At 43.2% G+C, this 66,088-nt stretch overlaps 1 protein-coding gene, 1 long non-coding RNA gene and 1 pseudogene across 4 annotated transcripts; 1 reads left to right on the plus strand and 2 right to left on the minus strand.

Moving 5' to 3' along the window:
* Nucleotides 1-34,502: 34,502 nt before the first annotated feature.
* LOC116764010 lies at nt 34,503-38,365 on the minus strand (annotated as a pseudogene).
* A 6,358-nt stretch (nt 38,366-44,723) lies between these two features.
* Nucleotides 44,724-46,118, minus strand: LOC116764781. 3 transcript variants are annotated; one of them, XR_004353013.1, is made up of 3 exons: nt 46,050-46,118; nt 45,785-45,934; nt 44,724-45,372 (listed from the first exon to the last, which is right to left on the minus strand). It is a non-coding gene; the product is annotated as an uncharacterized LOC116764781 (long non-coding RNA). The 3 variants fall into 3 exon arrangements; XR_004353012.1 differs by having other exon boundaries at nt 46,030-46,081; XR_004353011.1 differs by lacking the exon at nt 46,050-46,118 and having other exon boundaries at nt 45,785-46,018.
* A 28-nt stretch (nt 46,119-46,146) lies between these two features.
* EPCAM (epithelial cell adhesion molecule) lies at nt 46,147-57,889 on the plus strand. The gene is made up of 9 exons (XM_032653772.1): nt 46,147-46,521; nt 49,644-49,751; nt 50,033-50,273; nt 51,208-51,273; nt 52,305-52,368; nt 53,198-53,299; nt 54,716-54,916; nt 56,602-56,646; nt 57,431-57,889. The coding sequence occupies exons 1-9, from the start codon at nt 46,446-46,448 to the stop codon at nt 57,470-57,472; spliced, it is 945 nt and encodes a 314-aa protein (XP_032509663.1). The 5' UTR covers nt 46,147-46,445; the 3' UTR covers nt 57,473-57,889.
* Nucleotides 57,890-66,088: the final 8,199 nt, after the last annotated feature.

Raw genomic sequence — 66,088 nt, forward strand, 5'->3', positions numbered from 1 at the left:
GGTAATTAATTCATCCCAGGTGCATGTGGTACTCCTAACAGGTGTCTGCCCTGGTGTTTGCTTTTATGTTTTGTGTCTTGTTGTATCCCGAGTTTAAACATCATAAGCAATCGTCGTACTGTGCAAAAAACTTTCATCAGCCTAGAGGGGTTGGGAAATTTCAGTGTTGTTTCTGGCTCTATCTGAGTGACTGACCAGTTCCAACTTGAGCAGGATGTCCCCTCTCTCTAGGCCTGATTTCCTCATTTCTGAAACACGAGGACTGACCTCTCTGTGTCTCTCAAGCTTGCCTGTTACAGAATCACCTGGGACTCTCATGCAGTTTCCCAGGCCCCTTCCCTGGATTAGACATGGGGGGAGGCTGGAATCTGTATCTTTAAATTAAGAACTCTAGTGGAGGGACTTCCCTGGAGGTCCAGTTAAGACTCTGCGCTTCCCATGCAGGGGCCATGGGTTCCATCCGTGGCTGGGGAGATCCTGCATGCCAAAAATTAAAAAAAAAAAAAAAAAGGCACCCCAGTGGATTCTCATCTTCTGGCAAGTTTGGAAAACAGTGACACCAGATGATTGCTAAGGTTCAGCTGTAAGCTATGATCTATAAATTTAGATAAATAATTCTTTAGAAAGGTGAGGTATGATAATGATTTTGAAATATATCATATTTACTGAATGTCATGTATTATGATCCTCAATCTTCATGTATATACACATGAGGGGCACACCTTGTATTTCCCTTTGCAAATAAAAACCCCACCCAGAGGCTGTTCCTCATGCAGCTTTCCTTTCCCTTGGATTTTTACAGGGGTCAGACCTCCCCATTCTTGCCCGAGGGGGCTGCTCTTCTTTTTAAATAATGAGCAGACTAATGTAAATGTGGTAGCTATATTATTTTTCTAGTTGCTGTAGCAAATTATGTAGCAAAGACTCTTGCAGTCTTTGCAGGTACATTTTTTCTTTTCTTTTCTAAAGCTTGTATCTGTTTTCCTTTGATAAACTACCATGTAGGTTGGCTCCATTATCACCTGTGTTCTAGAGATGAGAAGACTGAGACACAGAGATGTTAAATGACATGTGACTGACATGAATTCACACAGGCAGTCTGCTCCAAACGCACCCTCCCCCATAACTTAACCACTCAAGAGATAACCAACATTAACCCTTCAACGCTTAAACTTCTGGTCTTTTTCCCTTACATGTGTATTTATTTTTACAGAATACGAGTCAGCCTGCTTCCATTTCACTACATCTTCTTCAGCCCCATTTTTAGTGGCTGTGATCATCCATCACCTGGAGGTCCATCACTCAGTGTTATCAGTCTTACATCTTTCAATTCTGCACACCTGTGTGTAGCCTTTCTCTGCAAAGCGCTGCTGTGTGAAGGACGAGAGATGAAAAAGCCAGGGTATCTCTCCTCCAGGAGCTCACCGGCTAGCGTGTGATGCTCAACCCCGGCTGCGTACTAGAATCATTCGAAGAGCTTTGAAAATACACCCAGCCACTCCGCCCCCTCTGACCAGCTACCTGACTCCCTGGAACAGAGGCCTGGGCATCAGCGTTTTTAAAGCTCCCAGGTGATTTCAGCGTCCAGTCAGGGCTGAGATCTCAGGGCCTGGGGACAGGGCTGCTCCCACCAGATAGGCTAACAGCTGCTCTCTCGGAAGCCCCCTTCCTGCCTCCTGGGCCTAGACTCCAGTGCTTCCCTTGGTCTGCAGAATTAACCCTTTAGTTTCTGCACTTAGGCCTGGCTGACTTCAGCAGCAATAGACACAGCCTCGGGGGTCTCCTGCCCACCGGGATCACCCTCTTCTTCCAGCTCTTCTCTCTGTGCCTTTAGGTGGAGAAAAGGGGCAGGATATTAGTAAGTGGTTCAGGAGAGACATCATAGGTCTGGGAATCAGAAGGCCTGGGCTTTAGTCCTCTCTTGGAGCCCATATGACTCTGGCCCAGTCACCTGACCTCTCTAGAAGATGGCAAAACTGTGAACTTGCTTCATTCAATACCTATAATCAGATGGGTCAGTTCCGCGTTTCAGGGAAATCCATAAGCTTGGGACGTGATCACGGATGCTGCCGGTCCATACTGTGCCCTTGTACAAATCCAGGTGAATTCTGGACGTCAGCAGTCCCTCAGCTGTACACTCTTAAGCAAAGAACACCTTGAACAATTAAACCTGACCTGAAAGGAACTTACTTTAAATGAAATTTATCTGACAAAGAAAACACTGGACCTGGACCTTCGCTTGAGCTGAAATGAAGGGACTGCACATGGGAAAGGCTGGGGGAGACAGAGGAGGTTCCAGGAGCCTCTGCAGAAGCTCATGCAGCTCAAATGACTTGTGAGCAAGGATGGGCCGGTCATGGGTCACGTGGTTAAGAATCTGCCTTTAGTGCAGGGGACGCAGGTTCCATCCCTGGTCGGGGAACTAAGATCCCACATGCCGCAGGGCAACTGAGCCCGCTTACCTCAACTAGAGAGCCTGTATGCCGCAAACTACAGAGCCCACGCACTTTGGAGCCTGCGTGCCACAACTAGAGAAAAGCCCACGGGCTGCAACCAAGACCCAACGCAGCCAAAAATAAATAAATAAAATATATTTTTAAAAAGATATTGGAAAGACGACAGACTTTGCAATCATACAGATCCAGATTCAGTTCCCAGTGAACTGTGTGCACTTGGGTCAGATACAAAATCCACGCAAGCCTCAGCTTTCTCATCTATAAGATGGGGATAATGACACTTAGCTGATATAATAACACTTGGCTGATTAGGGTTGCTGTGATCATTATTTAAATTAAACAAAAATATACACAGAGTATCAGGCATGTGGTAGGTGCTCAATAAATGCAGATTCTACCATTTTTCTCTCTGGAAAGGCTCTGCCCTCATTTATTTAAGTCCTAGTATAAATTTGAATCATATCTTCCTTTTCCTATGTGTCTGGATATTTACACTTTTTATTATTAAAAAACATCTTTTTGTTTTTACTACAACAGCAGTGCATGTTAATTTGCTAAAACCCCAGAGAAGCAAAAAGAAAACATAAAAAACACCACACCACCACCATCTGTACATTTACAATAGCAGTCACCTGAGCAATATAAGCGAGGCAGCTGCTAAGCCCATTTGAAAATTTAATCCTCACGACCCTATAAAATAGATGCTATCTAAATCTCCATTTAACAGATGATTAAACAGTCTCAGAGAGACCAGGTGTGCTGTCCAAGTTCACACAGCCAATAAAGAGCAGAGCTGGGACTTGCAAGGCTTTGTTCCTTATTAAGAAACTTTCAGGTGGCAGAGAAGGTATTTGGGATCTGGGGAGCTTTTCAGGGACTCAGAAATCTCAGTTCTTCAGCAGCCTCCCACTCCAGAGTTCCTTGCCTGGTTCCGCTGTCCCTGGCCACACCCACCTGCCCACATGTGCGAGTTCCCATGGATGCTTCTTCTTTGCCAGCTGCAGCAGCCATGTCTTTGCATGTAACCCTTTGGGGGGTACTACAGAGCGTGGACAGAACTCTCGCTGGGAGGGCTGCTGACACAGAGCCAGAGGTCCTGCCCATCACTACCTTTCAGGGTAAACTTGGACAAGTCTCTTGAGAGTCCCCATCTCTTACAGTCAGTTTCTCCTGTGGCTCTAACGGAGGTAAAGTAGATAAGACCACCCAGATAGTTCAAATGCCATATAAAAGACAGTTTCTGAGATAACTGAAAGCAAAAATAATCTACATATAACGTCTTTACAATGTTCAAAGGGCATTTGATGAGTTGAGATTGGGAGAAGCAGACCAACCAATATCAAAGTTGCCTTAGACATGGTATAGGAGTAGGCAAATGCATATTGATCAGAAAATTTACCTGACATGCAAACCCAGAACAGATAGGTTCGATGTGGCAGTGGATGGGAGGAGGCTGGAACCCTGAGGATGAGACTGAGATTGGGTGGAATCAGGCGAGTCTGGGCTGAGGAATCCCCACTTCTCATCTGATCCGGTGGGACCCTTCCTGGAAGAGGCTGAGTTCCATGATCCTGAGTTCCATGACCCTTCCTGGAAGAGGCTGAGTTCCATGATCCAGGTCAGCCTGGTTTAGAGAGTTTCTGGAACCCAGGCTTTGTCTAAGGGTCATTTACATCTCTTTGAACCTCGGAATAAGATTAAACTGAGAAATAGGAGGAGAGGGTGGGCTGAGGCTACCCTCGGACGCTCAGAACCCCAGGGGTGGGTCCTGCCGATGTCCGCGTCCGAGTATGGGCAGCCCAGCCAGTCCAATGTGCTCAAATCCAGTGACTTGTTGGTCAGACTCATGGCTTTCTTGGTCTAAAGCCCTGTGACTTTAGATGGCCAAAAAGGACATGAAAAGATGCTCAATATCACTAATTATTAGAGAAATGCAAATCAAAACTACAATGAGGTATCACCTTACACAGGTCAGAATGGCCGTCATCAAAAAATGTACAAACGATAAATGCTGGAGAGGGTGTGGAGAAAAGGGAACCCTCCTACACTGATGGGAATGTAAGTTGGTGCAGCTACTATGGAGGTTCGTTTAAAAACTAAAAATAGAGCTACCATATAAGCCAGCAATCCCACTCCTGGACATATATATGGGGAAAACCATAATCTGAAAAGATACATGCACCTCAGTGTTCATTGCAGCACTATTTACAATAGCCAGGGCATGGAAGCAATCCAAATGTCCATCGACTGATGAATGGATAAAGAAGATGTGGTACATATATACAATGGAATATTATTCAGCCACAAAAAAAGAATGAAATAATGCCATTTGCAGCAATATGGATGGACCTAGAGATGGTCATACTGAGTGAAGTAAGTCAGAGAAAGACAAATATAATATGATATCACTTATATATGAAATCTAAAAAACTGGTACAGGGAATTCCCTTGTGGTCCAGTGGTTAGGACTCCTGGCTGTCACTGCTGAGGGCCAGGGTTCAATCCCTGGTCAGGGAACTAAGATCCCTCAAGCCATGTGGCGTGACCAAAAAAAAAAAGAAAAAAGGTACAAATGAACATATTTACAAAACAGAAATAGAGTCACAGATGTAGAAAACAAACTTATGGTTACCAAGGGGGAAAGGCGGGGGGAGGGATAAACTGGGAGATTGGGATTGACATATACACGCTACTGTACATAAAATAGGTAACCAATAAGGACGTACTGTATCGCACAGGGAACTCTACTCAGTACTCTGTATTGACCTATATGGGGAAAGAATCTAAAAAAGAGTGGATACATGTATATGTATAACTGATTCACTTTGCTGTACAGTAGAAACTAACACAACATTGTCAATCAACTATACTCCAATAAAAATTAATTAAAAAGAAACAAAGCCTTGTGGATTTTAAACCGTCAGCTTCTGCAACAGGAAGAAGAAAGTACTGTATTTCTTCTGGGCTTCAACAGGCTCTTAAAACAATGGTGTTTCTGTTTCAGACAATGATGCCCCGAAATAACCTGCCTGACCCTCCAGCTTTGCACACACCCAGTCAAAAATTAATCGGCCAACTAGCATTCTTGGAGATGCCAGTAAAGACCTGGTGCTGTGTTGGGCCTGAGAAGATACTCAGAGGTTCACAACCCTACTCCTGCCCTCAAGGAGTTTAGCATCCAGATGGTGTTTGAATCACCTAGGAGCTCACCTTGGGCACAGGAGAAAAAACTGTACAGGAAATGCCTTCCTTAGCATCGGCTTGAGCAAAATACCACCCCTGGTGACATTCGCCTGGGTCTGGAAATGTTTACCCAGGGATGGCCCTGTATGGAGCATTCATTATACATCTAAATTTGTCTTTGCAGGCTGCATTGTCCTTGCACGTTTCCCAGGGCTGAGAAAGGGAAGGCGGGGAATATTAATGAGTTGCTAGGCGAGTCAGCACTGTGGCAGCAGGTTTACAGGTGTCATTTCATCCCCACAACCACCTGGTGGGAAGTCTCATTGTTCCTGCTTGCATTGGGGAGACTGCAGCTCTGAGGGGCACCGAGGTGCTTGGGCTCAGGGGCTGGAGCTGAGGGTCCATGCTTGTGAGCGAGTCGGGGTGAGGGGGATTAAGGAAGGTTCCAGCTCATGAAGGAAAAACCCTGGGTTCTGGCTAAGGAATGGGCCTTTCTCCTGGAAGCTACAGGGGCCACTGAAGGACAGCAGTGAGAGAGGCATCTGATCAAATCTGCAGGAAAACTCTCTGGCAGCTGTGTGAGTGCTGGTGGGGCTAGAGGAAGAGGGATTGCAGAATGAGACCAGAAGAGAGGGCTCTGGAAGGGCAAATCTGTTTTCTCCCCCTCCCCAAGACACACACAGAATAATGGTCTCTGGATTCAAATAAATCATTTTAATAACCCAATTTAAAATTTTACACCCCAGTCAGTGGTCCCTATGTTAATCCGGAGAATCAAAATTGGCTAAATGGGATCAGCTGAGTGAGAGAAGTTTGTGCTGTGGGCAGCAGCCCTGGTAGGTGGCTGCTATGAGAACAAGCTTGACTGAGATTTGGCATCGTGACCGAGGGAGTTCAGGTGGGTGTGAGGGGAGGGATGGGAAGGCCCTGGATTTTTGATTTAGGCAGGCTTGAGTTTGAATGCTGACTCGGCCATTGAAAAAGTCATTCAATCTCTCTGATCCTGTTCACCTCTTTACCTTGTCTGTAAAATAGATTTCATCATCCCTCTCTTTCATGACTATGGAGTTAGAGCGTTCACAGTGCCTAGCACATCAGTGGTGCTCAGGAAATGCCAGCTAATGTCATCACTTTCACCTGGTTACTCCACTGGGGTCAGCTCCCGCCAACTTGGCTCTTCCCTGTGGAGCAACAGTGTCCCTTAGTGGCTAAATGGGGGAATTACAGGTCTGCCCGGTGCCAGGGCCCTGATCCTTCCCCACGCCATGTCCCACAGGTTAGAAGTCTCCTTAGTCCTACAGTAACAGAGCTGACAGCTCAAGCCCACCCAGCACATGCCTCTCACGAGAGTCACCTTCTCATCCTGGCCGGCAAGTGACAGGCCCAGTTGTCCCCAGTACTGGAGGACCTCAAACCCAATGGGAACCGTGGGCTAGGAAGAAAACACAACATTGAGTAGCCTGGGAACAGTTTTCTAGACATGACCATGACCTCCAAGCCCTCCCACCCCACCCCCAAGAATTATGTGAGTTTTAAAGCAACATGCCAGCTTCACAGACAGGCAGCCCTCAGCAAAACAAGGAAGGAAGGAATTTATTCAACATGTAGCGTAGAGAGCACCATCCAGGCCCCTGGCTCCAGACTGGGCTGTACATACAATGGCCAACAAAAAGCAAAATAAAAAGAAAGCCCTGGCGTCAAGCAGCTGACTATTAAGTGAAGAAAGGACATTAACCAGACAATCACCCGGATACGTAATTATAGACCGTAACAAAGATATGAAGGAAAGGTTCAGGGTGCTGACTCCACCCAGGACAAGATATGTGTGTTCCTTGGTGCTGCCATGGCCCTCACAAGCACCCTGCTGGCTGAGGTGCTGCCCCTAGGCTCTGTGCACATAGCACACATTTAAATGTTCACAGCTTTTGAAGGTGGGCCCGTGTGGCTCTGGGCTGTCTACCCCTCCACCTGGTAGACAAGAGTCAGGGAAGTCACCAAAGAATGAATAGGCATTAATAAGTACTGTTGTTTGTTTGTTTGTTTTTTAAAAAAGGGCATTCCCAGAAGCAGGAACAGCGTGTTCAAAGTCCTAAGCTGGGATCTCATGGAGCATCTTTGGTGCACAGAAATCAAGAGTGATGGTGGTAACACTAGAGCAGTAGGCAGGAGCCAGGCCATTAAGCACTGGGAGCCATAATCAGTAGTGTGGCCTTGATCAGAAGAACAGTGGAAAACCACATTCATTGCTCCTGCCTCCCTGCCACCCACCCACATACCCTGCCTGCCCCCCGGGGACAAGTACCCTCTTGCTGCCCCCCTCCCCCATCACTGCCCAAGGTACCTCCATCAAGTCTTTTCTGGACTCTATCCCTTTTCGCCTTCTCCCAGTAGCATCCTATCAAGCTGTGTCTGAGATCTGTTTCCCTTTCCTCCCCTCCTCCCTACTTTCCACAGTAAAATCCTGTTAAATAAAAACTGACATTCAAAACCATACCCCCACTTCTAACTAAGCTGCAAGGATTTCTTGCCAGCCGGTGTGCCCAGCCCTATGGTAGCCTGGGCCTGGGGATGAAAGAGAATATATCCTCCTTCTTTACCCCAAAGGGACTTTGCGTCTTTTCCTGAAGCCAGAGACTGCCTCTCAGCCAGAGGCACTCATATTCTGAGCCCTGTCAATGGAAACAACACTTATCAATCCTCTCTCTCTTTCTGAGTGTTCAGGTCCTCACACAGGAGTACCTCTGCTGGTCAGTCAGTTCATCTGGTTAATGGTTTGAGGTACACAAGCAAAGAACACTGGACCTGGAGTATAAAAACCTGGGTTTGGGGACTTCCCTGGTGGCGCAGTGGTTAAGAATCCGCCTGCCAATGCAGGCCACACGGGTTCGAGCCCTGGTCCAGGAAGATCCCACATGCCATGGAGCAACTAAGCCCGTGCACACAACAGCTGAGCCCACGCGCCTAGAGCCTGTGCTCCACAACAAGAGAAGCCACTGCCACGAGAAGCCTGTGCACTGCAACAAAGACCCAATACAGCCAAACATCAATCAGTAAATTAATTAATTAAAAAAATAAATAAAACGTGGGTTTGTAACCTGGACCTGCCATTTTTTAACTGTGTGTCCTTAGACAAATTTCTTAACTTCTCTGGGCTTTGGTTTCTTCATTAATAAAGTAGGGGTTAATACGACTTTCTCTGCCTACTTTGCCTACTTTATAAGGATCAAACGAGGCCCCACAGTGGTCCCAGATGAGGGTCCTGAGACACTTACCACTCATGGGGACGTTTTCACCAAACCACAGTGAGATGAGAAAAATAAGGAAAATGGAGGGAGGCTTTTACAAATGGAGATTTATTCAACATACAGGGTAGCCTGTATTCTGAGACTGTGTCCTTTACACTGAAATTACATTTACTTTATTTTACTATTTTATGAAATGACTTTAGAAGATTTTTTAAATGTTTTTACATGACAAAATAAAAAGATAACTACTCAATGTGAGGGGGAGCTTACTGGTCTGTGAAACCCCAGATCCTCCTGAGTAAGGGAACCAGAAGGCCCTCTGTAACCCCAGGGACTGTCTTCCTTCACAACCCCACCACCTGGACTTCTGGCCACAGCCTGGATCCTTGGCTTCTCATCTTGGCATTAAAAGCACAGATTCTGGAGTCAGACTCTTAAGGTTTAACCACTGGCTATGCTGTCATTAAGCTGTGTATATCTTGGACATGCTGCCCGTGGTCTCTGTGCTATAATGTGTGTCTTAACAGTGAAGATTAAACCTGACTCATGTAGAACAGCGTGTAGCACCAAGAGTATTCAGTGAATGCCAGCTGTGGTTATTATATCATTTTCCTCCCAGCCCAGCTCACCAGCTCCCAGCTGCCTGTGTCGTCTTAAGCCCTTATGCCCCCTGCTTCTCTTTCTCCATCTTCAAGGCCTTTTCAGATCTGCCTTTCGGGGCTAAGAAGCCATTGGCTTCTCTTGGAAAGTTCTTGGAAGGGAAACATACAGAAATGATCCTAATAAGCAGAAAGAAGAAGAGGGGCTTTACCCGCGCTTTTCTTTTTCACTTAAAAAATCTGCCCACTGACTCGCAAATGAGGAATTGCTTTCAGGTTCTCAGCAATTATTGGCCACAGCTAAGCCAGGGAGACAACTTGAAAGCCAAGAACCCGGGAGAATCACCTGTTGGTGAGGGCCAGGTTTTTTGGTTTGCTTGTTGTTTTTTTCTTTAGTTTATTTATTTTTTATTTTTGGCTGCGTTGGGTCTTCGTTGCTGCACGCAGGCTTTCTCTAGTTGCAGCGAGTGGTGGCTACTCTTCCTTGTGGTGTGCGGACTTTTCATGGCGATGGCTTCTCTTGTTGCAAAGCACGGGCTCTAGGCGCGTAGGCTTCAATAGTTGTGGTTCACGGGTTCTAGAGCGCAGGCTCAGTAGCTGTGGTGCACAGGCTTAGTTGCTCTGTGGCACATGGGATCTTCCCGGACCAGGGCTGAAACCCATGTCCCCTGCATCTGGCAGGCAGATTCTTAACCCCTGCGCCACCAGGGAAGCCCTGCTTGCTTTTTTTTTTTTTTTTTTGAAAGGGGAACTTTTTCTACTTTAATATCCCTTCTTCGGGACCCAGACTCACAACCCCTCCCACTTGTGCCAGATACGTGCGCTCCCTGCCGTTTGCTAAGAAGATAGTGCTGTGCTGGTCTCTCTCGTGATTACAGAGCACAGGGAGCTGGACCGTGCACGTGTCCCGAAGGCTCTCCTTCCAGCTCGCACTCGCCCCTGGGTTAGCACAAGAAGACAATATGCTTAGCCCTGGGCTTCTAGAACAAGCTGAGAATGCCAGCTAGTTCCCACCTCCACTCTCCTGGGAGTCAGTGACTGACACCATCTGTAGAGACGGGCAGAGGTAACGTGCTTTTTCTCTTTCTTTCCAATTTTTAAAAATTGAGGTACAGTTGACTTACAGTATCGTGTTTGTTTCAGGTGTACAGCATAGTGATTCAGTATTTTTGCAGATTATATTCCATTATAGGTTACTATAGGCTAATGGGTATACTTCCCTGTGCTACACAGTAAGATCCTTGTTGCTTATCTATCTTACGTATAGTCGTTTGTATCTGATAATACCATACCGCTAATCTGTCTTTCCCCACCTCCCAATCCCCTTTGTGAACCACAAGTCTGTTTTCTATGTCTTTGAGTCTATTTCTGTTTTGTATATACATGTTTGTATTATTTTTTTTAGATCCTACACATAAGTGGTATCATATAGTATTTGTCTTTCTCTGACTTATTTTACTAAGCATAATATTCTCTAGGTCATCCATGTTGCTGCATATGGCAGTATTTTATTCTTTTTTTTATGGCTGAGTAATATTCCATTGTGTGTGTGTGTGTGTATGACATCTTTATAATCCAATTGTCTGTCGATGGGCACTTGGGTTACTTCCATGTCTTGGCTACTACAGTAAATAGTGCTGCTATGAACACTGGGGCACATGTATCTTTTTGAATTAGTGTTTTCCTTTTTTTCCGGATATATGCCCAGGAGTGGGATTGCAGGATCGTATGGTAACTCTATTTTCAGTTTTTTAAGGAACCTCCATACTGTTTTCCATAGTGGCTGTGCTAATTTACATTCTCACCAGTAGCGTAGGAGGGTTGCCTTTTCTCATGTGCTTTTGCTCTTGCTTATAGCTTGTGGTATCTGCATGATTGGAAGGTGGAAGTTTCTAAGCAAAGGAGTTTCCATATTTCTTTTACACTTTGAATGACACAAATAATGGACTCCTAAGTGTTTTTGTTAGACTCCACTCTTTTCACCCCTAGGCATCCTAAAAAGCATACAGAAGGCTTTGCCTTTCAGGGTTGCTTTAATCCAGGTCTGGCTCCCTTCATCTGTGGTTCCCTAGGTTCTACCCTCTTCCTGGGAGGAAATACCTGCACATTATGAGTCTCTGTTGATTTGTCTCCAAAAATCTCAAGCTATAATAATTCCAAGTTGCTCAGGGCACAGCGAATGTGGCTGACATTTAGTCAGAATGCCCCACGGCATGCACGTAGTCCACACCCCACCGACTGCCCACTGACTTGCAAATGAGGAATTGCTTTCAGGTTCTCAGCAATTATTGGCCACATCAAGGCTCCCCTCATCACAGGGTCTTAATTGCTGTACGGTATGAACGTCTTCTAGACATCAGCATGAAAGCAGTGTGTAGGCAATTGTAGCAGACTGACCAGTCAAGGATCTGGACTGCCCAGAGCAGCCTCTGCAGTGAGATTCAGGAGCCGCCCTCCCCCCAGAGCCCTCAGGAGCTCTCTAGGCCGCAGATTTTTCCTGCTTAGCCTTTGCTTTCTGTTCTAAGGCCAACAACCTTACGGGGATTATAATTTGAGCCCATCACACATTTATGCCTTGTGGTTTTCCTTTGCTTGTTGTTTTATCGTTCCTTTGTTTATCCAGCAATTTATTCAGAAAATATTTCTTCTCATTCATTATTCTCAGGTTGTCAGTGGCTACCTGTGTGACCCTCACCCCTAGAGAAGTTGATAAATCATCTTTAATAAGGACACAGGAACTTCAGATGCCATATAGACAGAAACAGAAGGATGGTCCCTACCCTCTGCCACAGCCAGAGCCAGCTCCCTAACTGATAAATCCCACTGCAAAGTGAAAATACAGGGTCCCTTGTTCAAAAAGCAGAGGAAAAGTGCCATTAAAGTCACTAAATATGAAACTTTTTTCTTTCTTCCACGGTCTCTCTCACCTTCTCATGGTGTTTCTTGTTTGCTCTATAATGTTCTGCTTCTTCCTCGGACACAGGGATATTTGTAAAATGAGTGTAGACCCTCACAGGCACTGGGGTGGGGTGGGAGTGGCTGCCCCCTGATTGCTCCAGCTCTGGGATTCCTCCTCCAGCCACCAGACTGACATGCCATGCTGTGGGTGGGAAAGCCCCAGAGGATTAAATCTCTGTGCCAGGACATGCTTGGTACCTGGATCGGGGGTGGGTGAGAGGCTCACGTCTGCTGCTGCCTGTCAAATGCACTGTGGCCCTGACAGCCCAGGGTAGGGAAAGCTGCCACTAAGCTCTCCCCAAGGTACTGCAGGGCACACGTGCTCAACCGCAATTCTCCCTGTGCCTGTACCCAGGAGGAGGCGGCAGAGAGGAGGAAGCCAGGCAGGGCCCAGGGAGCCAGAGAGCAGGGAACAGACAGCCAAGGACCCATCGCAGGGAGGCAGAGAGGCAGCAAGAAGCAGACCTTGCATATGAGGCTCCAAGCCCGAGTAGACACTTCATTGGCCCATCAGGCTTCACATACAAAACATAAAATTCAAAGATAATGTCATTAAGAATGGTGAAAGTATTCTTAAAATTATCTTCTTTAATAATTCTTAAAGTGATTAAAGGTGAAAGCTTCAAGACAGTGGCCACAGAGCATTAACCCCAAGTGTGGGACCCCTTTGAGCCTGGAGCCCTCCTGAGCATGTGTTACTGTGACTGCAATGGTTACACACCCATGGCTACGACTTTCAAGGCACACATCTTTCAGTTTGTGTTCTCAGCAAAGTCTCTTGCCCCACTTGCTCCTATCAGAGCTGAGATGGGTTCTGAGACTGGCATTAGGAGAGGCATGAAGCTCCCCGCTCTAACAATTAAACTTCAGCGACGGCCTGACGAGCTGTGGTCGAGCATCTCCACACTCGGATCACTGCCACTTCCTCAGCTTCTTCCAGAGGCTAAACAGCACCTCAGGGTCTTGGGAGTTTGGGCTGTTTGTGTCACAAGTAATAACTTGCATTTTATTTGCTTTTAGAAATTGGATATGCTTCCATTTGCCATCCTCTGAAATCAGACCCCTGTTTCATGTTTCCCAGTGTGCTTTGAGAAAGCTCTATAAACCATACATACTTTTTCTCTCCCCAAGGTGAAATTTTTTTTTTTTTTTTTTTGCGGTATGCGGGCCTCTCACTGTTGTGGTCTCTCCCGTTGCAGAGCACAGGCTCCGGACGCGCAGGCTCAGTGGTCATGGCTCACAGGCCCAGCCGCTCTGCGGCATGTGGGATCTTCCCGGACCGGGGCACGAACCCATGTCCCCTGCATCGGCAGGCGGACTCTCAACCACTGCGCCACCAGGGAAGCCCCCCAAGGTGAAATTTAACCCTAGTACTTAACACCACTGATTACTGGAGAGTCGTGCTTAGAACATCTTTTCTTTTAGGCTCCATTTCTCAACCTAAGGGATTTGATGTATAGCATCCGCTCTTCATTATGGAAAGTTCTGAAGGCCTCTGAAGAAAAGAAAAGCAGATTTTGAGTTAAACATTACAAAGAAATAGAGAGAAAATACTAGGGAAGTTTTCACTGTGATTTCAGAATTGATTTGTGGGAAATTCCCAAGAATGAAAGAAAGCCCCTAAGCATGGAAGCTTAATACCCAAACATAACACCAGGCAAATGAGAGCATTTAAGTTGAGTTATTTAGTCATACAAGTATATCTGAATAAATCCCAAATCTCTGCTGGGCCCCTTCTTCCTATGTCTGCACAGAAACCGGCACCAGCCGGAATGGCAGCTGTGGCAGAGCGGAGAATCAGCAGTGCCTGGGCCCCAGTCAGCAGTGTAGCAGGAAAGTCCCTTCAAAGGGCTTAACTGGCCAAGAGCCTTTGTAGAGGCAGGAGCCAGCGAGAAGGGCACGGCGGACTCTCCCTGGTGCCCACAGCCCCAGACCATGTGTCTCTAGCTCCTGAGAGCACTGCCGAGGCTCTGAGGGAGGCTTTGGGAGGTGGCCAAGAACCTGCAATCAGGTGGGTGGGGTTTGGAGCCACTGTTGTTTGAACATTTATACCAATGTGACCTATTTTGCTAAGCACAGGCTGGAGAAGCTAGATATACCTGTTTAAATGCAAACCCAAAAAACACTAAGGGGTGATTTCTGAGGGGGCGTGGTGATGGGAAAATCATTCCACATTTGATTTCTCTCCCACCTCATGTGGAGGGTCAATGCATCAGTCTTCCCTAGATTGTGGGAAAAAGACTTGGGAGTCATCTTTGGGGTTTTTTTTTGTTTTGCGGTATGCGGGCCTCTCACTGTTGTGGCCTCTCCCGCTGCGGAACACAGGCTTCGGACGCGCAGGCTCAGCGGCCATGGCTCACGGGCCCAGCCGCTCCGCGGCATGTGGGATCTTCCCGGATCGGGGCACGAACCCATGTTCCCTGCATCGGCAGGCGGACTCTCAACCACTGCGCCACCAGGGAAGCCCTCATCGTCGGTTTTGAGGAGCTATACCCACTGTAGCCAGCAGAGGGGAGTACTACGTTTCAAAGGGGCAGTCTGAGAACTATTAAAGAATTTAGACAAAGAATTTGAGTCCCCTCCTCACTCCCCACCCCCCTCACATTCTTAATTACTTGTGTAAAAGAAAAGGCCTTATTTTCTTCTGTTTCCCAGTTCTCGGAAACCTTAAAGAAATTCTGGAATGATTCTGTGGCTGTCACGAGGGAAAAAAATTTTCTTCGTTGGATGGCCTTGAGCAAAATCATACCATCCTACACACCTCCATCACCAACCCCCTGCCCTGCCAGGCCAGGGCGAACTGGACTTTCTTTGTCTCCTTCAATGTCATGTATACCCTCTCTTCTTTCTCCTCTCACAGTCATTTTCAGCTTGCTCTTTAGTTCTGTAATGAAAGTCGTAGCTCCCTGTTAAAAGGAATGTCAGGAGTCGGCGAGTAGGTGGAGAAAACATTTCAGGGGACAGAGAGCTTTCCCAGCACACCTGACATCAATCATACCTTGAAGGCAGGTCAAGCTGAAGTAGAGTCTGAATCTGAATCTCTGGTCCCTGAAGCACCTGCTGCTCTAACCTGAGGTCCTGCCTCCTAGCTCCGGACCCAGCGCTCCACGGTGGTGACAGTCATGGCTTCCAAACTCTTCCTTAATCATGCCTGTAACTAAACGTAATGTGTTCACATTGTAACAAGGGGAAAATACACAAAGGAATTAAAGTCTAAAAGTGGGAATCCTAGCTATGGGCAGAGACATATTTAAGTGGAGGAGACCACCACATAGGTAGCTGCCTCTTCACCCCTCACTGAAGCCGACCTTGAATCTAACCAGATAATACAGGGCCAGACACACCCAGCCAGGTTTGGAAAGCCACCACCTCTGCCAAATACTGTCTCTTTCACGGAACCCCAGGTGATCTCATCACGGAGGCTGCATTCCCTGTTGTCTGTTCTGAGCACAGAATCACCTCTGATAACCTTTGCAAGTGATCCTGAGCTCATTCTATCCAGAGCAGCTCCTGTATATCCACACTGGGCTAAACTCTGAAGAGGGGACAAAGAACCCATGATCCCTCATGAAGCTTTCCACCCCCTCCTCCCAGGAGCTACCTTCCCTCACCATGTTTTTCTCATGAACTTTTTTTTTTTTTTTTTTTTTGCGGTACACAGGCCTCTCACTGTTGTGGCCTCTCCTGTTGCGGAGCACAGGCTCCAGACGTGCAGGCTCAGCGGCCATGGCTCATGGGCCCAGCTGCTCCGCGGCATGTTGGATCCTCCCGGACCGGGGCACGAACCCGTGTCCCCTGCATCAGCAGGCGGACTCTCAACCAGTGCGCCACCAGGGAAGCCCTCTCATGAACTTTTAATGGGCCACTTCAATAGTCCCAGTCCATTGAGCAACACTGCATGCTTGAAAGGGTGATGCCAGACTTTATGACACACTCCCATTCAAACTTCAGCTGTAATATTTACATCTGCACTGGCTCTCACCAAGGAGGTCAAAGCCATTTATGGACCCTCTCTCATTAAGTCCCACAGCAGCCCTGAAGGCAGAAGAGCAGATTCATTCTATCTGGGAACAGGCTGGAAGAAACTTCCAGGCCTTCTCTGGTATAAGAAAAGAGTTAATCTGGGCTTCCCTGGTGGCGCAGTGGTTGGGAGTCCGCCTGCCGATGCAGGGGGCGCGGGTTCGTGCCCCGGTCTGGGAAGATCCCACATGCTGCGGAGCGGCTGGGCCCGTGAGCCATGGCCGCTGAGCCTGCGCTCCGCAACGGGAGAGGCCACAACAGCTTAGAGGCCTGCGTACCACAAAAAAAAAACCCCAGAAATTAGAACAACGTAGACGTTTTTATTAGAATGGCAATTTGTTCTACAGACACACGGGGAAAGGTAAGAACCCAGATGTGTGATGGCATATTTAGGGAAATGACAACAGGACAGTGTGTGGCTGGGAGACTGAGGGCAAGTGCAGTGTGAGAAGTGGCTGGAGAACCAGGTGGAGGCCAAACCATACATACCCTGTGACTTTCAGATTTTCTAATGGTTCTCTAAAGAGTTTAAATAGGAAAGAGACCTAATTAGGTTTGCGTTTTGAAAGAATCTCTTGGCCTATGAGGAGAAGAATAAGTTAGAGAGACCAGAGTAGGTGCAGGGAAACCAGACAGAGGACAGTCCCCTGTACCAGAAGGGTGGCACGGGAGGCAAAGAAAGTCGATGGATTTGGCAGCTCTGTAAGAGAGAATATCCTGAGGGAGATGCGGAGAGAAAGGACTCAATACTAGAAATTGGATTTCCCGGTATAAACTTTGGCATCTATTACAGTTCTACAGCCCTTGAGCGTCCAGGTATCAGGGAGGATAATAAAGGGGGAATCTAACACCTGAATTCTCAGATTCCTACTATGTGCCAGGCACTGCCTCAAGCTCTTATGACCCATAGGTTAATATGACTTTGAAATAAGAAGGGTTCCAGTTCTGCCTTTATCACGTATTTGACTGTGGACAATTTACTTAAACTGTCTCATCTATATAATGGGGTTAATAATGTCTTTCATTCAGAGTTGTTGTGAAGTTCAAATATATGTGAGATACATAATATGAGTTACTTAGAGTGAGGCCTGGCGAATACTAAACACTCTGCAAACAGCAGCTACTACTCTAAGCATGTATTATCTCATTTAATCTTCATATTATCTCTGGGATATACAAATCATTGGCTCTGTTCTATAGAAGAAGAAACTTGGGCTCAGAGAGGTTAAGTAATTTACCCAGAATTTTCACTTCTGGCCCACGGTGGAGTTACAGGAATCAGAATTACCCTCTCACTGTAAACAACCAGAAAACTAGACAAAAATATATAAGACAAATGTTGTTAGACATTGGACAACAGGCAGCACAAGTCTGTGATCCCTAAGAGAAGGAAACAAAGGAAGTGAGACCCACCATTGCCCTGGTTCTGCCTGGAGGCACATTCTAGACCATGGCACAGGGAGAGCCCAGTGGTCTTGCTGAGTTGAGGAGAGAATCAGAGTTCAGGGGCCAGGGATTGAGAGTAGCTGGAATTAGTGGGCCTGAATTCCAGGGAGGGTGGGGTTACAAAGGAGAAAGGGTTTGGGGGTCCCCTTGAATCTTTGCTGAACAGTAGGATATACATGAGTGAAACTCCATGAAAACATGAACACACAGAAGAGAAATGGAAGATACTTTTAAAAAACCCAAATGGGGGACTTCCCTGGTGGTCCAGTGGTTAAGATTTTGCCTTCCAATTGCAGGGGGTGTGGGTTTGATCCCTGGTCAGGGAGCTAAGATCCCACATGCCTCGGGGGCCAAAAAAATCAAAACATAAAACAGAACAATATTGTAACAAATTCAAGACTTTAAAAGTGGTCCACATCAAAAAAATTAAAAAAAAAAAAACCCAAATGGAACTTCTAGAGATGGAACTAACAGTAGACTATATACTGCAAAAGAAAAAACAAAAAAAAACCCCACAAGATTACTGAACTTGAGACACAGAAAGAGAAACCAGTGAAAGTGGAACAGAGGAAAAAAAAACACTTTAAAAACTGAACAGAGCCTCAGTGATCTGTGGGACAATATCAAGTGATCTAACATAATTGGAGCCTCCCCAAAACAAGGGAAGGCACAAAAAAAAATTTGAAGAAGGGAATCGCCATTGTAAATCAACTATACTCTAATATAAAATAAAATTTAAAAAACACTACTATATATAAAACAGATAATCAACAAGGACCCACTGTATAGCACAGGGAACTCTACTCAATATTCTGTAATAACCTATGTGGGAAAAGAATCTGAAAAAGAATGGATATATGTATGTGTATAACTGATTCACTTTGCTGTACACCTGAAACTAATACATTGTAAATCAACTATACTCTAATATAAAATAAAATTAAAAAAAAAGAATCGCCAAAATTTTCCCAAGTTTGATACTATTTGAAGTAAAAAATAATAACAATGTCTTATGGGGTTTATAACATACGTCGAAGTAAAATGTGTGATCACACTAGCTTAAAGGATGGGAGAGAAGAAATGGAAATACTTTGTTGTGAGGTACTTAAATTTTACATGGAGGTGTATAGTAACATTTGAAAGCATTCTAGGATACGTGGTTTAGCCAAGGTTGCACATATGGAGCTGGGATTCAAATCATGGGTTCTAGCTGGCAAAGCCTCACATGGAGAGAGAAGATGGAAGAACAAACTCACATAAACTTAGGGCCATACATGCTCTAAGACAGAGTTTTACCAAAGGCTGTGGGAATTAAGCTCTTTTATCCCTGTAATGGGTAGAATTATGTCCCCTAAAAAGATACGTTCAAGTCCTAACCCCCCTCTACCTATGAATGTGACCTTATTTGGAAATAGGGTTTTTGCAGGTGTAAACAAGTTAAGATGAGGTCAGACTAGATTAGGGTGGGCCCTAAATCCAGTGACGGGTGTCCTTATAAAAAGAGGGAAATTTGGACACGCAGGGAAAATGCCATGTGACAGTGGAGGCAGAGAATGGAGTGTTTACATCTATAAGCCAAGGAACATCAAGGGTTGCCAGCACTACAGAAGCTGGAGGAGGTTGGGAGGGACCCTCCCTTATGATCCTCAGAGGGAGCATGGCCCTGCCCACACCTTGATTTTGGACTTCTAGCCTCCAGAACCATGAGAGAATACATTTCTATTTTTTTTTCTTATTTTTGAGTTGAAGTATAGTTGATTCGCAGTGTTTCAGGTGTATTATAAGCTAGCGAATATAGTTCCCTGGGCTATACTGTAGGTCCTTGTTGATTACCTATTTTATATATAGTAGTGTATATCTGCTAATCCCAAATTCCCAGTTTTTCCTTACCCCTCCCCTTCCCCTTGGTAACCACAAGTTTGTTTTCTGTCTGTGAGTCTATTTCTGTTTTGTAAATACATATCATTTTTTTTAGATTCCACATATGTGATGTCATATGATATTTGTCTTTCTCTGTGTTTCTATTATTTTAAGTCTCCAAGTTTGTGATACTTTGTACAGCAGCCCTAGGAAACTAATATAATCTCTAAAACTTTCTTTTCCCTGACGTCCCCAGTCTTTTTTTTTTTTAACATTAAAATTTTTTTTTAAATACTTTTTTTTTTTTTTTTTTGTGGTATGTGGGCCTCTCACTGTTGTGGCCTCTCCTATGGCAGAGCACAGGCTCCAGACGTGCAGGCCCAGCGGCCATGGCTCACGGGCCCAGCCGCTGCGCGGCATGTGGGATCCTCCCAGACCGGGGCACGAACCTGGGTCCCCTGCATTGGCAGGCGGACTCTCAACCACTGTGCCACCAGGGAAGCCCCATTTTCTTTTTTTTTTAAATTAATTAATTTATTTATTTTTGGCTGTGTTGGGTCTTTGTTGCTGTGCATGGTCTTTGTTGAGGCGAGCGGGAGCCATTCTTTGTTGCGGTGTGCGGGCTTCTCATTGTAGTGGCTTCTCTTGTTGTGGAGCACAGGCTCTAGGCGTGCAGGCTTCAGTAGTTGCAGCATGTGGGCTCAGTAGTTGTGGCTCGCAGGCTCTACAGCACAGGCTCAGTAGTTGTGGCGCATGGGCTAAGTTGCTCCGTGGCATGTGGGATCTTCCCAGACCAGGGCTCGAACCCGTGTCCCCTGCATTGGCAGGCAGATTCTAACCACTGGGCCAGCAGGGAAGTCCAGTCCCCAGTCTTTATAAGCTTAAAAAGCTCTGGGGGCCCAGGTGTGAAGAGAATGTTGAAAGCAGGGCTCTAAGCTGACAAAATAAACCAGCCTTAGGATATAAGAGCCATGAAGGAGGGAACTGGTTGGACTGGTTTTCCCGTAAAACTCAGTGACTTTAATCCCAACCAGGTCGAATTTTAAAGTTAACTGATTCAGTGAGTGGGCCTGAGCAGCTGTGTGTGAGGCCCTGTGCTAGGCCCACTGGGGAAAAGCCGGAGGAGTCACATGCCCTCTGTCTGTGAGGAGCTCTTTCTAACAGGACTGGTCTGAGTGCAAGGTGTAATGGAATCCATGAGTGATTAATCAAAGTGTGACTAACAGGCTGTAGAGGCTCCAAATCAAGAGAGTGATTCATTCCACCTGGAAGACAATCAGCCAGCCCCTCCTCAGAGGGGGAGGAGGGGGTGGAAGAGATGTCACCAAATAATGCCTGACTGTGGAGTCCACAGCCCAGAGGAGATACCAGTCTTATGAGGTGATCAGAGACCAACAGGGGAAAGCAAATCTGCCAGGAATGCTGGTGTTTTTCCGGGGAGTGTTTCACCACCAATTAGGTAGTGTTCTCTGCTCTGTGGAGAGGAATAAAGCTGTCCAGCCCCTGCTTGATCGGGGGCAATTCTTTGGGCTCTTAGAATCTTCTCTTCTTTTTCTACCTGGTTTTCCACTCAAAGTCAGTGTTCCTCACCACCTTCTGCAGAGGATGAGGAAGGTGGCGAAGTGGAGGAGGTATGGGGGGATGTGCAACTGCTAATGAATGATCCCTTAACAACTACGTTTTCTTCGAGAGCTGGTGGTGTAAGAAGGAGGGGACAGGCCCTTGTCTGACATTTGCAGTTTCCAGGGTAAAAATACAGCCTGCTTGTCCAAGCTCTATCCACACTGTCAATAAGTGACACTCCTTGGCCCCAGGTGGGCCTCTTCAGTGGCATGGCCCACAGGTCTGGAAAAGGGACCCAGAGAAGAGACCATGTCAGCCTTGAAAGCAGACTTGACCGTTTTGAGAAAGGAATTTTGACGTGCCAGAATGTGGTCCGGAAGCGAGGCGAAGGCTCCAGTGGGCATATTCCCTTGGCCCTGTTGGTCCCTTGTCCCATGGGAAGGGACATGGCTGGGATAGGCCTAAAGCAGGACCCTCTAAAGCCTAGGACCCCAAGCTGACTGACCCTTAGATTTATCTAAGGTAGAACTGGGCAGGAACACTCTTAAACTCAGCATGTACTGACATTAAGTTTCTTGGTTTTGTTCTGGTAGCTGGATGAACTAATACCCATCATCACAATAGACTCTATGAAGAATTTCACTGAAGGTTACTTGTCTGAGGCAGTGGCTCTCAACTGGGGGCAATTTTGCCATCGAGGGGCATTTGGCAATGTCAAGAGACATTTGGATTGTCACATTTGGGGGATGCTACTGGCATCTAGTGGCTAGAGGCCAGGATGTTGCAAAATCTCCCACTACCCTACAATCCTACAGAACAGCCCCCCTGCAACACACAACGATCCAGCTCCAAATATCAATAATGCTGAGTGTTTGATGAGTGAATGTTAATATCTTGAGCCTGTGCATTCGGACCTGCCTGCTGCAGGACGCTGCGCCTGGAAAGTGTAAGATCACAGGCAGTCAGGGCTCCTAAAGAAGGACCCGGAGTGACTGCTTCCAGAAAAAAAAATGGGTCAGTATCAGCAGAAAAGCAACTTGATGGCGAACTTGGAACTGTACTATCAGCCTCAACAAGTGCACTTGAGGCCCAGCAATTGACCATGCCAAGCTCCCATGAGACCAACCAGTCCTGAACCATGGATCCCTCTTCCTTGTGCAACTTTGCCACCATTGCCCCCAACCCCCAGTCCTCTTGTCTTTGGTCTTCACAGCTCTCATTCAACTAAATCTCCAAGGTTGAAACGAATTGGCTGAGTTTTCTTTACAGCTTAACACCATGCCCCACAGTGTCTACTTTTCTTTTATCAGACTCTACACTTCAGGACACAGACAGAACTTGGACTTAGGTCTGTGTGGTCGACAGAGCAACCAGTACTATCTCCCCAGAGCAGCCAGGAGTCTGGGAGAGATGCTTTGGGCAACATTTTACCAAATGTTTCTGTCTTCCCTCTTGCCCAGAGCAGAAAGTGGTGGTCAGGACTGGTTGGGTTCTAAACACCAAGCCCCCTTTACCCCTTCCCCAGGTTGATGGCAACTGTTTAAGGTGAGAATACGGCAGCCACTTAATTCTTCTAGACATAAAATAATCGGTAGCTGTGTCCACTCTGAGCCTGTGAGCAGGATGGACCAAGGTCAATACCACTGCCTTGTCTGCGCTGTAAGGCCTGGGATCCCAGCAGTTCTGGGGTCTAAAGGCTTTTCAGTTTCCTAAAGCTTCCTCTATGTCCAATAATAAATTTCCCCAGTAATTAGCTAAGCGAAAAGGAAAAGGTGTACCTTTATTGACACTCAATTCTTTTTTTTTTTTTTGCGGTATGCAGGCCTCTTACTGCTGTGGCCTCTCCCATTGTAGCCCGACACTCAATTCTTGATTAGTCTAGGAGAAATCCTCCCATTTTAGATATCACCAGCTTCCTCTTTTGTTCCACTGTTCTTCATTCATTCATAAATATTTATCTGACATCTCCCAGGTCCCTTAGCACAGGGGTGTACAGTGGTGAAGGGCCATTTTCCTGTATAAAATTACCCAGGCTGACTCTAAGATTTGACATCTCAGTCATGAAAAGGGGAAAAAGTTTTAATGAAATACGTGTCACGCAACTTCACCAGTGTAAAAACATCCCAGGGAGATAATTCTTTATACGTCAGTTATTTGGGTGATATATGAAGGAGACTTAAAAATAGTGATATCATCCTAGAAAGGCAAGGGAAGGATCCTGAGTGACTGGTTGTTTTTAAAAAGCACCTTGATCTCATGCATTTCCTACAATAGGCGCCCATCTTTCAAGATCTGAGAACTACTAGTGAGTGGCAGTTTTATTCAGAAGTAGAACAAAGCTTGCTTTCTGCAGTAAGGATATATTAGCTTGATGTTGCTTTTTAAAAAAAAGTTTCCACTGACCTTAAAAACACTGAAATCTACGAAATTGGATACTGGAGGGTGAGGGAATCCCAGGGTTGTGGACACAGAGCCACATCGACGAAAAAACAAAAGGAAAATGACAAAAGGGGGCTGCTGCCTGAAAGACTAGGAATCCTGGTCTCTGCAAGGATCCCAGGGGACTGCGAGGCACACGGCCTCATTCGTGCCACGTGACCCTTCTCTCAGCCTCCCCGGGGCCTGGAGACAAAGGAGACGGGAGGAGACTTGAGGACAAAGAGCTGTAGAAACCAGCCCTCGGGTGAGAATTTCTGCCTTTGTTTTTGATCTCACCCCAAGGAAGTTAAAAAGTAACCCAAGCTGGTAAGAGGACTCGAGTCTGTAAAGGCTGTGAGGATCCTTAAGGGTCCCTGCTCCTCCAGTCTGTTCGCCGTTCTGAGACCAGAGAGCGGACGAGAAAGACTTTCGTGACAAGCTCGAGCCCCGCCCCTCCCTTCAGGTCTCTCCTACCCTCAGGGTCTCCCCTCCCACCCGCCCGGGAGCTCTGGGCAAACCTCCTCTCCCTGCCACCATCTGAGCGTTTGTGCCTTAAGTTCCCTGTGCCCCGGCCGACTGGTTACAGAAGAGAAACTGTGCAAATGAGTGTCACCGAAAAGCCAAGTGGTGGGAAAGGAGATCTTTTATTTGTTATTTGATGTTGTTCAGAAAAATGCAAACATCATGATAATGAGGGCAGACTAGAACAGGTCGGGAAAGCGGGACTGAGATTCAGGTCCCTGCATGGCCGTGGAATCCATTTCCTCTGGGTATGGCGAAACTATTTCCTCTAGCTTCAAATTTATGATGATATTCATTATTTGGAGTGTTTGTGAGTTTCTCCTCACTCTCTTCTCCCCCTGCCCCCTCCCGGCCGCCCCCCCACCCCACGCATACTGAGAGCTAGATGCAGTTTAGAAATCATATCTCTGTTGAACAGACTATGAAATTAAATTTTGGAGAAAAGGAATGAAAATCCCAGTTCTACAGCTCGATGTTGAGTTTATCTGCCTAGTCTTTTTATTAGTGGTTTTGTCTTGGTGTCCCATCTGCTCTCTTCCCCTCTGATTTATCTTCTGGCCGATGGAGAGGAATCTTGGAGTTGCAAGCTCTTCTAATCCTTTTCCAATCTTAGAGTGAGGATGTCCATTGATGAGGTCAGTTTCTCGAAAGCGGCCAGGTAGGCAGATGTAAGGAAATGGAATGTCATATGTTTTCTTTGGTTGCTTATTAGTCTGTCATTAGCTCTAAGGACACCATTTTCCTTTACTTTTCACTTTTTTGAAATTGAGATACAATTTACAAACAATAAAATGCACAGATCTTAGGGGTAAGGTTCAGGGAGTTTTTTTTGTTTTGTTTTGTTTAAGCATCTTTATTGTGGTATAATCTACACACCATAAATTAACTTAAGCATACATTTCAATGAGTTTTAGTAAGTTTATGGAGTTACAACCATCACCACAATCTAATTTTAGGACATTTCTCTCATCCCAAATCTGTCAACATTTTTTTTAAAAAATTAATTAATTAATTATTTTGGCTGCATTGGTCTTCATTGCTGTGTGCAGGCTTTCTCTAGTTGCAGAGAGTGGGGGCTACTCTTCTTTGCATTGCGCGGGCTTTTTTTGTTGTGGAGCACGGGCTCCAGGTGCGTGGGCTTCAGTAGTTGTGGCACGTGGTCTCAATAGTTGTGGCTCGTGGGCTCTAGAGTGCAGGCTCAGTAGTTGTGGCGCATGGGCTTAGTTGCTCTGCGGCATGCGGGATCTTCCCGGACCAGGGCTCGAACCCGTGTCCCCTGCATTGGCAGGCGGATTCTTAACCGCTGCGTCACCAGGGAAGTCCCAGTTCAGGGAGTTTTGACAAATGCATACAGTAGTGTAACTCACACCTCTATCAAAATAAAGAACATTTCCATTACCCCCCCACCCACCCAAATTTCCTTGTGCCCTTTCTGAGTCACTCCCCTCCCAATCGCACCCCTGTCCAAGATAACTTTGTTCTGATTTCTATCACTTTAGATCGATCTGGCCTGTACTAGAATTCCATGTAAAGGGAATCATACAGTATGTCCTGTTTTTATCTGGCTTTTACTGCTTAGTATAGTATAATATTCTTGAGGTGCATCCATGTTGTTGCAGTTATCTGTAGTTTGTTTTAAAGGTACTTTGATAACAAAAGCCCACAATTTACTGGGCACCCTCTGTGTGGAGGCTGATCTTAGGCACTGTGCTTGGTGTTGAGAGCACGTATGGCTTTGTTTTGTGTCAACTTAGCTGAGCTGGAACTATGGTTCCCAGAATTCCCTTCCCTGTATATTCTAGGTACGTGTTGGCTACAAGAGAAATTTGTGTGGTATGTGGAAGATGTATATGGAGCAGCAGCCATGTTTTTCATTCTCTGAAGGCAGGTGTGGGGCACCAGGCACTGAGGCAGTTCACATGCTCTGCTAGTAGTTCATGGGCATGAGGCAACATCCAGTCCGCAGCTTTGCCAGCTCCCGCCAGATCTCCCTTAGCTTCTCCACGGTCTGGGTCAAGTGCGTGTGGCTCCAGGTGAAGGTGACAACATCTCTGGCAGGGCACCCGTAGCATCAAGATTGGAAGTGGTGAACATCAGGCCTGGGTTTTAGTTTGTCCTCATGAGTTCCCGTTGTCCTTGCTCTCATTCAAGTCCAGCTCTCTTTTCTGACTGTCAGTATGGTGACCCATAGAGCCTGAAGGCTAAACACTAGATACACTGGCAACAGCCTTGCTGTCTTCCACCAGTTTCCACAATTGTGTAATTCTATATAATCCCTATAATACATTGCCTATTCTGTATCATTCATAAAGTTTCTGCTTCTCTGTTCAAATCTTGACTGATTCAGGAAGAACTAGAAGTCAGTATTCCTTGTAGGCAGTGCATCCAACATAAAACCTAGCCTCCTAGCTCCTTAGATTTAAAACCCAGCAGTCCTGGACTCTGAAAACCCCTGGAACTGCTCCACCTCTACATCTCCCAGCACAAATGCTCTTACTTACCTTCCCCTCACTACATCTGCTCCTGGACCCGATCTAGACTGTCTGCCCTTGACTGCTCCTTTTTTTCTCAGTCCATAGCCTTCTTCTGGCTTCCCTTTATCTCTTCTCCAGTCTGCATCTCATAGAAGACCGCCCGAATGACTTTCTTGCCAGCAGCTTCAATGCCGTTAAAAAACAATTTCCAAACTTGGAAACTAGGCAAGAGGATGACTACACGTCCTTTCCATGTTAAGCATGGTTTAACAGGCTTACCCATGATTATTTAGTTATCTAGAAGAAAAAATCCAAGACTGACTTTGCTATTTACTATTGATTACATCCCAGGCACTGTGAAGTTACACGTTAACTTACAGATTGTTGTCCAATAGAGATGCAAATGATTTCTGTCCAGTGGGAAAGATAAACTATGGGTTTGTTGCCCTGTTGGCCATCAACCACTTTTGTATCTAACTTAGCAAACATATTCTAGCATTTTGTTTGTTCGTTTGTTTATAAATACCCAGTTTCTCAGTGTTCTTAGAAAAATCTTTACCATCTCACTGGTTCATTCATTAATTGATGAACCTTTGACACGTGTTTGTTTCATATTTGTGTCAGAATCATGTTTTTAAATTTTGAAAATTTTACTTTAAAAAAAAATTATTTATTTGGCTGCACCAGGTCTCAGTTGCGGCACACGGAATCTTTGTTGCAGTGTGTGGGATCTTCAGTTGTGGCATGTGAACTCTTAATTGAGGCATGTGGGATCTAGTTCCCGGACCAGGGATCAAAACTGGGCCCCCTGCATTGGGAGCGTGGAGTCTTAGCCACTGGACCACCAGGGAAGTCCCAAAAATTTTACTTTGACAATATCTTCACTCCTGTCCATTTGGAACATTAGGTCTATAAACCACCAACCCTGTGTGCATCCAGCCATTTGCACCAAACTGTTCTGGGATGTGTTTTTCCTCCAGCAGTGTCCAGCAAGGCCAGATGTGGATAAGGCAGTTATGGTTACTCTGCAGTAGCTGCATGAACCACCTCTCTTTCCTATATCTTCCCCTTCTTCCTCCACTCCTCACCCTCAGCCACCAAATATGCTCAAATTTCGCCTATCTTGAAAACATATCACTCTTGACCTGAGAGCAAACACCATGGTTGCAGGGGCAAACACCATGGTTGTTGCTGGGGTTATCACACTCTTGAATCACTGACCTTTCCTCTCTTAGAGTGGGATGAGCCAAGATTTAGGTAAGAAATTAGCAGGGAAGGAGGAAAGACAGGCCTGTTTTGATTCTTGACTTGAGGTTACCCTGACCCCAAGCAAAAGTAGTTCTCCATATTTTCTGTCTTTGCTTACTGGATCCTCCTAAAACCTGAATTTTGAGGCCAAAGTCTCACTTATAACATTGGATTCCTTTGCTAGCCACATACCTTTCCGTGTGTATTTCTTTTTATTTTCTTTTTTTTTTTTTTTTGCGATATGAGGGCCTCTCACTGTTGTGGCCTCTCCCGTTGTGGAGCACAGGCTCCGGACGCGCAGGCTCAGCGGCCATGGCTCACGGGCCCAGCCGCTCTGCGGCATGTGGGATCTTCCCGGACCGGGGCACGAACCCGTGTCCCCTGCATCGGCAGGCGGACTCTCAACCACTACGCCACCAGGGAAGCCCCCGTGTGTATTTCTTATGAGGACCCTCATTCATTCATCACATATTTATTGTCTACATAAATAATGCACTGCACTAATTGCTGGTCCTTGCATCACAGAACCCATGGTCTGCTGTGAGAGATGGACGTTATTCAAATAATCCCCCAGTACAGAACTACATCTGTAAAAAGTACAATAAAGGAGAGCTACTTAGGACTCTAGGAGGATCTGACCTATTTGGTAGGATCAGTAAGGGTTCCTTTGGGGAAACCATGATTATGCTGATGTCTGAAGGATGAGTAGGTATTAATTAGACAAAACTGAGGAGCCAGGACGTTTTGGACGGGGAACAGAGCACTGGCAAAGCCCTGCAGAATTGAGGAGAGCCAAGGGAGAGCACAGTGTGCAAGGGAGGAGCAGAAAGAAGACTAGAATGACAGGGGCTCCACGAGGCTGGACAGGCAGGCAGGACCAAACCACGAGGCACTTAGGAATTAGGATTTCATTCTTAGAGCAACGGAAGGCCAATGGAATGGAGGTGGGGCAATCAGATTTGTGTTTTGGAAGATTACTCTGGTTGTTGTGTACAGAAAGAGTCTAAGGGGTACATGAGTGGATATAGGAAGGGGTGGCTAGGTGAGACCAGGATACAGCTTGATGCCAGGTCCCTTGACTAAGGGACCTTCGTCTCACACCAAGCACTCCCACACACCTTCAACCTCTTCTCTGTTCCTCCTTGGAGGTCTCCATTACCCTGTTTCTCCCTCTACCCCAGCCTTTATAAAAGTGTATAATTATTGTCTCTTTCACTAGCATGGGCACTTTTCAATGGCAACAACTGTGCCCGTCACTCTCTCCCTTCCTCACCCTCCTGGTGTTTGTAGCCTGATGATAGATGCATAGTAGGCTCTCAAATAAACGTCTGTAGACCTGAAGTGTATCTTCCTCCAGTCTTCACTCCAAGGTCAGGGAAAGGCTGTACTCGCTGCCACCACCCTTCCTCTCCCATTCATTTCCACCTCCTCTACATTCTGCCTCCAACACTCCAGTGAAACTTCTCTTGCTAAGATCACCGCAACCTCTGGGTGGCCAAACACGATGGACAATTTTAGTTCTTGTTTTAGCTTGAACTCTGCCCATTAGTTTCTTTCAACTGTTCCTCCCTTTCGAAAACTTCTCTGCCCAAGTTTCTACAACACCACTCTCTTCTGGTACTTTATTTATTTATTTATTTTTAATGTTTTTTGCCATGCCTGACGAGGATTGAACCCACACACTCGGCAGTGAAAGCACAGAGTCCCAACCACTAGACTGCCAGGGAACTCCCTGTTCTGGTAATTTAATCCTCTGATTGTTTCTTCTCAATAATGTTTTTTTTTTTATAGAGTTTCTTTCTTTTTTTTTTTTTGGCTCCGTTCCGTCTTCATTACTGCACACAGACTTTCTCTAGTTGCAGCGAGCGGGGGTTACTCTTCGTTGTGGTGTGCAGGCTTTTCTCATTGCTGTGGATTCTCTTGTTGCAGAGCATGGGGTCTAGGCACACAGGCTTCAGTAGTTGTGGCTCACAGGCTCTAGAGCGCAGGCTCAGTAGTTGTGGCACACGGGCTTAGTTGCTCCACGGCATGTGGGATCTTTCCGGACCAGGGCTTGAACCTGTGTCCCCTGCATGGCAGGCAGATTCTTAACCACTACGCCACCAAGGAAGCCCTCAGTAATCTTTTAAGAACTCTGGTTCTTCCATCTGTCCCTCAAATGGATGTTCCTAGAGATCCAGTCTCAGCTTTCTTTTCTTCTCTTCCTGGCTGATTAATTCATACAAACTTACAATTTCAATTATGACCTTAGGTATTGATGACTCTAATATCTATCCATATATCCATCCAAAAACTTTCTTCTTAGCTCCAGACGTGTATTTAGAACAGTGCTCTAAATAGCTGTACCTCGATGTACAACAAACAACTCAGACTCAAATATGAACTCATCCTCTTCTTAGAACCCACCTCCAAACCTGCTCCCTCCTCTTCACTCCTTGATTCTGTAAATGACACAGCCATTTCCCTTGTCACCAAGTCTAGAAAACTAGACTCATCCTAAACTGCTGTCTTTTTCTTATCTCCTACATCCTGTTGACTCTACCTCCCAGGCACCTCATAGGTCTGCACCCTCTTCTCTGGGACTTTCTCCCCGTCACTATCAGTTCAAGCCCTTGTTTGCTCTATCCTTTTTTATGGTCTCCCTGCCTTAGTCCTCTGCCCCTCCAGTCGATCCTCTGTAGCACTACCAAAGGAATTTTTCCACGCATCTGACCTCACCACTCTCAGGATTAGTCATCACTTAGATAAAATCAAACTCCCTTAACGTCTGGCCTTTACTTCATCCATCTCTCATCATCTCCCTGTATGCACCTTTTACTCAGTTTGGGAAGCTAAACTACTATTAGCTTCCCAAATTTGTCACACAGTTTCCCCATCTTTAGACCTTTGTAAAGCTGTTCCGAATGCCCTTTCCCCACTTGCTGACCTGACAAATTCCTGTTCATCTTCAGGACAATTTGAGCACCCTCTCCTTTGTAAAGCCTTCACTGTGCTCTCATAGCACCTTCACATTTGTAAACCACACTACTTACCTTCTACTGTAGTCATCTTGACCTGCCTTCATCCTATGAAGTCTTTGAGCAGGTTGACCATGTCTTGTCCATCTTAAGATCCCCAGTGCCCAGCACTGTGGTGAATCCAGTAAACGTTGATTGGAAAGACAGATGATTATGTGAAAAGAAAGCCTCTTTAGTCAAGAATTTTACTATTGGATAAAAATAGCTAGTATATAAATAAAAATGCAAAAGGAATGTAGAGTTATATTCAAGTGAATGGAAATTAGTAAAATGCCATTAGACTAAGACCAGAACTTACTAATAAGACAAGCATCGTGAGTCTCTTGGAATGAAATGGGTAATTCATTGAATGATATTGGAAATATATGTTATTTTAAAAATATATTAATTTAAAGTCTTGACCTCATGCCATGCCCCAAGATTAAGTTCATATGAATTAAAGAATTACTGCAAATAATAAAATCACTTTTTATTATTATTATATTTTTAATAAAATCATTTTTAAAAACTAGGAGAAAAATTCATCAAATAGTTATTTGTTTTCTGAATAGGAAGGCTCTTTCTAAGCATAACAGTAATAGAAGAAAAAAAACCTGAAATGGCTGATAGGTGTGATCACATGAAAATATAAATCTTCTGTAAATAAAAAAATCATAAATTACAAGGCAAACAATAAACTGGGGAGAACACTTGTCTATAAATATGACAAAGAGTTTTCACCTAAGTGCTTACAAATTTTTTTCTTCCAGGTTTATTGAGATGTCATTGACATACAGCACTGTATAAGTTTAAGGTATAAGCATGATTTGACTTACATATATCATTAAATGATTACCACAATAAGTTTAGTGACCATCCATCACCTTATATCATACAAAAGAAAAGAAAAAATACTTTCCTTGTGATGAGAAATCTTAGGATTTACTCTCTTAACTTTCATATATAACATAGAGCAGTATTAATTATATTAATCATGTTGTAATTATATACCTAGTACTTATTTATCTTATAACTGTTACCCAGCTTGGGTCTGCTCACCTGATGCACAGTAGAGCCAATCTACTGACACCAGGTTGTGGTGAAGGAAAGTACAGCATTTATTGCAGGGTGCCAAGCAAGAAGAACAGGTAGCTTATGCTCAGGAGATCCAAACTTCCCAGTGGCTTTTAGGGAAGGGTTTTTAAAGACAGTATGAGAGGACTTCCCTGGTGGTGCACTGGTTAAGGATCACCCGCCAATGCAGGGGACACGGGTTCAAGCCCTGGTTCAGGAAGATCCCATATGCCATGGAGCAACTAAACCCATGTGCCACAACTACTGAAGCCCGCGCACCTAGAAACCGTGCTCCGCAACAAGAAAAGCCACCACAATGAGAAGCCCGCGCAACTCAATGAAGAGTAGCCCCCACTCTCTGCAACTAGAGAAAGCCCGTGCATAGCAGCGAAGACCCAATGCAGCCATAAATAAATAAATTTATAAAAAAAGAAAAATAAAGACAGTATGAGGGAGAGGGTTGAGGTGTATGTGATCAGCTTGTGCACAGTTCTCTGACTGGTTGATGGTGAAGTAACAGGGTTATGTTTCAGTAATCTCAATCATCAACCTTCTGGCTCCAATTTGTCTAGGGTCTACGTGCTGGTGGTTAGCATGCAGTTAATTTCTTCCACCTGGTGGGGGTTTTAGTATCTGCAAAACAACTCAAGGATATGTCTCAGAAAATTATCTGTAGCTCTTGAGGAGGAACTAAAGGTCCCTGACTTTGTTTTATGGCTACACTATTACTATTTTGTCTCACTTAACTGTTTTCCTTTGTTTCTGCATTTTCTCATGTCTCTGATTAAATCTGCTGTTTCGAATTTGGGGAAAGCCTAGGAGGCTAAAGCTTTTCTACAAACAAGAGGTAGGGGATACGGGGGGTGGTCCCTCCCCAGGAAGACCCTACAGGGTACTGCTCAGTTTCATAACTGGAATTTTGTACCTTTTGACCACCTGCATCTAATTCCCCCTCCTTCACCCAGTGCTTATAAAAATTTATTTTAAAAACCACTAAGATTTCAACAGAAAATATACAAAGTACACCTACACATAGTATAAAAAAAAGAGTGTAATAGTTAATAAATTAACATCATTTGTTATCAAAAAATACAAATTAAAACAGTGATTAGGTACTATTTTTTTGCCTATCAAATTGGCAAAGATTTAAAAAATGGTAATAGTCAGACTTCCCTGGTGGCACAGTGGTTAAGAATCCGCCTGCCAATGCAGGCGACATTGGTTCGAGCCCTGGTCCAGGAAGATACCACATGCCGCAGAACAACTAAGCCCGTGTGCCACAACTACTGAGCCTGCACTCTAGAGCCCACGAGCCACAACTACTGAGCCTGTGTGCCACAACTACTGAAGCCCGCACACCTAGAGCCCGTGCTCCACAATAAGCCACCGCAATGAGATGCCCGCGCACCACAACGAAGAGTAGCCCCCGCTCACCGCTACTAGAGAAAGCCCGCACGCAGCAACGAAGACCCAGCACAGCCAAAAATAAACAAATTTATTTTAAAAAATAGTATATACATTAAAAAAAAGAGATGGTAATAGTCAATGAAAATGAGGGTCCAATGAACCACACACTCATGCCCAGCAGGAGGAAGCTTAAATAGAATAACTTTCAGAAAAGCAATTTGTAGATAAGTATCAAGGCGCTAAAAATGCTCTCACCCTCTTACTCACTAATTCCATTTCAAGAATCCATCCTATGAAGAAAAGAGAAATATATGTAAAGGTTTATATGCAAATATATTTGTCTTGCCATCTCATACTGAAAAAAAAATAGAAGCAACCTAAATGTCTAAGAATAAGGAAGTTATTGCTTAATTATAGCATATTCATACAATGGAAGATTATGCAATAATTTTAAAAAATCATGTTTTTGAAGAATAATTAATGGCATGGAAAATATTTATGATATAATGTTAAATATTCAGTGTGTAAAACTATATACCAGGGCTTTCCTGGTGTTGCAGTGGTTAAGAATCTGCCTCCCAATGCAGGGGACACAGGTTTGAGCCCTTGTCCGGGAAGATACCACATGCCACGGAGCAACTAAATCCGTGCACCACAACTACTGAGCCTGTGTGCCACAACTACTGAAGCCCACGCACCTAGAGCCTGTGCTCCACCAACAAGAGAAGCCACTGCAATGAGAAGCCTGCACACCACCACGAAGACTAAATAAAAAAAAACAACAACACTATATACCATGTGATCTAATTTTTTAAATTAAATGTTCTATAGCATTCTAAATATGAATACAAGCAAATATTCTAGAAAAAAGTAAGTATATGTGGATTTATGAGTGATTATGGTTTTCTTCTTTTTTAATGATTTTCTTCTTTATGCTTTTATATATTCCTCCAAGCATGTGTTATTTTCATAATTATAAATCAGTTTGGAGTTTTTTTTAACATCTGATTATCAATATATTAAAAAGGTTGGTTTAAGCATCTGCAATGGTGACTTCAGCCTCGACTCCTGGCTCAATACTGATGGAAGTGATCTGCTTGTCAATCTCAGAAGGACTGTGCAAGTTAATGAGTCGCTTGTGGATCCTCAACTGAAAACGATCCCAAGTCTTAGAACCTTTACCACAAGGAGTTTTCCTTGTAGTTATTCTCAGAGTCTTGGTAGGCATCCGAACGGGTCCTTTCACTTTGAGATTGTTTTTCTTTGCACCTCTGATCAGGTTAGCACAGACCTTCTCCAAAGACTTCACGTTGCAGCTGGTTAGAATAATTTTAATTCGGTGAATTCTCCACCTCTGGCTCCACCGGAGTCTTTCTGGTATCTTTAAAAGCCAAGGCTGTGGCGAGGCTTCCTAACCAACTCCTTCCGCGCGAGCGAACGGCGGTGAGTCAGAGAAGCGGGCAGTCCGGGGCTCCGTTGCAGCAGCGACGGGCGATCGTGTCTTCCTCAAAGAGCCAGTTTTGTTTTTTGTTTTTTTGGGTTTTTTTGACCCACATAGGTTTGAGGGGAAGCTGAAGTCCATGTGGAGGTGAGATCCATCAAGTAAAGCTGACTGCCCAGCAGGCAGCTGATGCCACCTTCACCTCTAGTCTTCCCATCTACTGGAGATGCATAAGTTAGCAGCATCAGTTAGGAAACTGTGCTTCTACCAGCCAGTCATCTATCTTGGGCAGAGCTAGCTCATGGGGAAGTGGTGTAGTTCCCTGGGTTCCAGCCTGGCTCTGCTATGCTCTACCACTCTCTCTACTCTTGGGAAGCTACCTGACTGCCCTGCATGCATTTATAAAATGGAGGCAGTAATGGTAACACTTAACACCCATTTCAAAGAAGGAAGGTCCCCTGTAAAGATGAGCATTCAATTACAAGCTTCTTTTGGAATCAGCTGGAAGTTAGTAAGTGCCAAAGTTTATCTGATACACAAATAAACATTTCTTTTTTAAAAATATTTATTTGGTTGTGCTGGGTCTTAGTTGCAGCAGGCGTGCTCCTTAGTTGCAGCACGTGTGCTCCTTGGTTGTGGTTGGTGGGCTCCTTAGTTGTAGCATGCAAAATCTGAGCTGTGGCATGCAAACTCTTAGTGGCAGCACGCATGTGGGATCTAGTTCCCTGACCGGGGATCGAACCTGGGCCCTCTGCACTGGGAGCACAGAGTCTTAACCACTGCGCCACCAGGGAATTCCCACAAATAAAGATTTCTGTTAGTCTTCATGACTTAGACATAAACTTTAGGGTTGACATCTGCATTCAGTGGGTTAATGCATATATCCAATCAATGATTTCACAAATTATTGAAATATTGTAGCTTAAGGTCTAAATTGTTACAATTTCTTAAAACTGGACTGGCATGACAAATTAAAATATAATAATATGGTACTTAATTATTAACCAAAATGCTCTCTCAGCTGAAATGCTTACCCATTGGTCTGCCATGAATGTGTTCAAATAAGAATCATTCTCTTTGCTGTTAAGGAGAAGGTCAGTATCCAGACTGAACTTTGGAGCCCTGAAAGAAAAGCAATTAAGTTCTCCTGAAAGATTCTTCTGGGAATTAGTTCATGAACTCCCCAGACCTCAGTCTCATGATGGATTTGGGTACCGCAATGTATCTTTCTTCTGGAACGCTTAATGTTGTATGCTAGTATTATTGTCTGGTGTTAATATGCAGCTCTTTAGTTTTTAACTTCACGTGTGTCTGATCTCTCCCAGCTGGGCTGGAGGTTCTTGAGAACAGGCTCTTTTTCTTTTTCTTCCTAGACGCCATTAATTACTCCCTGGATGCCATTAAAGCTTAGTACAGTGTTGTATAACTTAAATAATTTAAGTACTTAGTATATATGTATTAAGTAAACAAGTTACAATTTAATGCCAAGCCAGCCCTGTGTTTCAGGGCGGTGATTATGACAGGTACGGAAAAACCATGCTACCTCAAACACCTCCCTCAAAGACATGCTTCTATGCCTAAGATTCCTATCATCACTTGCCCCTTTTGGATAACAATTGTCTCCAGAAGGCCTGAATTAAAATGTAAATATCTAACCTTGGAGATGTCACTCACTAGCACATTGTCTTTAATAGTTTCCTAGCAGGGAGCTTGGGCCTAGGATTGTGTCCAGGGAAAGAGTCAGAGAACCTAACATCCAACTTTGGGGTGCAGATTACATGGACTACCCCAACCACGTCTGTGACAGAGGAGGGGTGGAGCATAGAGCAGGAGTCCACTGGGCTGGGCACCTGTGGGGTGGGGCCGGAAATGCCTAACTGGGCCAAAGTGCATCTCCCGAATGGAGCTATAGCATAGAGCCTTGGCAAACTAACACAGCGCTGCTGGGTATGAACCAAGTATTAGAGTGAATTCCCATTTGACCAAGAGGCACAAATGACTGGTCCAAGGGTACACTCAGAGCGTTGTCTGAGTGGTGACTAGAAGCTGGGTCAGTGCTCTTTGCAGGCTGTTCTACTTTCAGAAATAAGTGCTGATTTCATTGCAATTGCAAAGAGAACCAAAGCAGGAGAGCAGAGGAGAAACAATTTAGGAGGGAAACAGGGGGCTTTATTAACTCAAGCCCTCAAGAGTCATGGGGAGATGGGTCGATGTGGTGTGGCCCTTGACCCACAACCAATATAGCTTCTGAATTCTCAGCCATGTGTACATAAACATACATGCCCATGTGCAACATACCTATGCTCAAGTGCCTCCACATATATAATTCCAATTTTTTTTTTTCTGTAAGTTTCCTGCTAGGGTGGGGTAGGAGTCAGAAGTCGGCAGCCTCCCAAACTCAGTGGAAAGATCATGGCTAACAGTGTCCTCTCTCCTCTACCAACCCCCAGCAGGAAGCAGACAGGGAGGGTTCCAATGGTTGTAAGGGCTCAGCTGCTTTATTATGTTCATTCTTATGGGCGTTTTTACAAGAAATAAGCGAAGTACAAAATATTGTATAGCCTCTCAGTTAGAAAGTATAACATCCTATTTTAAAGAATGAAGGCCCCCTGTAAAGATGAACACCTAACTACAAGCTCCTTTGGGAATTAATCCAAAGTTATTAAGTGCCCGAGCTTATCTGATACACAAATGTTTATTTCTCTAAGTTTTGACAACCAAGACATAAGCTTTGGGGTTGATAGCACTGAAGCTACGTGACGTGGGGAAAGAGTATAGGTTTTGGTGTCACAGACCTAGGGTCAAGCAGTAGCATCACCATTCACTTAGGAGATTTTGGGCATTACTTAACTTTGTTTAACCAGTTCTCTCACTTGTAAAATGGAAATCAGTGATACAGTCTCTGTGAAGATTAAATAAGATAATGTGAAGAACACAACTTTTGAGTGTGTACCGAATGTTCATTTTCTCTTCTCTTCCTTTCTAAATGGTCAGCTGAATTAACAAACCACTAAGGAAGATTTCTGACCAGGAGCCAAATAAGGCTCTGAAAACTTTTGAGGGTAAGAAGAATCCAAAAAAATAAGCTGAAAAAGAGAAAACAGCCTGTTTTATTAACATTTACAATGATCTAGAACTGGGTAGTAGCCAGACCAATCCAGATCCTATTAATTCTACACACTGGAGTTATCGGTGTGGGTATATGTCTCGCCACTGAAGCTGGAAACTCATCGACTGAGAACCCTAAGAATTCTGTCTTACTGAAACAGGATCTCCACAGAAGCAGAATGGAGACCCACAGTTTGATTGTTGATTAAAACAGAATCATTTTAATCTCCCCTCCAATTGGTTCTGAATCATTTTAATCTCCCCTCCCCTCCCCTCCAATTGGTTCTGAAATATCATTAGGTAATTTTGGATCCCCTTAAGGCTTACTCATTGGCCAACTTTCGCATTTTTGCCCCCACTTTATGCCTCCAAATGAATTTACCTATGCTTTCAGATGGACCTATTTCTACGGGGTGAACTAGCTTGGATGGCATATAAGCTGAGCTACAGCTGTGTCCTTATCTATACTTGTGAAATTCCACTGGTTAGCGATCTCCATTCAACACACGTGCAGCTTTCTCCTACAAAGCCCTTTGGACCTAAGGATAGAGGCAGAGTGTGATGTCCTCCATGTTCACATGGCTTACTAACCCTTCATCAGTCTGAGATATTCTTTGAACTATTTGCAGCATTTAGACCCGCATGTTATTTTTTCTGGGCTGTCTTTTTGACCAAAGAGGAGATAAAAACTGGTCCCTAACAGTACTCCAACTGTGTGACTCAACTCACCATGCATTAGCTCCTAGCAGTATTCCAGCAAGTTCTGTAAGCAACTGACCACAGGGGAAAATGCTAACTGTAGATTTGTTCTCTACAGGACTTTGTATCATCACCATCATCACAGCACTCCTATTATAACCTGCTGCTTGTTCACCTAACAAGTCTTTTGTGGGAATGATAATGTGGTCATTACTTTATCACAAGACTTCCCTACAAACTCCTGGAAGTTCCCCTTCTTTTTTTTTTTACAAACAGGGAACCAACAAAGAGATGACATGCCCTCCCTCCCCCCTCCTTTATCCATATTATTTATTTCCTCTTCTCACTTCCTTCTACCACTTCAAGGCAATCATTCTCCCTCTTACTCGGTCCTCAGTGACTGCTGATCCTTAGCACTAGGACAGGGGACAGCCCAGACTCCCTGGAACATTATCAAACCGAGTACATTCTGAGTCAGTATTATATGCAGTGATGTGTGTTGTACGTGGTTCAGCTGGACTGTGACACTTGGTAATTCACTCATCCTGAGTAGGAGTACCGATGAAATCAAGTTTGTGACATTTAGTTCATTCTTACCATACGTCTTGATTTTCTAGGGACATCTCAGGAGTCCCTATTGGGACACACAGATAATTCCAGAAAGGAAAGCAATCTAAGTGTGCATTTTTATCCTTTGTTGTTTCCTTATCATGCTTTGTAAACTGCCAATGCATTCATTCTCAACCAGCAACATGAGAACCCGGGGCCACCATCTTGTTGGGCCCTGTCTAGTTACCAGGAGAGGGAACTTCCTCACAATTGCGTATGTATACTTGGTTGCTTCAAAGATGTCATTAAACATGAACACTGAAAAAAGCTCTCAGGTTTCATCAAGGCTGTTGCCAACACCATAAATGACCCATCATAAAGACCCCACCCCTCTCTGATACTGATAAGGCAAAGGTTAAGGTCCATCTCTGTTTGTTACACTCTTATTTCCCTCTGTCTAGGCCAGAATACAATATCTGGAACCAATTGATTCCTCTCTCAGCTGTCTTTAAGAACACTGTATTCTTTTTACACTGTTGAATTTACTCATACACAAAGTAAATGCCCAATATTTGTTAATGATCATGACTCAATCATTCAGGTGGTTATGAGCTAAGACTGGTCACTCCATAGCCCTTATGTTACCATACTCTCCAAGAGACCACAGCCACCCCTCTCCATAAGACTGTCACCACCACTACACTCTGTGGGCGTGGGCAGTCATCCCGAAGCTCCTGGACCTTCCTACTAAGTATCCAAAATCCACACATCTCGGGCTGATTTCCCATCTCCCTCCAAGAGCCTGTCAGGTTAATCCTGTCATGCTTTATATCTCATTTGCCTCAGTCACTGCCAGGAAAACAAGCCCTCCAAGAGACCCAGCATCAACACCGGACACTCATCCCAGAATCCCTGAGTTCATCACTTAATCTAATCCAACCCTTCCCTGCCCTCCCTGAACTCTTCCACTGTTCCCTTTGCAACTCCAGATCCGTCCCCATCAAACATCCTGGTAACCTCCTCTTCTTTGAACATTCCCTCCATCTCCTGGCAGTAAGTGAAACTGGTGGTCCCTGATTATCCCATCTCCCGAGCAGCCCTCTCAGGTAGGAGGTACTCATGTCCCAGGCACCTAAGGGCCAGCGGGTAGAGTAGGTGTGCTGCTCGTCATTTCCAAATTCTTTCTTTCCTCTCCTCCTTCTAAACATCCAGCTCCTTTGAAGTCCCTCCTATCACCTCCTGTCCTTCCAGATCACTTACTCAAGAGCTCCCATTGTCACAGCCCTTCAACCTTGTCTGGCAGCTGCTTTTCTCTCCTCTCGTCTTCACTTCCAAACCCTGCTTAGGTCCCATGGCCCAGCATCTTCATCCCACTTCTGCAAACATCTTCCCTAACAATCTTGTCCTTCTCTCTTCTGTCATATTGGCCTGAAATATCCCATTCTCTTTGAACCCAACTTCCTACCTTCTCAGAGCCTGCACCCAAGCAGCTGGTCATTGCTGGAGGAAATCACACAAAGTAGTTGATAGATTTCACTTTGAGTTGGTGATCATGAACCTCAAATGCACACTGCATACTGCCTGGCAAATACTATCAAGTTTTCTGGGAAAGTTCACTTTCCTACTCTAAAATGACTTTCTCCATCTTTCCTCAAAATCTCCCACATTGCAAAGTTTTAAGGAAAAATAGAATGTTTACATAACCACAAAGTATCTTCCCCAGAATATCTATTAAAATTCTGATGGTTTCAGGGAACTCCCTGGTGGTCCTGTGGTTAGGACCAGGCGCTTTCACTGCTGGTTTGGGCCCTTGTCAGGGAACTAAGATCCCGAAAGCCACGTGGCATGGCCACCCCCGACCAAAAAAAAAAAAAAAAAAAAAGCAAACAAAACACCGTAACTCTGATGGTTTTTAAAATTTAATTTAATTTAATTTATTTATTTTTTGGCTGTATTGGGTCCTCGTTGCTGCACGGGCTTTCTCTAGTTGCCGCGAGCAGGGCTACTCTTTGTTGCAGTGCACAGGCTTCTCATTGCAGTGGCTTCTCTTGTTGCAGAGCACGGGCTCTAGGCACGCAGGCTTCAGTAGTTGTGGCACACGGGCCAGTAGCTGTGGCTCACGGGCTCTAGAGCGCAGTCCCAGTAGTCGTGGTGCACGGGCTTAGTTGCTCCGTGGCATGTGGGATCTTCCCGGACCAGGGCTCGAACCCTTGTTCCCTGCATTGGCAGGCGGATTCTTAACCACTGTGCCACCAGGGAAGCCCTGATGGCTTTAACATCTGTCCACAGTTTCTTTTATACTTCATCATTCAGGAGGTGATGGGCTGGATAGAGTGACTCAAATGAATAGAGTATGAAAATGGAAATGTAGCAACTTCACAGTGGGAAAACCTGGCAGACACCACCTTATACAAATGATCCAAGTAATAAATCATGTTGATATCTTGTACCCCCGATATGATTCAATGTGTAACACCTCTGTGGCATTCTTCCCCCAAACACATAACCTCTGACTACTCATGAGAAAACCTCAGACAAACCCCAGCTGAGGGACATTCCACGAAACTGTACTATACAAAATACTCTTCACAAGTGTCAAGGCCATGAGAGAAAAGGAAAGACTGAGAAGTTGTCACAGATTGGTAGACACTAAGGAGATATGATGCCTTAATGAAATATGGGATCTTAGATTGGCTCCTGGAACAGTAAAAGATCATCAGTGGAAAAACTGGGAAATTCCCAATAAAGTCAACAGTTTAGTCAATAATGTTGTACCAATGTTAACTTCTTATGGTTACGTGAGATGCTAACACTAGGGGATACTGGGTAAAGGACATACGGGAACTCTATACCATATTTTCATCTCTTTCATAAAATCTAAAATTATTTCAAAATAAAATTTAAAATAACTCATATCTCCTCATCCTCATACCCTTCTTGCAGCTGGTGACCTCACCTCATACATCCTTGATAAAATAAAATGGTCAGAACAGTTTCATTCTCCACCACCACATTAGTTAGTACACCTGCATCTGCCTCCATCCTTCTGTTATGGTAGGAAACCTGTCCCTGCTCTTCTCAAGGGCTCTCACCCCTCCACTCTGGGTCCCATCCTCTCTCCTCTCTCCCTTTCTCTATGTTGTCCCTCCTCTGGTTATTCCACATCTCCCCTATTTCGTCAATCTCCCCTCTCTCCTGGACCACTTCCATCACCATAGAAACATGTTATATTATCCCTCGGATTAATAAGACCCTTCCTTGAGCCCTCATGTCTCTCAGGTTACTACCTTATTTCTCTCATTGCCTTGGCTACATAATTTCCAGGGCCCAGTACAAAATGAAAATATGGGTTCCTTATTAAAATGTTAAGAATTTCAATATTGTTACAGTAGAGCATTATACCAAGTATGGGGCCCTTCTAAGCGTGGGGTCCTATGTGACCGTGCAGGTTGTATACCCATGAAGCTGGCCTTAAGTGCTAGACTAGGCAAACTAATTCATGGTGGAAAAAATCAGAATTAGGATTGCATCTGAAAGGAGCAGGGATTGATTTGAAAGAGAAAAATAGAACTTTCTGAAAATGATGGTTATATTTATCTTGATAAGAGTCCATATCACAGGTGCATGAATTTGTCAAACTCATTTAATGTTACACTTACATTTTTTTTCTCCTTATTCTTTCACCACACCAAAAAACCCTCTAAGCAAACACTGATCTCTACATAATGATATACGTACTGAAGTAGTTAGAGAAAAATGTGTAATGAAGCCTGCAGTTGACTTGGAAATGCATCAAAATAATAAGACAGATGAGTAGATAAATGGACAGCTATGTGATAAAGCAAGTACAGTAACACATTAATGGTATAATCTAAGGCTGTATCTCTTCTCTCAACAACTGATAGAAGTAGACACAAAATCAAAAGGAATTTACAAGACCTGAAAAATACCATCAACCAACCTGAACACTCCACCTCACAAAATTGTTATTCTTTTCAAGTGCACATGGAACATTCACCAAGACAGACCATATGCTGGGGATGAAAGACACCTTAAGAAAGTGGTTGCCTCTGGAGGAACAAGAACCAGGACAGGAAGGAAGCTCTTATTTTTTATTTTAAACTTTATAGTACTACTTGACTTTTATACTATGTACATGCACTTCTTTGATAAAAGTAAAACTTTATTATTTTAATTATAATAGATATCACTTAATAAGCATGTACATATTGATATTAATGTACTAAATAGTATACTAAGTGCTTATTATGTGGTGCTTTGTATTTTATAAAATAATTTCAGGGGTAGAAAGATATGAAAAGGGTTTTTTCATGGTAGGGGTTAGGCATTTTGCTTTGGAGACAAAGTTTACTTTAATGACAAACATAATGACACTTGATAAAAAATTATGCACACATATGCATACGTATTAAGGTGGACTCTGAATATACAGACTATTTTTATAAACCTAAACCAAACTAAATAATATCTCCCACTCTGCACAGAGTACATCCTATGTAACCAGGTTCTTTAGGATATGTGAGAAGTAATGAACAAGTAGTATGAGTACCAAACTGTTAACAAGGATTATCTAGGAGAGAGGGGTTTGCTGAATAGTGGTCAAAAAGAGCTTTCATTCTTCATTCTATATAATGTACTTTTGTTTTCTACTAATGTATTATTCATGAAATAACTAAAATTTTAAGAACTAGTAGCCCTTTATAGCAAATGTTTACACATTACACTCTCCTCTAGCCATCTGCAAGAATAACATTCAACCCATTTAAGGTTTCATTAAATTTTACATATCACACACATATACACACACACATACTCTAAAATCTATGTGAAGAAACTATACTATAGAATATTAAATAAGTAATTTTCTTAAATAGTACCCCTAATTGTTTCTTTTTAAGGAACATGATACTTAACTTTTCTCCAATACTATTTATATTTAACATGTTATCTTTTTGATTTAGAAGTATCTCTTAACATTCAAGAGAAAGTCACAACCAAAATACCTAACCTAGCAATACTTTGCACTACCCATTATATCTTTTCTTAACTAGTTTCTCTCCTTTTCTATCCATTCTTTAGCTTTGATGTTGGTTTTTTAATTGGGTTCTTAACTGACGGACTGCAAGAGTTTGGTCAGAAAAGTTTAAATACAATTTTCAGTAGTGTCATATTTTTTCTTAGTCAAATATATATCAAACTGACTACTGTGAAAATTAAAAAGCAACACCTGTAAATTTTAAGAACAATTTAAAGAATATACTTAGGTAGGAAATCTTACCAAGATTTTATGAAATGTTCTTAAATATGGCACTGGAACTAAAAAAGATTCACAAAGCATAAAATGAGCAATTTTGAGCAGTGACAAATTGAGAAGGTGTTAAAGAGCTATAAAAATAAATAATATCTTGGATGTATACTCAGATACTATGAGTCAGATTAGTGTGGCGTTTTGTCATTTATTTAATAATCATGTTTTTTCAATTCACATTATTGAAATGAACCATTTAATAAACAGCTGTCAAGTTATAAAAAGATGAGGTTTTTCTTGATTAGGTAGGTAACAGATTTAGACCTGGCAAAGGAACATTTTGCAAATAAAGTCACAATAACCAGTTTTATTCTTGGGAAAAGTGTGTGCAGTTTGGGGGCTGGCAGTGTGTAACTTCTTGAAAACATCCAAAATGCAGAAGATAACAAAAATCTGGTTGATAGTTGTTCCTGACTTGATAGTACTATTCTTTTCATTTAAAGAAATTTTTGAACAGATCACCAAGTTCCAGAACTAGGTCTAGCTCAGATTTACAGATTTAAAATATTGATAGGATTTCCTTAATATGTCAATAATCAAATAGTTAAATAACTTATTTAACGTCCAACTAAAATTCACATTATACTGGTATTTACTGCAACAAAGTTATTATTTACATTAATCAACTGGCAATAGGCGGATACAACACACTTAAATTATTGCTCAATAAAAGCATAATCCATGACTTGATATATATTTGTAGAAATTAATCAAATTTAGTTGAATCTTTAGATTGCCTGTTCACTTTTCCTCTTTTGAACTCTTCGATGATTTAAACTGAAAAAAAAAAAAAAAGACTTTTAAAAACAGGTCATAATAATATTACAGCTAACAAAAATACCATTAAAAACAAAACTTTTAATAATTATTAAAAGCTTCAAGTCACTACACTTAAGAGTGTAACAACAGCGTGTTGTAATTTGAATTCATTTGCACTGAAATAAATTATCGTCCTTCGTTTCTATTTTCGAAGTACTCATCAACATTGTTCTCTAATAATAATCGACCCTGGTAATCTCAGTTTCCAGCATTTCGCTCTATGGGAACACCTTCAAGCGCTAAAAAGGCTTATAAAAAAAAAGAAAAGAATTATTGAGAATAATTATAAAGATCACATGAGTTTGTCATCCCGAGAGCTAGGGAGATTCTCCTTTCTTTCTAGTTTCAAAGGAGTACAATTAAAACGTACAGGTAAAGCTCGAAGGTCTTTTTTTTTTATCGTGCGTGGGACGGTCTTCCGCTTCTCTTTGTATTCCATTTTACCTTCCGCCTTCATCCTCCCGGCCCCCTCACTCTTTCCTCCAGGTCCATTTTCCTCGAGGTTTCAGAGTCGTGCTCCCTCCGGTAAAAAGGAAGTGTCGGTATTTTCAAACTTTCTCCGTGGCCACCCAGGCTCCCACCCTCCCCGCCCCCACCGGCCGCAGGAGCAAGCACCTGGCGAACCCGGCGCGCACCTGGGGAGGGGATGGTATTCCCAAAGGCCTCGTTCCGAGTGGGGGAGGGGAGGGAGTCTGTTCCCTCCCCCCGCCTCCCGGCGGTGACTCATAGCCGAGAACTGGCCGGCAGAGGTGAGCAGCCGCGGGCAGGGGCCGGGGGCGGGGCCGCCAGGTCTGGAAGGTCTGCTCCGCCCCGCCGAGCGTCCAAAGCGCGCAGCCCGTCGGCCAGCTCGCACCGTGCTCCTGGCCCCGGGGCACCTCGCTGTCGTCCTCCCGACGCGGACCCGCGCGTCCCAGGTCTCGCGCCTTCCCGCCGGCCAGCGGGCTCCCGGCGGCCTACTCTGTCCGCGCGTCCTCCCGCGAGCCCCCGGCCCGCCTCGAGCCCCTCGCGCCCCTGTCCTCGGCGCGCACAACATGGCGCCCCCCCACGTCCTTGCGTTCGGGCTCCTGCTCGCCGCTGCGACGGCGGCGGTGGCCGCGGCCCAGGAAGGTGAGGAGCGGAGTTGCGGGGTTAGGAGGACCAAGGGGTGGCGGCCCTCGCGCCCTAGACGTAACCTGCGGGGACTGGGCGGGCGGCCGCGCTTCTCCGCCCGGAGACGGACGGCGCGGGGCTGCCTAGGCTCTGTGCGGGTGGGAGGCAGCGGGAAGGCGCCCACTCGCGCGAGCCGGAGGGAGCAGCCTCGCCTGGCGCTCTGCGCGCCTCTCTCGGATATGGACCGGAGCAGGGGCGGAGGGGAAGGCGGGGAGCAGAGTGGCTGCGGCTGCGGCCGCCTCGACGCGCCCACCTTCTTCGGCCCCTGCGCACTTGGGGTTTTGGTGAAGTGGAAACCTGCCCGGGTCGGGAGGGGACTCTGCGACTGCGACCTGCGGCCCCGCCCCTCCCCGGGCACCTGCGGTGGGCCCCGGATGTGGGTCTCGGGCGGGGACTAGCGGCTGCGTTGAGACCTCTTGGGCCGCTACGCACCTGTGCGCGGGGAGGAGGGCCTTAACTACGAGGTGTGTGGATGTTTTCTCTTCAAGGATCATATAAATAATGCCAAGTTTTTTGTAGGGAACCCAGATATATCGATAATCGTAAAGAGTAAAAAAAAAAAGTCATATTGGGGCTTCCCTGGTGGAGCAGTGGTTAAGAGTTCGTCTGCCGATGCAGGGGACACGGGTTCGTGCCCCGGTCCGCGAAGATCCCACATGCCGCGGAGCGGCTGGGCCCGTGAGCCGTGGCCGCTGAGCCTGCGCGTCCGGAGCCTGTGCTCTGTAACGGGAGAGGCCACAACAGTGAGAGGGCCACGTATCGCAAAAAAAAAAAAAAAAAAAAAAAAAAAGTCATATTGGAACCACGTTAAGAGAATCCCGTAATTAATAATATAATTGGGGGGCTTCCCTGGTGGCGCAGTGGTTGAGAGTCCGCCTGCCGATGCAGGCGACACGGGTTCGTGCCCCGGTCTGCGAAGATTCCCACATGCCGCGGAGTGGCTGGGCCCGTGAGCCATGGCCGCTGAGCCTGCGCATCCAGAGCCTGTGCTCTGCAAAGGGAGAGGCCAGAACAGTGAGAGGCCCGCGTACGACCAAAAAAAAAATAATAATAATAATAATTGGGTATTTTTTTTCTTTTAGACATTGCTCTAAACATTACCCTAAACCTAAACACGTTGTTTTATGTCTTGATTTTTTTTCCCCCTACATAATATCCAGAGTTTTCCATTTCCTTTAGTCTTGAAAAGCATGATTTAAATGGTACAAAACAATCTATAGCCTGGAAGGTCGCACCATTATCCTAATGTTGGACATGTAGTTTGATTCCAGTTTTTCTTACTCTGGAATAAACATCTTGGCTGCCATCTCTTGATTTATTTGTAAGGTCGTGGCTAGCAGTGAAGTGTCAGTTAGCCACAGTTTTGTGGAAAGGCTTTTGTAGTCTCACCAGCAGGGCTCAGCCTAATTCACTACACTTTCAAAATAATGCAGTTTAATCAACTCACGTTTTTTCAACTTCAATCTGAGGCCAAATAATTTTAAATTGCTTTAAAGTGATGATAGCTGCTGTAGGAGTATGTTCAGAAAGTCTGATTGGTCTCTTTTAAATTTCACATTGTTTAGGCATAAATATGTGCTCTGAGCAGGTATAGTGTAGTGCTGCATTAGATTTTAACTCCTTGAGGACCGCTCTGTACTTTCTCCTTTTATGACCCCGATACTGAGTTTAGTGCTGGACAGATTATATAGGTGGCTCGTATTGATTATAATTTAAACAGGGAAAAACTAAAGCCAACTTGAGATACGAAGGAGCAATATATAAATTCTTTGGTCTGTTGTAATTAGTTTTTGTTTTTAAAGATTGCACTCTCTTAGCTAGACGAAGAAATTAGATGTGCTTGCCATTTGAAGTTAAAATGAACTTTTGAGATAGTCGAAGATATAACTGTTAAATTGACATCAGTATCCAGGATGGGCTGCTTAATAGCACTTTCAAAATCAGGTTCTAGAATTTAATTTAGTTAGGAAGCGCACATCCGGAGGTACCTCCAAATTCAATTGAAAGTATAATTTTTCTAAGATACGAAATTGTCCAAGGGTTGAATATGTTCCTATTAAGTCTCAAGAAGCATCTCTTATTAAGAAAATGAGGTGAGAAGAGGGAGGTAATGTGAGTTATTCACTGATCATAGAATTGGTACTTCTTTAAAGTTAATTTTTATTATATATTGAGATCTAGTTGATTTTACAATGTGTTTCAGGTGTACAGCAAAATGGTTCAGTTATACATATATCCATGCTTTTTAAGATTCTTTTCCCATATAGGTTATTATAGAATATTGAGTGGAGTTCCCTGTGCTATACAGCAGGTCTGTGTTATCTATTTTATTTTATTTTACTTAAAAGAATTTTTGGCCACGCCGCGTGGCATGTGGAATCTTAGTTCCCCGACCAGGGATCAAACCCACGGCCCCTGTACTGGAAGTGTGGAGTCTTAACCACTGGACCGCCAGGGAAGACCCTTGGTTATCTATTTTATGTATACTAGTGTGTTGTTGATTTTGGGGAAAAGACTCCATGACCTACAGACAAATGTTTATCTAGCAGGACAGGAGGAGGGAAGAAGCTGAGTCTGGGAGTATCACGAAGGCAAAGCTGAATCTGGTGTTTGGAGGGTTTATTCTTGGTTTAAAAAACAAAAATTGGAATGCATGCAAATTAGACTGTCTATATAATATGTACAAACTATTTAGCATAGTGTCAGCCACTCCAGTTATAGCTGAAAAATGACACATTCAGGACCACTTTTTAAGGCTGTATGTTCCTGTAACTTGGGCATTATTGTCAGAACGTAATTTAGCTGATCCACCATCAGAGTTGACAGTTGGATCCTCATTTTTTTTTTTTGCGGTATGCGGGCCTCTCACTGTTGTGGCCTCTTCCGTTGCGGAGCACAGGCTCCGGATGCGCAGGCTCATTGGCCATGGCTCACGGGCCCAGCCGCTCCGTGGCATGTGGGATCTTCCCAGACCGGGGCGTGAACCCGCGTCCCCTGCATCGACAAGCGGACTCTCAACCACTGCGCCACCAGGGAAGCCCTGGATCCTCATTTTTAAAGTGGATTTTTTTCCCCTGCAGGATGTGTGTGTGAAAACTACAAACTGACCACAAACTGCTCTGTGAATGCACATGGTCAGTGCCAGTGTACTTCAATCGGTACACAACATTCCGTCATTTGCACAAAACGTGAGTAGAATATCCTCATTACCTTTAAGTTTTATTTTGACTTACACTTCTTTAATTGATTTGTCTTGAGTCGGGAAGCGTTTAATTGGCTTAAATCTGAATCATGTTATTTTGTCAACATTATCTCATCTCTAAAGTTTCTTATGATTTAGAAAGTAAACCTGGGAACTTGTAAGTCTACGGTAATCTTTGGCCCTGGAAGTTTGGAGTAAATTAAATTTTTTCCTTAAGCATACAACAGCAGTTATTTTTCACTTTGACGTGACTTTTTCACTTTTCAGTGGCTTCCAAATGTTTGGTGATGAAGGCAGAAATGAGTGGCTCCAAGGCTGGGAGAAGAGTGAAACCAGAGGGCGCTATCCAGAATAATGACGGGCTCTATGATCCCGAGTGTGACGACAAGGGGCTCTTTAAAGCCAAGCAGTGCAATGGCACCTCCACGTGCTGGTGTGTGAACACTGCTGGGGTCAGAAGAACCGATAAGGACAGTGAAATATCCTGCTCCGAGCCAGTGAGGACCTTGTGAGTTGGGCTACCTATAAATTACTTGTTTTCATGCTTTTTGGATTTGTTTAACTAAATTTAGTTTTGAACATGTAATGTGATTTTGTGATTTAGAATTCAAAAGATAGAAGAGAGTGGACAGTGACAAGCCCCCATCCCATCTCAGTCCCCCATTTACTCAGTTTACTTCCATAGAACAGATGTCACCAGTTTATGCCATAACCTTCCAGAGATCTTCTGTGAATTTACTAGCAATGTAGTTTTTCTTATTTTTAAATTTTTTTCTTATGGTAGCATACTAAACATAATTTTCCTTAATTTATTTTTACTTAACACTCTTCAGTATTTTAAAGTACAGTTAGTGTTAAATGTATATGAATGATTTAAGTTATGTATATATTTGCTCATTTATTGTGTCTTACAGCGAGGTATGATTGTTTCAGGGATTAGGTAATGGAAAGGAATGGAAACACACTGCAGCTAGCTTAAGCCAAAAAGATTTTATTGGAAAGGACTAGAAAGACCAAGGCAGACACTCTCTCCACTTCTGTCTTCTGGAGCCTTGTGGCCACTTTTCTGTTTCTCTCAGTGCCTTTTTGTCTCTTCCCATGAGCGGGACCCAACATGACCAACTAAGCCTTAGCTGCCTATATGTTATTTGTTTTCATGCTTTTTGGATTCATTTAATTAAATTTAGTTTTGAATATGTAATATGTGATCTTGAGTGTGGTGACCAGAGGCCAGAGGGTCCATGTTAGAAAGCCTGAGTTCTTTATGAATGATGTGTGTGAGGGCCAAGGAAGAAATGAAGGGCATATCTTTTGTATAGATCCTTTTTCTGTTAATTCTCCTGTAATTCCACTTGGGAATTTGGGTATTAGCATATTAAAAAAATAATATAAAAGGCTGAGTTGTTATGGTCAATCAATAGTATTGTCTTTTTACTTTATAGCTGGATCATCATTGAACTAAAACACAAGACAAGAGAAAAACCTTATGATGTTCAAAGTTTGCAGGCGTAAGTGCTATTAAATGCATTATGTTTGCACAGTTGGTACTCAGAACTTCCATCCTACACCATTAGATAAACTAAAACAAGTCTCAGTGCGTTTTCATATTTCTGAAAAATAAAATACTGTAAATAATATTTTTAACTTTTTAAAAAAATAGAGGTACAGGAATTGTATATTGTAGTACAATTGTATCCTGTAGTACCCTTCGCTCAGATTTACCAGTAAACATTTTGCCACATTTTCTTTTTATATGTGTATGCATATGTGTGTGTACTTTCTATATCTGAGCATGTATAAATATTATTTCCCCAGAACCATTTGAGAGCAAGTTCTAGATGTCATGCACCTTGACCCCTAAATACTGTGGTGTATCTTTTCCTAGGAACAAAAGGCATTCTCTTACATAACCACTATACAGTTATCAAATTCAGGAAATTTAATGTTAAACCACATCGTGCCAGTTTTCCCGATGTCCTTTGTGGCAATTTTTTCCCCTCTGACCCAGGACCCAGTCTAAGATCATGCATTTAGTTGTTATGACTGTTCAGTCTCTTTAAATATGGAACATTGCTTTGGCATTTCTTTGTCTTGTTTTTCCAATAAAATTTAAATTTTTAATTAATATTTGAATTATAAACCATGACATTGATATTTTTGAAGAGTATGGGCAAATTGTTTTATAGAATGTCCCTCAATTTTGGATTTGTCTCATGTTTCCTCATAATTAAATACAGGTAATTCATTTTTGACAGGAAAGCTACTTAAAGTGATCTTGTGTCCGTCTCAGTACTTCACATTGGGAGGCACACAACATCAGCTTGTCCCTTTACTAGTAATGTTAACTGGTCAGGGTGGTGTCCACCAGGTTTCTCTGCTATGGAGTTACCACTTTGCTTTTTGTAATTAATAAGTATAACCTGTGGGTAGATACTTGGATACTGTGTAAATATCCTGTTTCTAGTCAAACTAGAACTCAGCAGTTTTTGTATCAATTATTATGATGATAGTTGCAAAATGGCACAAAATTTTTTTACAGTGCACTCAAGGAGGTAATCACAAGTCGTTATCAACTGGATCCAAAATATATCACAAATATTCTGGTAAGTTTTTTTTTTTTTTTGCAAGTGAGCTTTAACAGAAAATTGGTCAGATAGTTTGGTTTGGGTATGATTTTTGATAGTGGTTAAACTGCATTTGAATAACAGTTTAAGCCCTGGGCACTTAATCCTGCAAATCCCCTGTTATTGTTTTCCTTCCGTAGTCTTTGAAAACCTCAGTTTACCCTTAAAGAAAATGTATCTCTTACTATTCCTAACACATGCCAGTCTTCACACCTTGGAAAACCTCTCTCTGTGGTTGTTTCTGGCAATACTTAGGATGCTACGTAGTCCTGTTTTCTCTGGTTTCAGGAGCTAGTCTTTAATCGGTTAGCCCTTCCTTAACTCTTTCAACTTTGGTTGAAAAATGCTTGAATAGTGTGATGGAACTCTTTCAAGGCAGAAGATTGCTGTCATTTTTTAAAAGACTTTTTGGTAGGGACAGACTTTTTTCCTTCCTAAAAACAGAACATGGTAAATGCCACTGCATTTTGGATTGCATTTCTTTAGCATTTTAGCATTAAAGTAGTTCTAACCAAATAAGGTACTTTAATATCTTGTTTAAAATCTTTTGAAAATTCTCTTTTGAAAAGAAATTTATAACTATCTTTGGTTGCATTGCTATTTTAATTCCTTTGGATAGATTTTTAAAACCTCCCAAAGATTTTGAAATTATTGGTGATAAACCCAATTATCCACTAATGGCAAGAAACACTGACACATGCAGATTACAGAAAATCCAACACTGAATATTCTGATTATTGAACAATGATATTTTCATACAGTTTTGGTTATAGTAATATTAATTTGTATTTTTCAATTTTTCCCCCAGTATGAGAATGATGTTATCGTTATTGATCTGGTACAGAATTCTTCTCAGAAAACTCAGAATGATGTGGACATAGCTGATGTGGCTTATTATTTTGAAAAAGATGTGAGTATAATCTTCCTCATTTTATTCCTGTGTTTAGAAATGTAATGTTGTCTATCATGCCTCAGTGGACTCAAGATCTTTCACCTGTTTATCTACTTTTAGATCAACTGTATGAATAACTGTTCTCCAACTGGTTCTCACGCTGCAATTAATTTTGTCCTCCTTGTCGTTCACACTCACCTTTCTTATACCCCTTTCTTACTTGCTTGTATATTTATGCCTTTTTATCACATTGTTCTGCCTAGAATATCTTCTCTCCTATGATTTTTACTACCTCCTTGGCAGTTATTTAGTTTGTGAGTGTAGCCTTCCCCTACTATAATTTCCATTAACAAGAGACTATGTAAAAAATGCTGTGTGGGGCTTCCCTGGTGGCGCAGTGGTGGAGAATCCGCCTGCTGATGCAGGGGACACAGGTTCATGCCCCGGTCCGGGAGGATCCCACATGCCGCGGAGCGGCTGGGCCCTTGAGCCATGGCCGCGGAGCCTGTGCGTCCGGAGCCTGTGCTCCTCGGCGGGAGAGGCCACAACAGTGAGAGGCTCGCGTACCAAAAAAAAAAAAAAAAAAAAAAAAAAAAATGCTGTGTAACTGGTGTGATTAAAATGTTTGTTTAAACTTTAATATGCTGAAGTGAGCTATTTTCTTCTTTTTTTTTTTTTTTCCTGAGCCCATCTCCTGGAATTTCAGTTACGTGTATGTTAGACCACTTGATAGTAACCACAGGGGCACTGAGGCTTTGTTCTTTTTTAAAAAGTTTTTTTGGCTGTGCTGTACAGCATGGGAGATCTTAGTTCCCTGACCAGGGATCGAACCCGTGCCCCCTGAAATGGAAGCATGGAGTGTTAACCACTGGACCACCAGGGAAGTCCCTTAAGTGAATTATTTCCTGATGAAATCTGGGATTCACTTCAAAATAACAAGACCAAGGAATTCCCTGGCGGTCCAGTGGTTAGGACTCCGCGATTTCACTGCCAAGGGCTTGAGTTCGATCCCTGGTCAGGGAACTAAGATCCCAGAAGCCAAGCGATGCAGCAAAACAAAACAAAATAAAACCCCACAAAACAAAGAAAGAAAACAAAAAACCAGACTGGGAGAGGCTGGGGGGGTGGGGATAGAAGGAAGAGTAGATAAAATAAGGTTGGCTATGTGTTTATGTTATTGAATCTGAGTTAACAGGTACATGGGATCTCATTATTCTTTCTACTTTTGTATATGTTTGAAATTTTCCTGTCATTAAAGTGGTGGGTATTTTTTGTTTTTTTTCTTCCTTATGTTTCAATGGATGAGATTGTTATCACCAAAACCGTAAAGATTCTTGGCAGCAGTTCTTTTGGTACATAATTGGCACATAATTCTATGTGGCCATGGTAGGTTTTCTTAACTATTTTAAATTGCTTTTCTCCTTCTCAATGTAGGTTAAAGATGAATCCTTGTTCCAGTCCAACAGAATGGACCTGAGAGTAAATGGGGAACTACTGGATCTGGATCCTAGTCGAACTTCAATTTACTATGTTGATGAAAAACCACCTGAATTTTCAATGCAGGGTCTACAAGCTGGTATAATTGCTGTCATTGTGGTTGTGGCAGTAGCAATTACTGCTGGGATTGCTGTGCTGGTGAGTATAGGACAAGTAAAATTTCATTTCAGGGTCTCTTCTTTGAAGAAAAGGTGATAATATGAAAAAGCCACAACCGTGTGCCAAAACAAGTTAATGAAACCAAGTCTTCATTTTTTGTAATCCTTTATGCTGAATGAATCTATTGCGTTTCCGGTCCCTTTTTATAAAATAGTCAACCTTATGAAGCAAGAAAGGATACTGATCTGAGAAAAGCTTGTAGCTGAGCACCTCACAGGTTGGTTACATTGCTGTCAAATAGCAAACGTCCTTCAGCTGTCCTCACTGCACACAGGAGTGCAGTTCAACACTGTTGCCAGGGTTAATGCAAAGTAACCTGAATTCCCAAACCATTCAGTGAGATGAAACTACAGAACACAAATTAATGTTAGCATAAAAAAGAATTAAAAGGGATAAGTGTGAAGCAGCAGTTCAAAATAAAAGATTTAATGTAAACTGAACTTAGCAGTGCTTCAGAAGAAGACTGTATCACCTGAACAAGCAGCGTTCGTTCTAGCTATGTAAGGGTACTTCAGCATCAGGAGATTTTACCAACGCAACAAATTCAGAAATAGATTTGATGGTATATGAGAAGTTATATTTTCAGTTCAGCAGCATTATCACACTTGGCTATCCATCTGGAAGAAAACAGAAGTTGGATTCCTGTTTCACCCCACCAGGGCTGGCCGTATTGCTCAGCTGTGTGTGAATAGCACGTTTTGGAGCACAGCAGCGTGAAAGGAGTTGGGCAGTATACCCATGTTCAAACACAAATTCTAGACGGGTTACAGTTCAAAATGTTAAAGAATAAAGTCTCAAAATTAATTTAGGAGATGTTGTACAACCTTGTGATAAAAGAAACCAAGTAAGGTGGGAAATCTGGAATCCATGAAGGAAGAAGTATATATTTGACTTCATTGAAATTAAATATTTTGTATGGCAGAGATACTGTAAAGTGAAAAAAATGTCAATGATAGGCTCGGGGAAAATACTATGCATAAAACAAAAGATTATTATGCATACTATATAAAGGGTTCTTAGAAAATGATGAGGAAACTAAAGAAAGAGTGGTAACAGGTGTGAATAGACAATTTACAGAAAAGGAATTCCAGATGGCAGATAAACACATGAAAGGTTCATCATAGAAATCTAATTGTCCTACAGAAATGAAAGCACAAGTACATAAGGAAGCATGGTCAAGGTCATGTATTCCAGCGTTGCTAGTAAGGTGAATCTGGAAACAGCCTGAGTGTACATCCAGAGGAGGATGGATGAGTAAACTGTGGGGTATCCATGCCATGGAATAAAGTGGCTATTAAAAAGGAGTTCAAAAAAAAAAAAGGAGTTCAATCTATAGCTTTTGATCTGGAAGGATTCCTGTGATGTGGATACAGGGTGTGCAAAGAGGGAAATGATACTCTGCATGATCCCATTTGTTTTTTGAGACCCCCTAAAACTTACATGCACGTGTTCATACATTTGTGTCAGGATGTGGAAGAATCACACATTTCACCAAAGATTATTCATTGTTTTCTCTGCATTTGAGAAACAATGTCTACGGATAGATTTTAAAATTAAATTGGTTCATATCAGAATTGTGTTCATTAAAAGCATATGTGTCAATTTAGACTAACTTTTTGTTTGGGTAGCAGTCCTCAAATAGTAATCATTTTTCTTCCATATAGGTTGTTTCCAGAAAGAAAAGAATGGCAAAATATGAGAAAGCTGAGGTAAGTGGATTATTTAATTTAAAAGGCCCTTGTTTTAATCTCTTACTCCTAATAATCCCTATACCTTCCAGACACTGACAGGTCTCAATTACACTTGAGTCCCTTTATAGTATAGTCCTTAGGGTCTTAGGGAGAGTCTCACAATGCTAAATTTTCTTGCACGAGTTCCATAGCAGACCAGATTATGTTGACTTCTGACCACTTACTGGCTAGGCAAGTTATTTAACTTCCCTTAAGCCTCCGTGTTTCCTTTATCTGCAAAACGGGGATAATAGTACAGACCCATTGTAAGGATTTAATAAAGTAATCTGTGTAAAGTGCCGATCCCATGCTTGCCGCACAGCAAGATGTTTGCCATCCGTAGTAGTTTGTCATCTTGTCTCGGTTCTGCCTATAATTAATTGTGTGATCTCAGACAAATCATTTAATTCTAAACTTCAGTTTCCTCACCCATAAAGTAAAAGATTCAAAATAGAAAATGAATTGGTTCTTCCTATATTTAAAAATGGTATACATTTAACAAAAATATTACCCATTCTTAAAGATTTAGCTTACCTGCTACTTCCCTCTGTCACTTTGGCCATCTTACCTCTAAAAAGCAATTTGGATCATGTACTTAATGTGTGTTTCCTTGTAATATACCTTTTTTAAAAAAAATTTAAATAAGTCATAAATGTGGAAGAGAATTTTCTTGCATTCCTTTTTGATTTTTAAGCTATTTTCAGAATAAACAAAAGACTGGGTCCAAAATTATTTTAATTTTTTCTTTTTCCCTCTATTTCAGATAAAGGAGATGGGTGAAATGCATAGGGAACTCAATGCATAACACTAATTTGAAGAGTAACTATAAGAAGGGAAATTAGCAAACAGAGTCAGATTACAAACGTATGAACATGGGGCAAAGAGAAGATCTTTGAAGACCACTATTGTGTTAGTTAACATCATATATTTGTAACAGTTAAACCTGTACTCAAAATATAAGCAGTTTGAAATTGACTTAAAGTTTGACCACAAGTATCATATATATATGCAGATCTGATATAAAACCCAGAATTTGAACTGCATAGTTTGACTTATTTATGCCTAACATTGAAGGGTATGCATTAAATATGCTTCCACAGTAGAGTCTGAGTGACTACTGTCTCGTCTGTTTGTGATTAAAATAGCTGCCTTTCTGTCTACTTTGAGTCTTGTACATATAAATGTTTTTTATGAACTATGAAATAAAAGATTTAAAAAATGACTTTCCTATCTTCATTTCAATCATATTGAATCAAATTTCATAGTATACAAATAATAGGTTAAGAAATGCTCTGAATGCTAGCTACAAATTAGAACTTGCGTGAGTCCTTATAATCATGTATATTCAATATAAAATTTATAACCTGTAGTGTGTAACTTTTTTAATAACATTTTTTTTAAAAAATATTTATTTATCTATTTTGGCTGCGCCAGGTCTTCGTTGCGGCACGCAGGCTCTTTAGCTGTGGCATGTGGACTTCTTAGCGGCATGCAGGATCTAGTTCCCCCACCAGGGGTTGAACCTGGGCCCCCTGCATTGGGAGCACGGAGTCTTACCCACTGGAGCACCAGGGAAGTCCCTGTAGTGTGTAACATCTACACAGAAAAACCAAACAATTTTATTCTGCATGCATCTCAGATTCTATTTTAGTCAAAGTGACATTTTGACAGACACTTAATACCTTGAGGCAGAATTGATGGAGAATGTTGTGAACCATGAATTCCATGGTTGGTTGAATTAGAAGCACCGTTTTTTTCAACTGAATAATTATGGTACAAACACATTTTATATGAAGTTAAAGTATCCTGAAATGTTTTGCTTTTCTTAGGAAATTTTTAAAAACACTATGAAAAGAACATTAAAGAAAATATAAAAACTAGACTTAAACATTGGGATATATTTTTTAACATATGTTTAACATTTTTTAACATTATGTTTTAAACAAGGGGTATGATTTTTATCCCTTCCGTAGCAGGCAAATCCTAGGATGGCCCCTAAGATTTCTTACCCATGATGTATATGCTCTATGTAATTTCTTCCCTTAGAGTGTGGGCAAGATCTGTGAATATGATAGGCTATCACCCCTGAGATTGTTATATGGCAAAGGTGAAGGGATTCTGTAGATGCAGTTACGATCCCTCATCACTTGACTCAATTAAAAGGGAGATTACAAAAGACTGCCTAAAAGTAAGAGACAAAAAGCAGAAATAGACGTGCTCTCCTGTTAACCTTAAAGCAAACTGCCGTGTTTTGGAGAGAGTCACCTATCAGGAAATGGCAGGCCGACCCTAGTGGCTGAGGGCATCAGTCCCTCAACCATGGAAGTGAATTCTGTCAACAACCAGTGAGCTCAGAAGAGGACCTCAGCTCCTGATGAGAGCAACCCTGGTGACATTTTCACTGCAGTCTCGAGACCCTGAGGAAAAGACCCAGTCACGCTTTGCTTGGGACTCCAGACCTATAGAAAGTGAGGTGATAAATGTTTATTGTCTTAAGATGCTAAATTTGTGGTAATTTGTTACACAGCAACAAAAACTAGTAGTAGAAAGTAATGAGAACTTTAAAGACAGAATAGCGGATACAAGGAACAGCCACCAACCCAGGGCTGAGACAGCACCCAGAGAAGAGACCCGCTACTTCCGCCAAGCCCCACACCCTGGGCTGGAATCCAGACCTTGTGGGAGAGGGCATTATGGTTTGATAAAGAGCAGAGAAGTTGCTGTGGTGCTGCACTGGCAGAACTTTTTGAAAATCTTTTGTGGAGCTTACTGGAAAAATTTGCTCTCAAGGGCAGGAGTCATCAAACTATAACCTGCAGCCTGGTCTGCCACCTGTTTTTAAACAGTCTGGGAGTTACGGATGGTGTTTGCATTTTAAATGGTTGAAAAAATTTAAAGAACATTTCATGATATGTGAAAATTACATGGAATAAAAATCTGTGTCCATAAAGTTTTATTGGAGCACAGCTACACTTATTTGTTTACGTGTTGTGTGTGGCTGATTTGCACTACAAGGGCAGTTGAGTAATTGTAACAGACCGGGCCAGTGGAATGCAAAGCCTAACTATTACTCTGGTCCTTTACAGAAAAAGTTTGCTGACGCCTGCTCTAGGGTGCTGAGGGATAGCTCCTCATAGGGAGGTGTCCTGCCCGACACCTACGGCACTGTATAAAGCTGCCTTTTATACCTGGGGTGTAGCAGTTGGTGCTCCGGGAAGCTGCCATCTGCTGTCCAGGGCTGTAGAAGCCCTGGGTGCTGCAGGAGCTGGGCACTGGGGAAGCAGCAGGTGCCACAGGGGAAACAATACCCTTTCTTCTTGCAGTGTCTCTCCAGCGCCCTCTACCGACAAAGCTTCAGAGCATGCACAAAGGGTGAATTTGGAGCTAAGAGGTAATAAATCAGTTAACTCTTCAACCCAGTGCCCTCTAGTTTCTGTTCTACCTCTTCTGAAGCTACTCCTGCCAAAAATCAACACTGACCAGCTAATTGACAGTTTCCCCGGTATTGAATCATTTGATCTCTCCACAGCTTATCACCACAATGACTGCCCCATATCCTACCCCAGTATGTTGCCTTCTTTGGCTTCACTGGCATCACTCCTCTGTTTTGTTTTCTCTTCTGCTGACTCTGAAATACTGATGTTCCCAGGATTTATCCTTTCTTCTATTTTTTCCTCTCTTTTTCTTCCGGGAGGATTTCATCATTCCCTTGCTTTAGTTACCATCCAAGTCCTGATGATAACAGAAATACCATCTCCATTCTTTTTTTAAAGAAATTAATTAATTAATTTATTTTTGGCTGTGTTGGGTCTTCGTTTCTGTGCGAGGGCTTTCTCTAGTTGCAGCGAGCGGGGGCCACTCTTCATCGCGGTGCGCGGGCCTCTCACTGTCGTGGCCTCTCTTGTTGCGGAGCACAAGCTCCAGACGTGCAGGCTCAGTAGTTGTGGCTCACAGGCCTAGTTGCTCTGCGGCATGTGGGATCTTCCCAGACCAGGGCTCGAACCCGTGTCCCCTGCACTGGCAGGCAGATTCTCAACCACTGCGCCACCAGGGAAGCCCCAATCTCCATTCTTGTAATTCACCCTGAGTTCTACACTAAACTACGTTTCACTTAACTAGCCTTTAATGACTTCATCATCTTCCTCCAAGAACCTAGTGAACTCTTATATTCTCAGAATCAGTTAATGGCATTGTCACCAGGTACCAAGTCCCAAGTTCTTTTTTCGCTCTTAACTTCTCCATTCTTTTAGTCATCAGGCCCTGAGATTCTCCCTCAGGAATAAATCTGCCTCTAATTTGCCTCTCTTACACATTTTCACTGATCTCTTCACCACCAATCTATTCCTTTTCTAAACCAAATCCCACGTTGCTCCCAGAATTATTTGCCTAAAGTTGATCATAGCACTTTTCTGCCCCTTCCCCCTGCCAGTCTGGCCCTGCACTGGGTGCTGTTTCCCCTTTTGGCTGCCCACCTTCCCGTCTCCTCTTGCATTTGGGGAGAGTCCTCCTGTGTGTGGTATTGGCAGCCAGTTCTCCAACTCCCTCTGCAGAAATTTAAGGGTGGTTATCCTCCCTCTGCTCTGAGCATCAGGGTACAGGCACCTCCACCTAGGACTTGGAATCTTGTGATGAAAACAAAGAACAGTTGAGAAAACTCTCAAGGGCAGCGATGGGGTGAGACCAATGGCAGCCGCAGGAGTGTTCCGCGAGTGGGATCCCAGCCCTCTAGCTATGGTCACTCTGCCTGGCCTCTCTTGGTTCCTCTTTTGTCTCCAGTGCCAATACCCTGCTCCAAAACTTTACCACTTGCCTAGATGTAATTTCTGGCTTCCTTCCTCTTCGCTCTCAATCCTTCCTGTGTATTATTCCCAGAACAACGAAAATGGTCACAATCTACCTTATTTCCCATTATACTTCAATATATCCAACTTTGCTGCATTCAAGATTTTCCTTCCCATTCCTCAAATTTTCCTGTTCCCCAGTCCTTTTATAATTTGCTTGGGCTTGACCATGCCTTTGCTTATGTTCTTTCTTTTTTTTTTTTTTTTTTTTGCGGTACGTGGGCCTCTCACTGTTGTGGCCTCTCCCATTGAGGAGCACAGGCTCCGGACACGCAGGCCCAGCGGCCATGGCTCATGGGCCCAGCCGCTCCGCGGCATGTGGGATCTTCCCGGACCAGGGCACGAACCCGTGTCCCCTGCATCGGCAGGCGGACTCTCAACCACTGCGCCACCAGGGAAGCCCTTTTTTCTTAAAATTGAGGTATGGTTGATGCACAATGTTATATAAGTTTCAGGTGTACAACATAGTGATTCACAATTTTTAAAGTTTATATATTTTTTAACATCTTTATTGGAGTATAATTGCTTTACAATGGTGTGTGAAAGGTTATATTCTTATGTTCTTTCTTACATCTGGAATATCCTCTACTTAGTCAAGGCCCAGCTTAAGATTCCCTTTCATGAAGCCTTTCTTAACACTTTAGTCTCAGCTCTTTCTACTTCTTTCAACATGAAGGGGATCAGGATATGCCCCAAATATGCCACTTTGGCATAAGGATTTTTTTGAGCTAAAGGCAATTGAGAATCAACAGATGCAGAAAGAGTTCTCTGCCCTCCCCTTATCTGCCTAAAATCAGGGCATAAATTCCCTTTGTGAAGGTGTTTCCCCCGACCCATCACCAGAGAGAGAGAGTTGACACTGAGATGAGTTTGCGTAACTAGACCTTACTACAACAGCCCTTATCTTCCATTAGTTCTCCCATATATTTCCTGGTTACTTCCCCACAATTGTCATCTCTGGAAGCCCAAAGCCTCTTTCCTTTGTTAAGAGGATATATGAGACCCTGAGTCTAACCGATTCTTTGATATTTACTTTTCTGTGAACTCCTGTGCATGTATATATTAATAAAAATTGTGCCTTTCCCCCCATTAATCTGTCTTTTATTAGTTTAATTCACATACTACCAGTAACTGAATTTAAGAGAGTAGAGAAAAAGTTTTCCCTCCTCAATAAACACAACGGTTTCTGTAGATACAACATAATTTCAGTTATTTCCCATCATCCTAAAACATGGCGCCCCAACCCCTCTAAAAATTCCCACTGACCTTGCTTCCCTAACAAGCTGCCATTTCTATCTCTTTTCCTTTCTTAACAAACCTCTTAAATAGAACTAACACATTTTGTTTTCAGAATGAAAATTTCAATCCGTAGAGCTTCTGTTGCCCACATCAACCAACCAAAGAGCTTTCTCAAAAACCAATGACTTCTTCAGATCATTTGCCCACTTTTAAATTGGGTTATTTATCTTTCTATTATTGAGATGTAAGATGTCTTTATATATTCTGAATACGAGTCTTTTGTCAGATATATAATTTGCAAATATTTTCTCGGAAGAACATACAGAGCACATGAAGAGATACTCAATATCATTAGTCATTAGGGAAATGAAAATCAAAACCACAATAAGATACCATTCATACCCACTAAGATGGCTAGAATCAAAAAGACAGACAGGGGCTTCCCTGGTGGCGCAGTGGTTGAGAGTCCGCCTGCCGATGCAGGGGACACGCGTTCGTGCTCCGGTCCAGGAAGATCCCACATGCCGCGGAGCGGCTGGGCCCGTGAGCCATGGCCGCTGAGCCTGCGCGTCCGGAGTCTGTGCTCCGCAATGGGAGAGGCCACAACAGTGAGAGACCCGCGTACCGCAAAAAAAAAAAAAAAAAAAAAAAGACAGCAAGTGTGGGTGAGGATGTGGAAAAGCTGGAACACTTATACATTGCTAAAGAGAATGTAAAATGTTGTAGGCATTTTGGAAAAGTTTTACAATTCCTCAAAATGTTAAACATAGCATGTTAAACATATGGGTTATAGTTTAACATGAGGACTACAGCTAAACATGTATTAAAAGTATGATACAGTAGTCCCACTTCTAGGTATATATCGAAGAGAAATAAAAACATTTGTCCATATAAGAACTTGTAAATGAACGTTCATAGCAGCATTGTTCGTGATGGCCAAAAGTGGAAACAATCCAAATGTCCACCAACTGATGAATGAATAGATAAAATGTGGTATAGCCATTCAATAATACATTATTTGGTAATAAAAAGGAGTGAAGTATTGACACATATTATGACGTGAATGAAATTTAAAAACATTACGCTTAGTGAAAGAATCCAGTCACTAAACACCCTATATTGTATGATTCCATTTATATGAAATGCCCAGAAAAGGCAAATTTTTAGAGACAGAAAGTTGATCTGTGGCTGCCAGAAATAGGGGGAGTAGGAAATAGGGAGTGACTGCTAATTTGTATGGAGTTTCTTTTTGGAGTGACAAAATGTTCTAAAATTAGATTGTTGTGAGGGTTATACAACCCTGTTAATATACCAAAAATCATTGAGTTATATACTTTAAATGGATGAATTATGCAGTATGTAAATTATATCTCCATAAAGCTGTTTAAAAAAGAAAAAGATGTCTTAATACTCAGCTCCAGGGGCCATTTTTAGTCATCCTTTCTCTGAAACTGCAGCTTCTGACATTGTTGACAGCACTTTACTTATTGTCATTTTTAAATAATGGAATAATACAACCAAATTACAAAAATTTTAGAAACTAGAGAGTGGTGGCAAAATTAGTGTTGAATATGAATTTCTCATGGGCATATTATCATAGAAAACTGAGCTAACAATAATTTATTTATTTTTATAAATTTATTTTATTTTTGGCTGCATTGGGTCTTCGTTACTGGGCCCGGGCTTACTATAGTTGTGGCGGGCGGGGGCTGCTCTTTGTTGTGGTGCATGGGCTTCTCATTGCGGTGGCTTCTCTTGTTGCCAAGCATAGAATCTAGGTGCGTGGGCTTCAGTAGTTGTGGCACGTGGGGTCAGTAGTTGTGGCTCGCAGGCTCTAGAGTGCAGGCTCAGTAGTTGTGGCACACGGACTTAGTTGCTCCGCGGCTTGTGGGATCTTCCCAGACCAGGGCTTGAACCCGTGTCCCCTGCATTGGCAGGTGGATTCTTAACCACTGCACCACCAAGGAAGTCCCTGAGCTAGCAATAATTTATTTTTAAGATTAAGTTAAGATGCAAGAGGGAGGAGATATGGGAATATATGTATATGTATAGCTGATTCACTTTGTTATAAAGCAGAAACTAGCACACCGTTGTAAAGCAATTATACTCCAATAAAGATGTTACAGAAAGAACGATTAAGTTAAACACTTTAAAATTTACTAAACACTTCTAGTTTTGGTTGTTTAAAAATCTTAATTATTACTTCTTTGAAGAGTCTCTTTGTTAGGTACATGTGCCTTTTTGCCCAATACTTACTCTGATTATAAATAGGTAACAGTCATTATGAATTTGGAAAATATGAGAAAATTAAAACCCATTTGGTGGTAATGATTTTATTGCACCCTATCAATAATATTGTCCCATGTCTTCCAGTTATATTTTTGCAAAATCCCTCTTTTCTGTTATTTTTAGAAATTCATAGTTTCCTCTGTAGGACTAGAAAATATAAAAAATTTCTATAAGACAACTATTTGACATAACTTTCGAAATTGTCATAAACATTTAATATGTGCACATGGCTTTAAAGAAAAGATATATATATATATTTTAAATGAATTTATTTATTTATTTTTGGCTGTGTTGGGTCTTCGTTTCTGTGCGAGGGCTTTCTCTAGTTGCGGTGAGTGGGGGCCACTCTTCATCGCGGTGCGCGGGCCTCTCACTGTCTCGGCCTTCTCTTGTTGCGGAGCACAGGCTCCAGACGCGCAGGCTCAGTAGTTGTGGTGCGTGGGCTTAGTTGCTCCGCAGCATGTAGGATTTTCCCAGACCAGGACTCAAACCCGTGTCCCCTGCATTGGCAGGCAGATTCTTAACCACTGCGCCACCAGGGAAGTCCCTGAACATATATTTCTAAAACAATGCAGCAAATATAATAGAGGTATGAACAAAATCATACTCCAGAAGATAATTCAACTAATTACACCTGGGGGAACTGGGCATACTTCTGGCCTGAGGACTGAAGAGTGACCAGTAGTTTGCTACACAAAGGGCAGGGCAAGCCCATTCCAGAGCACAGGGACAAGTTTGCGTTAGAGTCACAGGTATTAAAAGGTAAGGGGAAGTTTATTGCTCCAGATCACAGAGCTGGGGTGAGAGGAGGGAGCATTACAGGAAGTGGGAGATGTAGTCAGCAGTCAGATGGTTCAAACTTTCTGCTCCTGAAACTATTTGAATTAAGTGGTTTCTAAACTGAGCTGATTGTCAGGAATGTCCAGGGAGCTTTCTTACAGATACCAAGATCCCACCTTCAGAAATTCCAACCCATTATGTGTGGGTGGGGCCCAGGAACACCTTTGAAAAGCCCCCGGGGTAATTCCGCTGCTGAATCAGGGTTTGGGGCT

This window comes from Phocoena sinus, chromosome 13 (genome assembly GCF_008692025.1).
Source record: "Phocoena sinus isolate mPhoSin1 chromosome 13, mPhoSin1.pri, whole genome shotgun sequence".
Taxonomy (NCBI): Eukaryota; Metazoa; Chordata; class Mammalia; order Artiodactyla; family Phocoenidae; genus Phocoena; species Phocoena sinus.

Excerpts from the sequence above, each read along its gene's own strand:
- EPCAM (XM_032653772.1), top strand. The coding sequence starts at position 46,446 with ATGGCGCCCCCCCACGTCCTTGCGTTCGGGCTCCTGCTCGCCGCTGCG. Across the intron at positions 46,522-49,643 it reads GGTGGCCGCGGCCCAGGAAG|GATGTGTGTGTGAAAACTAC; the intron begins GTGAGGAGCGGA and ends TTTCCCCTGCAG. Across the intron at positions 53,300-54,715 it reads CTTATTATTTTGAAAAAGAT|GTTAAAGATGAATCCTTGTT; the intron begins GTGAGTATAATC and ends TTCTCAATGTAG.